General features: G+C 39.3%; 4 protein-coding genes across 7 annotated transcripts; 1 reads left to right on the top strand and 3 right to left on the bottom strand.

The window, feature by feature from the left end:
- Window positions 1-3,152: 3,152 nt before the first annotated feature.
- Window positions 3,153-21,857, bottom strand: LOC138623987 (mitogen-activated protein kinase kinase kinase 5). 4 transcript variants are annotated; one of them, XM_069703815.1, is made up of 28 exons: window positions 21,359-21,857; window positions 21,094-21,233; window positions 20,076-20,263; window positions 19,741-19,909; window positions 19,148-19,254; window positions 18,814-18,984; window positions 18,465-18,577; window positions 17,669-17,828; window positions 17,307-17,457; window positions 16,969-17,073; window positions 16,564-16,613; window positions 16,051-16,146; window positions 13,597-13,681; window positions 12,963-13,096; window positions 11,882-12,009; window positions 11,143-11,279; window positions 10,932-11,037; window positions 10,655-10,812; window positions 9,774-9,975; window positions 9,436-9,598; window positions 8,928-9,093; window positions 8,010-8,195; window positions 7,788-7,893; window positions 7,355-7,601; window positions 6,995-7,107; window positions 5,953-6,050; window positions 5,760-5,836; window positions 3,153-5,578 (listed from the first exon to the last, which is right to left on the bottom strand). In XM_069703815.1, exons 1-28 carry the CDS (start codon window positions 21,696-21,698, stop codon window positions 5,482-5,484), a joined length of 3,993 nt encoding a protein of 1,330 aa, XP_069559916.1. In that variant the 5' UTR covers window positions 21,699-21,857; the 3' UTR covers window positions 3,153-5,481. The 4 variants fall into 4 exon arrangements, with proteins under 4 accessions (XP_069559916.1, XP_069559918.1, XP_069559920.1 ...); XM_069703817.1 differs by having other exon boundaries at window positions 9,439-9,598; XM_069703819.1 differs by lacking the exons at window positions 21,094-21,233; window positions 21,359-21,857 and having other exon boundaries at window positions 9,439-9,598; window positions 20,093-20,120.
- Window positions 21,858-22,233: 376 nt separating this feature from the next.
- Window positions 22,234-24,901, bottom strand: snip1 (Smad nuclear interacting protein). Its single transcript, XM_069703814.1, has 4 exons — window positions 24,609-24,901; window positions 24,285-24,408; window positions 23,317-23,876; window positions 22,234-23,180 (listed from the first exon to the last, which is right to left on the bottom strand). The coding sequence occupies exons 1-4, from the start codon at window positions 24,767-24,769 to the stop codon at window positions 22,928-22,930; spliced, it is 1,098 nt and encodes a 365-aa protein (XP_069559915.1). The 5' UTR covers window positions 24,770-24,901; the 3' UTR covers window positions 22,234-22,927.
- A 561-nt stretch (window positions 24,902-25,462) lies between these two features.
- Window positions 25,463-27,445, top strand: dnali1 (dynein, axonemal, light intermediate chain 1). Its single transcript, XM_069703813.1, has 6 exons — window positions 25,463-25,543; window positions 26,054-26,190; window positions 26,259-26,428; window positions 26,654-26,832; window positions 27,081-27,245; window positions 27,362-27,445. The coding sequence occupies exons 1-6, from the start codon at window positions 25,463-25,465 to the stop codon at window positions 27,395-27,397; spliced, it is 768 nt and encodes a 255-aa protein (XP_069559914.1). The 3' UTR covers window positions 27,398-27,445.
- Window positions 27,446-27,511: 66 nt separating this feature from the next.
- On the bottom strand, window positions 27,512-36,854 carry gnl2 (G protein nucleolar 2). Its single transcript, XM_069703812.1, has 16 exons — window positions 36,658-36,854; window positions 35,756-35,840; window positions 35,544-35,638; window positions 34,806-34,945; window positions 33,351-33,535; window positions 33,192-33,258; window positions 32,939-33,097; window positions 32,727-32,840; window positions 31,540-31,668; window positions 30,383-30,487; window positions 29,919-30,077; window positions 29,455-29,562; window positions 28,858-29,342; window positions 28,375-28,457; window positions 28,072-28,151; window positions 27,512-27,904 (listed from the first exon to the last, which is right to left on the bottom strand). Exons 1-16 carry the CDS (start codon window positions 36,719-36,721, stop codon window positions 27,761-27,763), a joined length of 2,202 nt encoding a protein of 733 aa, XP_069559913.1. The 5' UTR covers window positions 36,722-36,854; the 3' UTR covers window positions 27,512-27,760.
- Window positions 36,855-62,949: the final 26,095 nt, after the last annotated feature.

The following is a 62,949-nucleotide window of genomic DNA, read 5'->3' as shown; positions in this document are numbered from 1 at the left end:
GAATGAGAATATACAGTCTTTACTGCCTAAAAAAACACACACATTATTTTCACTTTTTGAAAGGTCTCTAATACTAAAAAGGTCACAAGATCATTCTCCTGTGCTAGAAATCATTGATTCTGGGTCATATGAACAGGGAGCTTTTAGAGTGATACAAACACAACTGAGGTAAACAAAAGGTGAAAGGTCTTGAGGTCAAGCACCAGCAGAGCTTTGTGACACACACACACACACACACACACACACACACACACACACACACACACACACACACACACACACACACACACACACACACACACACACACACACACACACACACACACACACACACACACACACACACACACACACACACACACACACACACACACACACACACACACACACACACACAGATGAAAACACTGTGCTCTTAGACATACTCATTCACACATACATGGGATTAGTTTTTAATTCAGGTCCCTAGATTACTGCCCGGATTAATTCTACACAACTGGTGAGGGAATATTTCTGCCCAGCTGTAACGTACATGGCTTTCCACCTTTTGTGTCAGTGTTGTGTCTGACTTGTTCTGTTAAGATGGTAGCTGCTTCTTAAAGGCTGTTTGCTGAGTTAAACAAATGAAATAACTGTATTGGCTTCCAGTTAACTGCCCGTAAGATTATTCCTTCCTCCTTAAAGATAATAAAATTCCTTTCAAATGGTCCTGAACAATGCAAATACCACAGCAGCAATTAACATGAACAGTTTCATGTTCATGTGGCAAAAGAAATTCCTGAATCAACTTTGTGAATGACAGTTATTGTCAATCTTCTGTGAGGAAATACTCAATGTTACTGTTTATGAACAAGTCAAAATTCCAACGCAGTAAAGTCTCATCAACACTCAAGGGAGTGACGGCAATGCAAATAATGTGCTCATAATCTGCTGTCATGTGATCCTATTGCACACCTCTACTGCCCTGTAAAGACAATGTGTGGCAGGGTGGGGACAAATGTTGTGCACGTGTGTAGTACATAAATGTGTGAGCACCTGCAGGCATGTAAGCACACGAGTGCACACTTTTATATGCAGACTTTAAGTAACAGAAGCACAGCAGCCAGCTCATTAGTGAGCTCTGTTGGTAATGATACATTATAAAACAAATGATGAATTTTTAACTAATATGCTCCTGAAGCTGTGCCAGACTCAGAGACTAAGATTCACTCTTAAGCAAAGGCACGGAAAGTGTAACTCGTGTTGCAACCCTCTTGCTGCATTTTTAATCAAGTCCTGCAAGAAATAGTCAAATTTAGCTTTCCCTCACGCATGTTGCCATAATTTGAGTCCATGACTGTGGGGTCACCTGTCCTATAGGAGCTGGCAAAGAAGAGGGTGAGCTCAGTAATCCCTGAGGTTCTGGGCCTCCCAGTGTGACGTCTTCAATCCCCCCCCCCCTCCCCCTCAGAGCCTGCCAAAATCCCCCTGACAGCAGTCCTCATTATTTGCCTATCAGTGGCTTAGCTCCACCTCCAGACAGCACGAAGATGGAGGGATTTAACTCAGAGAAGAAAGAACAGAGAAAACCTAAGACGATATAACTGCAGAAAATAAGAGAATAAGGGAATATCCTGAAAACTAAAGACAATGACGAGAAATACGAATTTTATCAAGATGATAAAATGAGGATAAATAAAAGCATTCGGACAATATTTAGATCATCATTGAGAACAATGAGAAAACACTGTGACCTTGACAGTTCCCTCTCACCATTATAATCATATCCGTACTCCTACATTACCCAGCTGATACTAACTCTGTGTACCACTATGCCTGATCAAAGCAAACTGTTTACATCCTATTAGCTGGACAAGCCTAATGCTACTGTGTTAAAAAGGCTTATTAGAATAAGCGAGACTCAGGGGGATGCACTCACATAACATTCAATTATCTGTAATAGGAAATGAATCCGAGGTGACAGCTGCTGCCTGCGTTGTAGCTTTAAGGCACTGGGACTCAGAGTTAGCATCGCGCTTTAGCATTAGTGTGTCAAACATGAAAACAGGCACTTTATGTCAGTTTATCTCAATGAAATCTGTGCTGGACACTCAGATGTTAAGATTAGATCTTTTAATAATGGTAAAAGGGAACAGTATTTATGCTACAGGGTGACACATGAATGGCATAATTTTGTTTTATCATTCTCATCATTCATGTCAAAATCGAATAAATCTTGAAGTGTAAAATATATATATATTTTTTTTTTCCACTATCAAATAAAGATGCCATTGAGTGTCTGTCATCATCATAATTTATTAAACAAATAGGTAAGCAGGGGATTGGACTGAGGGTAAAAGATGATGGCAAATTGAATTTGGCCTGATAACATCTGAGTATTAATTTTCTTTCTGACACCGTCCAAGGACATGAGAGGAAGACGTCTGACTTGATTTATTGAAGCACCTTCTGATTTGTTCAGCATTCTGGATTATTGCAGAGGTAGATCAAAACTTATGATCTTCCCTGCCTAATCAGTATTTTGGACCAAGGCAGTGAGAGAGTTTTTTTTGTGGGACCTTATGATGCTGAATGAATAAAGGGTTTCATAAATCTATGAACACAATAAATTGGAATGGCAGTTTTAAATTAGTTTAAAAGAGTTTTTCTTGTTTATGGGCTGCAGCAGATTTTAAATACTTGCTTGAGTGTTCAAGGTGAAGGACATTGAAGAGACAAAATACATATAAACATGTCATTGCTTTGTCTCATTTGAATAGGACATCATTGCAGTGAAAAGAAGTGAATACAACCCCTGCAGCAATTGTAATTTTCTCAGACTCCCCCTGCAGGTCACTTCGAGTTCTTTGATGTTTAGGTGTCTTGTATGTTTTCAAATCTACCCACAAAAATTTCAATAATCATTAATGGTTAGGCCACTGGCAACCACCCAACTCCAAGAGATTAATTTCAGCTTCATTTGCTCCCTGCAATGTTTCCACTGTGACTCTGTTGCTTTGCACACTTGAGACATGTACAGCAGTCATACAGGTGTTTTCCCTTCCTGTCCAGCAGATGTGCAGTTCTATCTGAAGGTTTTCTTGGTCTTCCAGATCTTGTCTTTACTTCTTCGCCCCTTAAGAGCAATTTCTTGATGACATTTCAGACAGTGAAAATTGCAAGCTTTAAGCGCTCAAATAGGTTTTAATAGCCTTCTGTGTAGACATCAATCATTCTTAGATCTTCTGTCAGTTGTGTAGAGGAGTCCATTGTTGTTGAGTGTTACCTCGAGGTCTGAAGAGTCAGAGAATTTTTGTTTTGTTTTTATTTAACATTTATTTACAAAGGGGAGTCCCATTGAGAATAAAAAAAAAATCTCTTTTTCAAGGGAGACCTGGCCAAGACAGGCAGCAACATAAGAAACGCATAGTTACAGACAGAAGAACACAGAATGAGACAAGTTAAAAGAAACTAAAAGTTAAGAGTCAGTTACGTAACCTGGTTAATTTAAAAACATTGACATTTTTGGGAACCTGCTTCTATTTCTTTCATTTTAGATTTAAAAGCAGTAAATGGTGTCAGTTCTTTGAGTTTTAAATCCTTCTGTAACATATTCCATGATGAGGGTGCAGAGTACACAAAAGCCCTTTTTCCCATTTCCGTTCTGGCATTTGGGACAGCGAGCATAAAGAAGTCCTGAGAACGCAAGGAGTATTGTCCGGCACTTTTCTGCATGATGAAGACACACAGGTAGTTTGGGAGCAGACCAAGGATTGCCTTATAAATGAAGGTGTACCAATTACAATTGGTAATGAACCGCAGTGAAGCATGGTAAGCTGTGTCCACCATACGAAGACAGTTAGCAGAGGCATGCATATATAGAAGATCACCATAGTCCAACACAGGTAAAAATATAGCAGCAACTAGTCGCTTTTTTACATTAATTGAAAAACACAGCTTATTTCGAAAATAAAAACCCAGTTTTAACCTCAACTGTTTCACCAGGTACTGCACATGTGGCTGAAAAGTGAGGGAGTCATCAATCAAAAATACCCAGATATTTATAAGAGTCAGCAACCTCTATTTCACTTCCTTCAAGAGTGACCACTGAAGGGATATTCTGTGGCCTACTCCGAGAGTTGGTCAGCTCTGGAAATGTCATCAGCTGACAGTTCCAAAAGACAATTAACGACCTGCTTTCCAAGACAAGAGCCAGTTAAGGCTTAATGAAGTCAGGAAGTTCTGAGACTTCACAAAGAGAAAACAAACTTTTGCACAAGCTGCAATCACTTTGATTTTTTTTCTATTTTATGGAATAGTTAATTCACCCAGGGGTGTCCAACTGTAAAACATTACACATTAGTTTGTTACTAGAAACCAAACCCCGTCTCTCAATGAAGTCATATCCCCATAGACAGAGACTAGAGCTGAAATGCATTCAACATTAAACAGGCTTCTGTGCAGCTTATCAAAATAATGAACATCCTTTTATCTGACACAGGAGAAGTGAGATTACTCGGCAGTGATGACACACTGGAAAAAACATCAGACATGCACGTCTTCTTCCACTTGTAATAAGTTTTCACCTGCTACATTTTTCACAGATTTTCTGACCCTGGTCTTTAACTTCCTTTTTAAATTCCACTCCTAATATGAAGCCCAATTTTTAGAGTCTAAATTGGAACTTTAACACTCGCTCATATGTTGAAAAGCTCAGGACTAGACAGCTACTCCTCTCTCTCTCTCACACACACACACACACACACACACACACACACACACACACACACACACACACACACACACACACACACACACACACACACACACACACACACACACACACACACACACACACACACACACACACACACACACACAGAGTCCATGTCACTGTTTCTAAGGAGATGTCAACATTGTGAAAACACATGAGGAAACACATGTGGAATTTAAAGACTGTTCATCACCTCATCACTTCTTCCATCCTATGTCACTCCCTCAAACAACCCTCTTTCTGTTACAAACAAACGGCTGCATGCAGATAACAAGCTGGTCTGAGAGAATAAATGGTCCTGTTTATTATGACCAGGATATATAAGTGCAAATAACCCATGTTTTTCCTCAAACATAAATACATTAAGTTCCTGTCTTAGTAAACTGTCTTAGTTTTCTGTAGTAAAACCACATCATTGGAAGGAAACATTATAAAAGCATTAAACCAGATATTACTTTTCTGGGCAGCTTTTTTTGTAAAGGCACAATAACAGTCCAACAGCCCTGAGAAAAAAACGGTTTTAGGCAAGACCAAGACGGTGGTGATTTTTGGATGCACGAAACCTGGAAGAAGTTACATTCACAGTTCAACAAAGTAACCAAAATTGATCCCGATTTACATCAGCTCCCTGTAGAGTGTATTGTGTTCGCCAGTGCCTCTATTCCTCCAGATCACACAGGGCCAGCCTGTCAATAAACCTGTCCTTTGATGTATAACATCAGCAGCCGTTAAAGAGAAGTGTCCTCGCTGTCCTCATTATGTGTGCTGAGCTGGATCTTCCTGCGAGCTGTGACGGCTGCCCAGATTCGACACAGCATGCCGCCTCTGAAACAGCAATTTTTTTTGACAGATTTAAACATTTTAAACGTAATGCTACAAAAGGAGGTGCCTCAAACACCTTTGGAACTTTTTGATGTAACTTAAACTAACGATGTAAACAGGGCCATCGCTTCCTGTGTTTCAGCACGGACAGATTGTGCGAGGGTGATGCGTGGAGGCAGCTCACCTTAATCCACAATACATCAAGTCATCCCTGGAGGCCATGTGGAGGAGACAGTCCAAGGTGAACTCATGAGAGAGCAACTAGAAAACAGGATTGCACAAGTGTGGATTAACAGTAGGTGGATGAGTCACATCAACCAGCCACAGTGGTAAAAAAAAAAACAAAAAAAAACTAGGTTGTATACGGCTGACTTTACCTTTTTGATAGTGTCTTGATCTACAGAGACAGACCTGAGCCAGCGGACCAAAGCCTTCCTCTCTGGATTAGAGCTTTTCTGTGAAGCCAACTCACCACCTATAACATACAGAGTTTGCTACCATTAAGTTCTTTTGGGACTTGACACTAATTACATGCATTTAATGATGTTAATATTTCACATAACAAAAAACACCATGTGTTTCTACAGCCAGAGACCACATAATCATTATCCAAACTGACAAGTCAAGTTTGCTGCTGATCCGACAGTCGACACCTCAAACAGAAACCAGTCAGACAGAAATCCCCCATCAGCCTGAAGCTGAGGCGTGGCAGGGATTGACTGGCACAAGTGTTAAGAAACACTAATGAGAATCACAGAGCATTGATAATCCGCAAAGGGCTTGGTGCTTCCACGTAATACTGGTCATGCTGCAGCTTGTATGGTTAATTGTCAGACAACAAGCTCCTACAAACTCTTAGAAAAGGCGTTGCGCTTCCGGAGACGAGCAAACATCCTTAGTTATATCGACTAGAAATATTATTTATTTTCATCCATCTGCTATTGGCTGCATCAAAAACACTAAGCAGAAAGGAATCATATCCAACTGATTTACTTTACCTGGATTTAAAGGTCTGATCATGAGACCTGACGCAGATCAAACAGAATACGCAAATGTTCCTCAGTGTTTGTTTTAACCTGCTTTGGAGTATAGGATGGATCAGTTTCAGCAAGCCAGAGTCAAACATACTGGTTGACTATTTAAAAAAAAAAAAAAAAAAGGACATGCCAATCATTTAAAGTAAAGGGTCAGGTTTGTTCAACTCTAATTTAATTAAAATAGGAGATATTCTGTTGGTATAATTCAATATTATCATCTTTTCGGCACAAAATTCCATATTTGTGTTTCCTAAACCTAAATCTAAAACTACAGGACCATTCCGCACTACTGCTGCTCGTACAAAACCTACAGAGACATACTCACTCACACTACCAAACTCGCATGGCAGTTGCAACACACACTAGTACACAGATGGATTACCTTCAATGACTGCTTCTTTCCTTAGTACTTCAATCTGTTCCTGCTTCCTCTGGACAGAGCTCTTCAATAGCTCCTGGTACTCTCTCTCCTTCTCACTCAGCTGACTCAGCAGTCTGAAACAACAAAACATAATCAGTCATTACCCCTCAGCAGAACTCCACTCCTTATTTGTCACTGTGTACTGCTTTATAGAGATGTCCGCCTTATGATTATTCACATTTTTACAGCAAAGATGTGATATTTATTTTCTAAATGTCAGATTACAGGAAGATTAAAAACTGATGATTATTGTCAATTTGCTCATCACAGAATCTCAGTATGAAAGAAAGCATCATGATGAAGAGGATGACTGTGTGCTACCTCCTGGTCTCTTGTCGCAGGTCTCTCAGTTTGTTGCTTAGGGAACAGGTGGTGTTCAGGATGAGGTCTGTAGGGGAGTCGGGGCTGGCTGTTGGGTGGAGCTCATAGATCGGTGCAGTCTGTTGCATGTGTGCTGGTGCCACTAGCTGGTCAGGGACCAGAACTACGGGAGTGTCTGGGTCTGCACACTCCTCCTCAGGAGTGCTGTCCTCAATCTCAAAAGAGCACTGCAGCTGGAGTTTCAGTTCTGAGAGGCAGAGAGTGACGTGGTAGAAGCAAGCAAATAAATAAATACAGTCGATGAAACAAACATATATTGGATAAAATGAGCTGCTTCACAGTGTGTCTCTGGCAAACACTCTTGTCCTCTGATGATCAGTTCTTTCTTTCTATTTGACTGTTAAACATGAGATTGGATGGATAAAAGCTCTACCTGGTAGTAGTACAGTTATGGCGTCCTGCACTGCCTGCCTCAGCAGATTGTCCAGAGCAAACATCCAATGAGGTTTCACCCGCTGTTGCTTCAAAACCTTCTTTACCTGCAGACAGAGCAGATGGTTGAATATGATTGTATGAATGAATGTGGCACTTTTGATTAAACGTGACAGCAGTGTTATCACAAGGAAAGTCGTGTCTTGGCAAAGAGGTAACTTACTGCATCTTGGAAGCTGAACAGCACCGCCTGTAGGCTGTTCAGAGGTACTGTGGCAGCGAGCAGCGTAGCTCTGAGGTCCAGCAGGCAGCTGGTCAGCTGCTTCCTGTCAGGGGAGTGGATGTTGTCTCGCAAGCAGGTGATGAGTTTGTTGATGTGGTCTGCAGTGAGCGATGTTCCTTCACCATACTTTGAACAGAGGGGAAAAAAAGTTTTGTAAAAATGGGGATACTATACTTCTGTTTTGTTTTTTTGTATTCTGGAGGCACATAAAAATGCATCTTCATCTCTCATTAGTGCTCTTCACTTGGATAGTAACAGTTGGTTTTTTTTTCAGTTTTTTCAGTATTGTTCATTTATCAATCACCAAAATTCCATTTCCTTGTTTCTTAATGTTAAGACACAACATTTGATTATAGTTTGATTTAAATTAAACAACAAAAATGCATGCAAGCTGATACAGTGAAAGATCACGCAGGAAAAAGGAGATGGAAAGGATACGCCACACTGACAGCTACATTTTTTCTGCCGCCTTATTTGTTTTATGAAAACAAATGCCAAACCCAGTTTAAAGTTACACAGCCAAAATTCCCAAAGGCTCAGGATTCCTAACTTGTAAGCCAACTTCACTTATTAACTGTGCACTTACTGCAGACAGACAGTCATGCTACGTGGCTGCTGAGATTCGTGTATGTTCTTATTTCTGGATGTTGCAATGCCAGCCATTTGTGTAATATCAAACTAAGAAGGGATCCAGACATTCTTGGCACACCATGTCTTTGCCAACTAGCTCAAATTTACAGATACGGATAAACATCTGAATCCCAGCTATCCAATAATTATTGAAGAACATGAAGGATGAATCATATGTGTCCTGCAGGAAGCGATGACGTTAACAGACATGCTGTTTCCTTCACCCACCTGAGGCACAGAGTCCTGTATATTAAAGACGACATTGCTGATGTAGTCGGTGAGAACTCGGTGCAGTGTGGCTCTCCTCTCACTGTCCTTTCTCAGCATGAAAAGACCAACATTCTCCTCAGTGGAGGATGGACTGCTCATGTCTGATGCCGAGTCGTCTGGTATTCTGGGCAGCAGGGGGAAACCAAGAGATAAATTAAAAAAAAAAAAAAACACAATAAAAATAAATAAGTAGTGACTATACTGAGATTAAAACTACAATGTAAAGATATGGATATCAATAGTTAATGTGGGATTTAGAGGTTGTTTTTCAAGTGATACATGCTTAAAGGTTAAGTGGCATTTGATACTGTAGCATGATACCCTTTTTTCATCTTGGCAGGATGTCATCTCACCAGACTGCTGATTTGAAACCTCAGTGTGGTTTGCCACTGATGCAAGATGCTCTAGAACCATGCAGAAATAACAGTGTATTCATTTGATTGTTCAGCAAAAAAATCGAACTCACGACAGGAAGCTGCTGCTGGCGCTGGGTGGGCTTTCATTTGCTCTGAGGGCAAACTGCGGCCTCCTCAGGTCCAAAGAACAAGACAGGTCAATTGAGCCCGAGTACGAATCCGTGTCCTCCACAAGAATGGAGACAGGCACAGACAGGCTGCGCTGATAATCAGCTGCAAAACCCAGAGAGGTTGTGTTTAGATACTGTAGGTCATTGTTAAAAATCTCTGGCACTTACCAGATTTCATGACAGCAGGTGTCACAACAGGTGCAATAACAACCATTTACAAGAGATTTAACAGCAGAAAAAAAGTGCAAGACAAAACAAGGCGAGCATTGAAGCCTCACCAAAAGAAAGGATGTCTTTAGGTTCTGATTCCTGTGGAGGTTTCGTCTTCTTTCTGGGAGACGACCTGAGGAAGGTGTCTTTCAGCAGCTCTGGCGCTGTGGCTCTGTGGTCTGGGTTTGGCACGAAACAGTTCATGATGAAGCCCTTTGCCTCATCTGACATGCACTCTGGGACCTTGGGGTGGATCTTAAACATGCCCACCTAGATGGCATTGTTTAAAGGATAATAACAGATTTGTAAAAAGATGATATTATTTACAATTAAGAGGACATTGTCTATGTTCAATGAGACAACTTTATTTGAGCATTCATATGCTATGCTATGAATGGTAGTGGCTCTCTGTGGCTGTAGTGATGCTGCGTTCATGTTATCATAATTATACGTACATTACTTGTAAAGTTGTATTTACAACTGATAATCTATGAAATCTTCGATATCCAACTCGGCACTTAATAAAGCCGACTGAAGCACTGACCATATTAAAAATCTGACTCGATGATGACGTTAGTTAAGTTCCTAAAAGTTAAGGAATGACCAGAGTCAATACACTCATCTTAAGAGAATCATGAGTAGCTGTACTAAATCTAAACTCAATCCAGTTAAATTGTCAAAAACTTTCAGATAAACACACAAATATTAAACCACATGGTTAAGGTTCATGGTCTCGGAATTATGAATGTCTGCACTTGCTTTGCAATCCATCCGATAGTGTTTAAGATATTTCATTCCAGAAGTATTTTAGTAGTGATTTTTATTCAAATCTCTAGGAATGTTGACTTCCATGACAGAAAAACATGGATGATTGCATAATTCCTTTTTATGTAAAAATCCCTATCTATATGTTATAACATCCACGCAAAGACAATTCTCCCTTCTTTACCTTGAACATGGCTGCCTGAGGACTTCCCAGCTCATGAAAGGGTGTTTTGCCTGTTGCCATTTCTATGATAGTGCACCCGAGGGACCAGATATCTGCCGGCTTCCCGTAACCCCGGGGCCCTTGGTCGATAATTTCTGGAGCCATGTACTGAAGAGTTCCTATTGAAAAATCCAGCATAAAAGTCATTAAATACAAAAACAGTATAAAGTTTACAGATAAAAAGTACAAGGTATCCTCATAATGTATTTAAATAGAGTCATAAATGTTGGCTCCTCACCAGTAAACGTCTCGGTACAGGGGTTAATCCCTGCTAACCGTTTAGAGGTTCCAAAGTCAGAGATCTTCAACACTCCACTGTAGGTGTTGATCAATACGTTGTCGCCCTGCAGCAGAGACAAAACAAGCGCTACTGACCTACACCACATGGCTCAGGTTAAAATATTCAATCACGTCAAATTATTATTTGCCTTCCAGGATCCTCTGTTCACCTTAATGTCTCTGTGAACTATCTGATTGTCATGAAGGTATTTGAGTCCCTCGAGGATCTGTTTGGTGTAGAAGATGATTGTGGCTTCATTGTCTTTCAAAGGGCCCCATTTGGAGCGCAGAAGAGATGACAAACTTCCTAGAATAAAGTATGTCAAATTTTTACAAGCTCTAAAAACATTAGTCCTCACATGCTCATGAAGGCAGAGCTGTGAACAAAATGTAAATTCACAATCCAAAATTAAAAAAAAAAATTCAGTTTTTGTTAAAAAGTTGAGTTATTTCTCAACCGTTTCTCCACTAAATTTTGCAAAATCAAACATGGAAATTAACTGGAATGGTCCACAATTGTTTCAGATGTTTTTCTGACAATCATGCCATTGTCTGAAAATGTTTTTTTCTAATGAGCAGGATGTCTTTGGAACCATGCACTTATTTAAACCCAGTAGGTGTTGCACAATCATCTGAGCACATGACTTCCTCGATGCTTTATAAATGCATCATCCTGTTACAAAGCTACACAGCCAGCAAGGAAATGCCGACTTGAAAGTGGCAACAGGGCTTCATTGTGTTTTGCAATTTCCAAGGAACCAAAGCATGAATTCTTTCCAAGTCCCTATTGCCTCAAAGAACATCATTCAAACCAGTGACCTCGTATGAATATGTCAGCGTATAATTATTATTTATTAATAGGAATACATGAGTTGATATATTAGTCATATCTTCCTTTCAGTGTATTACCTCCTGGCACTTCCTCCATGAAGATCTTGATGAAACTGTCCTGACTGACAGAGCCCAGGTACTGGACAATATTCCTGTGTTTTAGTCTCTTATGCAGAGCTATCTCCTCATGGAGGGGCTGGGAGTACCTGGGAAACACAAAGGAAATAAAAAGTGCAACTGTCAAGATCTTACAAGGTCAACAATACAGTACCCCATGTCATAGTTACAGTTATGATAATAAAATATGCAGAAATCTTGCAACATGCAGAAATTGCACTGGTTTGATCGAACATACACACATACACAAACAAAGTCTACACACTGTAGCTATTCAAATCTGGTGTCTCCAAACTTCATAATTTCTAATAAACCAATGTTTTTCTCTGAAAAAAAAAAGAAATATAGAAGATGCATCATCAAATTCTCTTGGCAATGCCCCATAAACTCCATTTCCTGTCTGATACATGCAGCATTGCGTGTTTATAAATTTTAATTAAACTTCCATCGGGCATTAATATATAGAGGGTACAAACAATCTGTCAAACAATGATCAGGTTTGCATTATAAGTAAATAAATGAGATGGTCAAGGGGACGTAACAGCTTAAACTCCTGCTTTAAAAAGATACTGTATATACATTATGTAATGTACATTATGTAATGTACCATGTCATGTAATGTACCATGCTAGACTTTCTTCCAACTCTTTTCTCTACTCAGTTAACAGCATCTTTACTCTTTTGTTTTTCTACATCTGGTTATCACTACTCACTCATTATGGCATACATTGAGTAATCGTTGCTGATAAGCTTACAGCCTGAAAATTACAACACAGAGGAGGGACAGATGATAAGGACTCTGTCTGTGTCTGAGACTCTGAGGTTTCCTGAATACATTATTTCTAAACAGATCAAAGCTCTTTGAGCAGATGATAAAGTCATCTAAAACAGTCCTTAAGAGCACTGGAGATCCGACCATGCCAGTGAGTGTGATCTCTGCCAAATCCTTTCCCCTTAAGGCTGTTGTGGAAAGAGCATTAATGTGAGAAACAGTGCAGCTAAATATTCCCTAGTGAAAGGATAAACATTTAATTTCTCGTACGTGCGGTCCTTCTCAGGAATCTCCTTGATGGCGATGCGTACTTGGTTGCTCAGGTCCCTTCCAGCGTACACCACACCGTACGTCCCTTTACCCAGAACCACCTTGTCGCCATTCTCATTGGTCTCATAGATGTACTGTAGAGTCAGAGGAAGGAGGCATGAATGAGTGTGCAGTGGCTGGAAATGGGAGTGTCTGCAGAATTGCGAGACATTTCTCAAGCACATAGTGAATGTGAAAGGAGCGGGGAGATATTTCATTCACAGACTTTTGACATTCAAGATTCAATACTTCATTACAACATCAACATAACCACTTTGAATTTGTCGTTGTGAGCTCACATAAAAGATCAAAACATAGGAACCAATCACTCATACAACACATACAGTAATACATTAACAAATGTAAGACAGGAAGGAAATTAAATCCAACACATACAAACAACATAGATAAAACTAGAGTTCTGAATTCATCTATTTCTATTCAGGTTTCTATAAATGTGACATTATGTCACAGGGATGATTCTGTGCTTGAGAATTTTATATTCCCAGCAACTGCAGTTGTTGTTCTTTGCCTCATTGAGGCAAGTAAGACCTAAAATAGAGCGCACGCTGCATCAGAGGAATGAAGGACTGACCTCTAGTATTCCCCCAGTTAGATGTTCTGAGTCCTGAGCGGGGGCTTGAGCCTGCTGCAGCAGGGAGTTCACCAGCTCGCAGAAACTATTCAGAGGAAATTGTGAGAGGACAGTAATGTAGATGAGAATATGTTGTAATGGAGCACGTGGTTAAATATGGATTCAGTTATTATCAGTTAAAGTGAAGAAAACAACAACACCGTAAAATGTGACTGTAGATTACCAGTCCCATCAATGGTTTATTGCCTTTGATATCTATGCTGTTATTTTCTATTTCTCTCCCTTCACCCCAACTACTCGAGGCAGATGGCCGCCAACTTCTGAGTCTGGTTCTGTCTGAGGTTTTCTCCCTGTTAAGAAGGAGGGTTCACCCCCCCCCCTTCTCTCAGCTGCAACTCGTGGGAATTGTTGGGTTCATATCTGTAATGTTGCATGGTTCCATTGTGAGGACTATTAAGAGTTAGGGCCTGATTTACTAAAGGTTTGCATCTGTAAAATCACATGCAAACTCCACACCACCTGCAAAAACATGTCCAAGCAGATCTACTAACTGCTTGCGTCTTTCAAATGTGAAATTTAACACCCGTTGTCCAGTAGTGTTTGCCTGAATGTATATGTAATATTGGGCGTTTCTACTTGAAGGTTCAAAATCCCAGGAGGGGAAATGCAAATGGAACCTGGAAGTAGGTACAAGAGAAGTGATTGCGTGTGTATTTTAGTACAACTAAAGGGCATGTATTAATCAGATGTGCACAATATGAGATGGCTGCTCTTATTATGGTGAGAAGGAGACGCAGGGAAACCAAAGAATACGTAGAAAACGTGGTTTTACACCCACGGAAACATTTTTCAGATGTCAGAGGGAGAAATTATTCAGACATTTCTAAGTTAATGAATAAACTAAATGTTGATTGACAGCCAGCAACAAGGAGGAGCCACATACCAGCAATTAAAAAACTTCTTACGACTCAGCAATTTCCTGCCTCTGGGTAATTCCATTTTTGGTATTTTTCACCTAATATCTTGCCATCTTCTCATAATTTGATCTATTCATATTTTTGTTATTCCCACGGCATTGACTTCCTCGCTGATAATCTTCTATAAAGCGTTTTGTTCTTGTTGTATTTATAGGCTTTTTATTCATTTCAATGGGATCAGATTTCCTTTTGCTTTTGCGGTCGTTCTGTTAGAACAGCTGGAATCACTTTAACGCATTTGATTTGCACCTGATATCAAAGACGCAATTACTCTGAGTAAATCACCCGCAAAACGGGTGCAAAATAAATGCGCAAACTGTTGGAGTAAACATGCAATTTAGTACCCCTTACTTCAGATTTGAGTAAATCAGGCCCTTAGTGTCCAGTATGTGGGAGGAAAATGACCCTTTGTGAAAGGAAGAGTTCATCTGAATGTGTCAAATCACTGTGGAGTTTTTGATCACTATTTTCAAGAAGCGGCAATGTTTTTGCAGTTTTCCAGCATTGGTCCTTACTAATACAAATAATAATGAGCGATAAAAGGTTTGATATTATTTAGCAAATGTATGTATTGTGCTGTCCAGTAACCCAATCCAAAATGAAGCCGGCTATAGCAACCTACAGCCAAAACATTTTTTACACCTCAAACATACACACAAATCATATTGATGAGAAACACTAAATGTAAACAAAACAAGATAACGCCACAAAGCACCTTTAAGGAGTCAGTCAATACAAATTACTAAAAACAACAGCAATCTTCCCCTACTTTCTCCAGTTAATACATACAGTACCTGTGCATACTACCATAATACCATATGCTACTGAAACTGTCATTTCAGTTTTACTTTCATTTCTTTGGATAAAGTTCTTTGAAAAAAGAAACATTCCCAAGTAACTGTAAATGTTGAATTTGAGAAAGTCATTTACTCTTTAGCAGCGATTCAAATGAAGTTGACTCACTTTATATTAAGATGGCAGAAGAGATTACAGCAGTAATCTGTAGTGCTAGACAGCACTGGAGGTTTGACGGAAATGTAATTGTTTATGATTTGGGTCAAGTGTTTTTTGAAGTGAGAATGAAAAAGATCTGTCTAAGGTTTTTTTTTTTTTATAGCGGGCAATAAAGGAAATATGACTCATAAGAGGGTGACGACGTCACACTCATTTCTCGAGGTCGCTGTCGACAGCCTGAAAAAGAAGGTTTGCTTTCTTACCTACTGACACATCCGATTATCTTCCTGCACCCTGTACTGATGGTCTGAATTTGTTTATCTAGCCTGTCAGTTGCTCAGTGAGCAGGTCATTCACATGGCCTTATACGTTCACACACACACACACACACACACACACACACACACACACACACACACACACACACACACACACACACACACACACACACACACACACACACACACACACACACACACGCACGCACTTTGCCCTGTTGTATCCTTGCAAATTTGTCACCCACCCCTTACAGTGAATCTCCGAGGGGAAGCATAGCTGGAAGTCATCAGAGTTGTAGAGGACATACAGGAAGCAGCTCCGCTCATCGATCTTTGAGGCACTTTGGAGACAAAAAGGCAAACACATATTGTGATTATTCAAACAGTCAAACCTATAATTTATTAGTTTAACATAAATGAAAATGGATTTCTGCTGCACATAAAGACTATGCGTTTGCAGTTTATAAGCGGCCCTGCAGCCAATCGTTTTGGGTATTTGTTAAAAATTGTCCAACTGGCAAATCGGCAGACAAGACAAGTCTAAAGTACACAATAACAATGAGCAGTAGTCGTCGGGCAGTCAGGAAAAAGCCCGCAAAAAAAAAAAAAAAAGCAGAGCCTGAAAATACGCTGACTACAAAAAAGCTGACAGTCAGCCAAGATTTCTGAGACAACCCGTATGTTTTGGGCCCTCTGACTTTGCCGTAGGTCGGACACACCCAGAAGTGAGGTGGTATTTGCACATGCTGTAACTTTACCTCACTCCCCGAATTGCATTTGCTGGGAAAGTCCACTGGTGCAAGCCTTTCTGTCAAATCAAATATGGAGTTAAAACACATCAGTGTGACGGCTAAGACATGAAAAAACAGATACGTTTGAAAGGAAAAGAAAGTAAACAGCCCTCTTTGTAGTAGGAAACTTTTTTTTCCCCTCCCCTTTATAGACAGAGACTGTCAAAGAACACACCCACACACCTCTGATTAAACATTCACCGTACTCTAAAACAACATTAGAAAAGTTAGTTATTTCTATAATTATGCAAAATTGTGCAAGCCATCCATACAGACTGTAGACTGAGAGATGTATTCAGATCAGAGAGAGTCTGTAGGAGTGGGGAGTGTGTGTGTTTGTGTTTGGGGGGGTGGGGAGGGGGGGCTACATACTTTTAAGGGCGTGACGTGTTCCAACTGGACAGTGCGACTTTCGTCTTCCTCGCTCACACACACAATAGCTGGTTGGAGGACTTTACTGGGCTCCAGAATGAGCACCTGAAAAACAGAAATCCAAAAAAGCTGATCCCTTTACCAGGATTTAAAAAATATCCACAATGCTTTCATATTTTTCTAATGAGAAGCCAAAACTCTCCTGCTGTAATGTGTTTTAACCTTAAGATCCAGTTGAGCAGAGGCGGGTCTTGTTTAACAGTCACTAACTTCCCGAGAAGATTTAAGTTGTCTGTTTATTGTTACGTTTAGTATTAATGTAATCTGTGTCGTCTTACTGGGCAGCGGCCTGTTGAAACTGTGGGTTTACACGTCTGCAAAAGCAGTTCCATCCAGAGGTCCATTGTATCCTGTTTAGGATATCTCACCTCAGGCAGCTTGGCAAACTGACGGTACAGGATGTATGTTTCCATAATGGATGCTACATACCTGAAAGAATCACACTAAGCTTGTTAGTCCACGTATAATTAATATGCAATAAGTCTTTTATTTTGCCCCTTAAAATAATTTCTGATCCATTGTATTTTTTATCAAAGCGATCAAATTAAACAACCGCGCTGTAGTAACTGAATGTTGATGCTGACTTAACACGTCGATTTGCACGATTGCTACTCATAAAGACCGAGTGTTTAAGCCTCACCAGATAGGAGCCTTGAATCTGTAGAGCTTCTCAGAAGCCTCAATGACCTTCTTGTGCTCGTTGGCGAGGATGTTTGCTCCGAGGTAGAAACCAACGTCCCAGTAGTCCTTCATCTTCTCCAAACTGCCCTTTCTACCGAGCAGGGTGCTTATAGCCACACCTAAATATCAACATCATAACACAAGAGCAAAACAGCTTATGAACATTTAATTCATGTGAAATCACCAGATGGTAGCCCTGTGCATGTGTGTAATGATATGCACCTCAACTACAGTATGTAGAAATACATTCTTCTACGTGCACTAGTTGTCGAAGTCTGAGGAACATGTTGTACCTGTAAAACACTTTCTTCATTTCACCTAGAAAAAGTGTTTGTGTTATCCTTATTATGATTTGGTTTATGATAAAATGTAATAAAGATTTTAGTTATATTTTCCAAATATTTCACTGCATTAAAAAATATCACCAAAAATGAAATATGAATTAAAATTGTGGGATGCAGCATAATAGAATTCTCAGGTTTACAACCCTACAGGATAAAGTGTCATGTGTCAGTAGTAGAACATTTATGATATAATAAATACGCAGACTATAAACTTTGATTTTATTTTTTTACTTATTTAATTTTAAAAATAAAATTGAAGTTTCTTGTTGTCAGATTTTGTGTTTCCTAAATATTATCCTACCTACACAATAAACTTGATTTTGTAGAGGTGTAAATTTAAGGACTTGTAATGACTAAGGCAGGTTCTTGTAATAAATTATCTTTGGTGGACAAAGAAACAGCATTTAGCACCTATTTTGCGCAGCTCAATAGAAGTATCAAATTCATGGCCAGCTGCCATCAGGAGGACCACGTTGTTGATGCCCGAGTGAAGAGTCGGCTCTGTTTCAAATGCTTTTCCATACCTGAAAAACAATATACAGAAATGACTGATGTCAGATTAAGAGCATGAAGTGCATCAGGAAACAGAAACATACACTGCAGAAACATATAAGCAGCTGCAGTCACAGCAATACAGCAGGTAATTGGGTTTGTCATGACAGAGTAGTCTTAAGAGAAAAAGACAGACAAATGCCAGCTTTCTAATGTGTGGAAAGGTTTACGTGACTGCCAGACCAACAAACGCACAAACGGGTCGTACCAATAGCAGGCCTGGTCTCTGCTGCGCTGGTCAGTGAACGCTGAGTTCATGAACATGTCTTTGTAGATGCGTCCACACAGGCAGTACACGTCTGATGCCACCTTGTCCCCCGACTCTACAATTGGGAGAATTGCATCCAAAGCCTTTGCGCGATCCCCAGGGCGATTCCTCCTAACAGGAACATGTGATAACATCCACAGGTGATGTAGCTTTGACAAAGCCCCTTGTATGTTGATACAAAGGCTACAGGCCGAGTATGGTAAGAAAACTCAAAGCTGAAACCAGTAAAGAAAGATTACAATAAACTCAGCTGCAGTAGTAGTCATGTGCGTACCTGTTTAGAGCGAATATATAGTGAAACTTGATATTCTGATGTTTTGCTACCCGACACATGGGCAGGTTGTTCAGGGTCTCCACCAGTTTGATCATGGCATCGTAGTCCTGAGAAATGGGTGTACAATCAAAATGTATTCCTTCCCATGTTCATATCTGATGACATTTAATATTTTGTGTTATTACAACATTTAATAATATCAAGAACTTGAACCTCAGTAGTCATTTTCCTTAATATCCATGTACATTTGGAACACTGGACACATTATCTGGTTCATAGTGACTCTTGAAGGCACCCATACCATCAGCAGCAGTTATTTCATAAGAAAACTATTTCTTTTTCAAGTTCTAAACTGAAAATGGATCAGTTCATTAGTCCACAGACATTTTCACGTTAAAGAAAAGGGAGGATTTGCAATTTTCTTTTCTATAAACTGAATCCCTTTCGTTATCATAATTTTTGTTTTGTTCACTGATTGACAATGATAAAATGACATTTTGAAAGATAATCACTAGTTGGAGCCCTAGATCTTTTACGCACTGCATGTCTCTGCATTTATTCCGAGACACGTGTATTAACACATAAACACACACCTGTATGTCCCTGTAGGACAGCAACAGGTTCATCACTATATCAGGGGTGAGCAGCTCGACACTGTCAAGGCGTTTCTGGATGCGGCTCAACTCCTCACTCAGGGCTCGGCCGCTGAACCGCTCCCGCGCCATACGAATCTCGTGCCTGATTGACTCCCGGAAGTACTCACTGTCAGCACCAAGAGCAGAGGAGGCAAAACATTTCACACTTTTATCATCTGCAATAAATCAGCCACGTGAAGTTACACATGGCAGAAGCTGTGATTTACAGCATAAGCACATGCATGTATAATCTGACATGATACTGTTGTTTGGCAAAGCAGTTCATGCTTGACCTGGACTGAATGTGCACATTGTTCAGCAGATGCACCAGTCTGTCCACCAGCGGGGTGAGAAGGGGCTCCAGCTGGAAACTGGGCTGCATCAGCTCTTTGATGCAAGTCATCATCGTGGCGTCACAGGCGAACACTTTGCCGTGAGGTGACACTACGTACGGGATGAAGGTGTAACTCCCACACTGCTCCTGAGGGAAAACGACACACAGGGACAATTCACACTGGGAGATCTTGCATTGGCCTCAATAGGCCTGAAGCATCGTTTTAAATTTGTCAGAGTATTTTTGCTTTTGCAAAATAATTGAAAGTTACATTTGACCTACATTATAAACAAAATACTTGAAGCCCATTGATCGTAGCTCTCAATAGAACTTGTGACGAATTACATGATTTTATATTGTGACTATTTGCTGCTTTTCCTTTGTATGTAATATTTGAATTGAGTATCTTTGGATTTTAGATGTTTGATCAGAAATTTTTTTTTTTTTCAAGATGTCATCTTTGGTTCTGGGAAATTGCGATGGATATTTCCTGATGTTTTATGGACCAACCCATTAATCGATTGGAATAAATTATAATAATAATCAGCAGATTAATCAGTCATGAAAACGTACATTAGTTGCAAACATGGCTGGATTAATGAGCTGCAGTGCCCTGAGACAACGATAACCCCTTTATCTATTGACTGCCTCCATTTATTTCACTCCCATTGAGTACAGTGCACAGTGATACTAGATTTGTCAAAAGAAAAAAAAAGACCCCCTGCAGTTTCTATAATTCAAAGTCCTTCTCATTTCACTACATATTGTACTTGAGCGTGCACATTTTGACACAAATGATAAATTATTCCAATTATCATTAACTATTTTGCACAGTGAGGTTAACTTTGGGAGCCCTTTGGGGTTTAGGGCCTCCTCAGGTTGTTGCCCACCTTATAATCAAACCATGGTTGCAATGGAGCCCTAGTTTATCTGTCACGTCATCTTTATACAGTAAACAAATAAAGGGCACCTGTTACCTTGACAGCCTGTAGATCCGTATCTTGCTTGTAACAGTACAGAATTATGTTGTTAGTCATACTGAAACTTTCTCTCACTCCAAGGTGGTAGAAAAGTGATGGCTGGCAGAAAGTGTCACTCATCTCCACCACTGCTACATCTGCGGGGGGAAATTTACATTTAAAAAAAAAAAAAAAAAAAAAAGAACGGTTGAGTTTGCGTAATTGGCGTAAAACTGCGCGCGTGTCATCCAAAGTGCGCCGCGGTCAGCATGCCCGCACTTGCCTGTGTTGTAAAAACTATCCAGGATGTCTGTGGTGCCCAGTGATATTCTCTCGTATGAAATGGTTTCAAAAACAGCGTGTGCGTCCGCGCAGGCTTCCTTCAGACATTTCAGCGATAAGTTCTCCTCCGTCTGCGGCATTGATGCGCCCTCGTTGACTATGTATGCCACGGACACTGCTCTGGTCCGACTCCGCGGAGACATGATCTGTTTACCCGAACCGTTGCTGGCCGTCAGCTCTATCGCCAACGAGTCCTGCCAAAAACTTCCAGCAGAAACCCAGACTGGATCCTTCCTCTTCAGGTCGTGCAGACTCATTCGCCTGCGCTCCGTCGTGTACATTGTTCCGCCTTTTTTTTTTTTTTCCAAACCTTAAACTCAATGCATGTGTTTCGCAGGCACAACTTCCATTTATAAAGCGACTGTAGGGTTGCTTCTTTTTGTAATTCCCCAGGTGAGTCGCCGCGTCCGCCTCCGCTCGGAGCTCATATCCACGAACATTCCCGGCCCTCCTCTCCACTCGACCCGCCCTCCTCTCCTCTCCTCCCCTCCCCTCCCCTGCTCCGCCTGTTGGCATTTGGGAGACTGAAACTGTAAACCTCACGGCCTCGACTCTCGCATGACCTCTGCTGTGAAAAACTATTCAGCTAATCATTTTACTCAAAAGAACTAACGCGGTGGCTCTGCTTCTTCTTTCTCGTTGCCTCTTCTAGTATAGAATCAATAAACTCGTAACTAAATGAGACAAACCAAAATTAGACATGCAGAAAATCCAGAGGAAAAGTGTGCATAATTATAATATAATAATATTTATAATGATATAATTAATGTCTGATACTCTGTAAAATACACGCAGCAGCTGACTGCAAGGAAACTCTTCCAATCCAAATTTTCAGTCTTTATTTACAGTACAAAAATGAAAATTTACTATGAATGCATCTGAACTGACAAAAATAAAAGAACTCTTTAAATACACGCTGCAGGAAACACACAACAGCATCAGTTCTTTCCCCTGCACTACAAAGCAACAAAAAAAAAAAAAAAAAAAAAAAACCAATATTCTTACAAGTCTGTGATGTTTACGCTGACAACAATCAATGCTTTTTAAACATGAGTCGAGAGTTCACATTCCAATAATGCAATGTACACTGACATTTATAGCATAAACATAGACAATGAGCTATAATTTGTACTCAGTGCTGCGACCCCACCCCCCCAAAATATATAATTCGTTAGCAAGATTATCTTTATGTGGCACTGAGCACTTGTTTAATGTGAGCACTGTCAGATGGAAGATCAGTCATGCATCACACCGACGTTACAGAAACAACCTGAGAATAGGAAGTCTTCTCCGAGACAGTTGTGGCAGGTTTAAGCAGAAGTTCAGTAATTACAGAATATGTACGACAAACCAACCTTGTTCCATTATGTTAATGAAGTCCCACGTTTGACAAATTTATTGCTCCGCTCCCTGCAGAAACGGCTATATGTTGTTGTTGTTGTTGTTGTTGATGATGACGATGTTATCTAACCTGAATCAATTTGGGGCAAAACGGCGCGCGGGGAAATGTTTACTCATCGAGGCCCTCGTCGTCCTCTTCCTCCTTGGCGTCCACCTCGCTCGTGTCCGAGAACTCGTGGAGCAGGACGTACTCGCGGCTGCTGAAGCCAAACTTGAGCACGTCTTTTTCTTTGAGCTCGTAGTAGCGCTGGGACTCGATGCGCTGGTTGTTCAGGTACGTGCCGTTGCCAGAGCCGAGGTCAATGATGTAAGGCCTTACCCTGCGTCCGGTGGTGCCGTCCGCCCGCGTGAACCCCACCAGTCTGCAGAAGTGCACAGAGAACGGTAGACGTTTACCAACTGCAGAGCAACGCAACAATCAACGTGTTATCATTTCGGCATTCCTAAAGCAAAGCGTAGGGCGAAAGACGGCAGCTGTCTCGCGGCTGTCACTCCTACCTGTACTGGAATACTGCGTGCTGCTTGGAGCAGGACGGGTGGTCGATGGGGATGTCGGCGATTTTCCTCTGCCGCCCCAGCAAATAGGCACTCTGTCTGTGGATGTACATGACCGGGAGGGGCTCGTCGTTCTTGAAAGGGTACAGTCGCCACCTGCGTTTCGGAATGCGAGCCTCGGGCGGCTCGTTGTACTTGATCACCACCCCGCGGAATGTGTTGGTGTCTTCCGTGAGCGCCCCCGAAAGTTCAAAGTTGGGCTTCTCCTTCTCAGCGGGAGGAGCGTTGCTGTCGCTGCTGCCTTCTTCGGACTGTCCGAAGTCGTGCTCTTGGTTCTCCTCCCGCCGCTGACGGTTCTCCCTGCGCCGCTCGTCGTGCTGCTGCCGCTCGGCTTGCTGGGACCCGGGCGCGTTTCGCTCCCCCCGATGCCGCTCGCCGCCGCCGCCGCCGCCGCGGTCTCTCTCCCGCGGCGGCCTGTCCGACTCCCACCTGCTCCGTCTCTCCTCCGGCTGGTCGTTCCTTCTTCTCCGCTCATCACCGCCGGCCCTGTGCTCGTCCCGCTCCTGTGACATATTTCAGAAGAGAGAAGATTTATTAGTCCGGGACGAACGTTTACGGTTAATAAGTTTTAAAGCGGTCATCTCCGGCATTTTGTAACTCGCATCTGTCGGAGGTTTCCTATTGTGAAAAGGGAGCGTTTCCTCTGTTCTGTCACCAAACGCTGCTCATGTGGCAATCCTTGGTTTTCTCGCCATCATTTTGTAAGATATTTACCTTACTACGTAAAAGTGCCTTTAAATGACTTATGTTGTGATTTGGTGCAATATAAAAAAAAATTAAAAAAAAAAAAATCAATTACAGGTTTTGGATGTCATATCCCAGTGACGAATGTATAAAGGTGATGCCAGAGTTACCAGTCGTTACTTTTCAATGCAGCTATATTGGCTCTCCGATGTTAAGAAGCTATTCACCCGCTTTACTTTGACATCGGCACCACGGTGAGGACTTCTCCTGTTTCTGGGAGATCCGCTGCTTCGTCCGGCGGGAGAGGTCTCCCTCCTGCCCGGTGACCGATCCCTTGTCCTGCCGGGGGACCTACATGAAGATCATGAAAGACGCTTAAGCAATCTTTTTTTTTTTTTTTTTTTCGGCTCAGATGCAACTAGTACGGGTGGCAAGATACGTATGTTCAAAGGCTTAACGAACAAAACAACTACCGTAACTCTTCACTTAGGCCGTCGGGAGTAAATAATACAAATTACGTGGGGCGATCTGCTGACTTTATTTGTGTATACCTGCTCGTTCTTCTACGCGGCGGACTGGAGTTGCCGATGGATCTCGACCTCGAGCGGCGTGATGTCTGTGGCCTACCAGGGCTGAGCTGCTCCTCCTTTATCTTAACTTCGGGCTCCCGCTCAGGAGATTCCCTTCTCCTCTGCCGCTTTTCTTTGGTCATCCTGAAATGTTTCTAAAACTATTTCGACCCGTTACGTGACTAAACGTGCATCGTAATCCAAACAAAAACATAAGAAAGTCAACGAATGTAACAAAGTTCGACTGTTACGCTGGTATCGCGAACTTCCGCTTCTTGCGGTACGCCCAGAAATTCCTCTCGGCGTCGCCGCTGTCCTGTGCTCGCTTTTGGTTCCGCCATAATGTAGTCGTGTTACGTACTGTAAACTTAACAAAACAGAGTTTTTTTTGGTTTTTTTTGTTGTTGTTTTTTTCAAAAGTAACGGAAAAATAAGAATGATATTTTTTTTTTTTTCTTTTACTTTTCTTTATTTTTATTTTTTTTTTTTTAAAGAGATATTTCCTTTATAATGTATCTCGTGTGCTTACATGAGGTGCATTTTATAACGCGACTTAAAAAAAAACCCCACCAGACTTAAAAAAAAAAAAAAATTAAAAAAAACAGCAACTCGTTGAGCGTGCTGATTAAATCGCATTTATGACAATACAATTGATTCCGCTCAGACGCTGTTGCCATGACAACGCAAACAGGGAGCCCGAAATTATTGTCAGGTTCAGGTTGTTTTTTTTCTCCCCCGTAACTGAAGGATAAGCCAAGGACCCTCTAGGTTTTTTATTTTTTATTTTTAAAGTCCTATACATTTATTACCGTCGTTGTTTTCACCCGTTAAACACAATGATTCGTCCAGGCGACTCTCTCCTGCAATACGAGAATCCAGTTTTGGTCAGCAAAAGCACCGACAGAAAATTAACAAAGGTGAGTTTACCAAGCAAGTTAACGTAAACCAGCTACGTCTAGGTAATGTGTGTCTGCTTGACTCAAGTAGCATTAGATAGACGAAGAAAAAATACTTTAAATGAATACAAAACTGATATTAGACTGATTAAAAAAAAAAAAAAAAAAAGCTGACCTCTGTCGTAATATTTTATCACACTGTTTGAACTTTAAGTGGTAAAGTTAACTCTTGAAAAGCTCACTATTGGCACCATCTTTAGTGGCATCTGTTAAACTATTCTGTTGCTGTCATTAGTTTCTTTTTGTTGTTGTTGTTGTAAATGTCACATTTTGGGTGTGGAACAGGTCTACCAATGCTTTTACACCTTGTGGACAAATCTGCAGTCTGTCAAATAATATTGAATGAGTTTGTAAATAAATTAATTTCAAGACGGTTCCATATGGTGGATAAATATATATATATATATATATACAGATGTGTGTGTAAAATAATACTTGTTTTTAATTTAATAATTATACTTTTGACGACAGGGACGCCCTTTGAGAGTGAGCCCTCAGCAGCCTGCTGACTCGGCACCAATTCCACCACCCCCTAAGCCAAAAACAGGCCCTTCTGGGGCCAGCCGGCTGGACAATGAGGAGATCCTCAATGCCATCTTACCGCCCAGGTATAGTTCTTCTTATCTACAATATATTGTTCAGCAAGTTCAAATTTCTCAAAATAATGCTTCTGCAGGGAATGGATGGAGGGAAACCAACTGTGGGTGCAGCAAGTGTCCAGCGCACCTTGCACAAGGACAGAAGTTGTGAACCTGGAGGAACTCCTGGACAGGAAAATGCAGCAAATGCAAGCCAGAGAAACGGGGATCTGCCCCATCCGCAGGGAGCTCTATTGCCAGTGTTTTGGTAGGTATGGAGTTGAGATGATAGTGAGCTGTTGTTACAGCGTAACTTTATAAACACAGATACTTACCTGACCGACATCTTTACTCAAAACGCACGGATTATACCAAGTCTTGACTTATAGATGGTGAGATTATTATTATTATTTTTTAATTTTAAGGTTCATTATCACAGATCATTTTTCACAAACTCTGCAGTCTGAGTCTGCTAATTTTCTATTTCTTTAAGATGAGCTGATCAGACAGGTCACCATCAACTGTGCTGAGAGGGGACTGCTGCTGTCGCGGGTCAGAAATGAGATTCAAATGACTACTGCCGTGTACCAGACGCTGTACGAAAGCGGCGTGGCTTTCGGCGTGAGGAAAGTACTGCAGGTCGAGCATTGCAAGACTGACATGGAAAAAAAGGTAAGGGCACCTATCCGGAGGCACGCAAATCCGATTTTTGCAACACTTCGGAAATTCATAGTTAATAGATTTAACTTGCCACTCATCGAATACTACAGGACTACACTGAGACTGTCATTTAGTTACACGTCCAGCAGAGAGCACCGTTTCTTTCTTTTACGGTTAAATAAAGAAGGCGGCAGTCGCCTTTAACAGAGCTGATCCTGTGTCAGAAACAAACCCACAAGTGTGTTTAATTGCGATCGTAGATTTCGGATCTGGAGGATGAGAATCAAGCTCTGAAGAAGCAGCTGAACGAAAAGGAAGCTAAATGTGATGCAATTGTAGAGAGAGAAGCTGAAAAGCGACAGGTTGAGGAAAAGAAGCACTTGGAGCAGATTCAGTTCCTGAAGAAAACCAACCAACAGCTCAAGGTAATATTTCATAATTACATACAAAAATATACACGTGTAAATGTATTGTAGATTTAGCGCCAACAGTAGCTGTGTCGCCTTGTCTCAAGATTTATATGACGTATTTGTCTTTTCAGACCCAACTGGAAGGAATAATCGCGCCAAAGAAGTGAATTCAAAAAGCAAGAAGCCAGTTGTCGTTTCCCATTTCAAGATGTTAATAAAGTTGATATCTGTCTTCTTTCTAAATGATAAATTAATGTAAGCTTAACTAAGTAATTTGTGAATATTTAATTTTTCTTGACAATGGCATGACAACATACAGTGTATGTACACTTCAAACAATTACTTCCACATTTCTCTTGAACATCAAAAGAACAGTACACTTCTCAGACATTTTAGGGGCCATTAAACACTCGGTAAGCTTGCCACCCTCGGTCAACCTGCCATTTCAATAAAATGTAGCCTTTTTGGCAAATTTTTAATACACATTTTATTACAAATACTGTGTGTTGTTGTTGTTGTTTAACTCCAGTCTAATGCTTTGATCTTTTGGCCTTCTGGCCTTCCGTGGCTGCTGCTGGGATCTTTCGGTTCTGGTTCTTGTTTTTCACATTGTGCGTTTCGTAATAACGGACTCCAACTTTCTTCGCCCTCTTAGCACGGTCCATTGATCTCCTCTGTACAGATGGATGAAGAGAGAGGAAGAAAAAAATAATTATATCTTCTAAAAAAATTTTTTTTTTTAAATGTCTGTTTCATCAGTAAGAGCAACAGACATTCATCTCATGTGCATACTCAAGACATATTGGCCTGTTTGACGTCAGAGAGAACAAACACTACATACCTGTTTAGATGTCAGTCGGTCCGGCTGGTTGGACTCCTCATCCTCTTCAGTTTGCATCCTCTTGCTCCTCTGGTTTGCAGCTGAATACAAAGAATTTTTTTTTTTTTTAAAAAGCCATACAAATATAAACACTACAAAGTAGAAAATATCATATCTGTAAATATCCTCGAATCAGTAATTGATTATTCTGGTTTTTTTTTGGTTTCCAGGAACTGTGGAAGATGTTGGACCACAGTTATGATCTGATAAACTTTCCCAAATAACTCCTAGTTTCAGCACCATACAAAAATGCTGATTAACTACCTTTCTTCTGTTGTTGCTTAGCTGCTGCTGCTTGTTTAGTCTTCAAGTCTGTGAACACTTTGTCCGAAAGTGCCTTGGGTATCCTGTCCAAAGACGTGAAAAAAAAAAAATTGTTATCAAACAAAGAAAACAGTTTACTCCTGTTTGGATCTGCTACAATGAACAGTAATTAAATTAGTCTTGCAGTAACTATAGAGCTGTTACTCTATGTTGTTCTTCAGTGTGTGAGCTGAAATTCAACAAGGGGCTGCAGATTAAAGAACATATAATGACACTAAAGCGTCATGGAAACGGGCTCCTGACGGGACGTCGGAATGACGACTGCTTGTTCCTCAGCGGCTTAAAGGCTGGTCAGCATGAAGCACTTAAAATCCTTGGCATCCCTCTGCGTGACAACTTCATATTATTGGATGAAACGAAATAAGGATAATAAGACGAGACAAGAAAAATTTGATGGTGAGGTTTGGGCTCGAGTCGACTGACCGGATTGCAGAGAAGCGCTTGGATTTGGCTCGGTCCAGGAACTGCTTATACTTTGCGATCTTCTCATCCAGCTCACGTATTGCCTTCCGTGAACCCTTGTTGCCATTTGCCTTGTCGGTCGGTGCGGTTGTGGGCTCGCAGACCTCAGGCTCTCCATCGGCTGGTTTAGCAGTGACCCCGTCCTCCTCTTTTGCCTCTTCGCCCTCCTGTTCCTCGCAGTCTTCCTCGCCATCAGAGCCGGAATAGTCAGACATGTCCAGGTCGGGCATCTCCACGGGAACCAAGTCTTCCTCGGTGAACTCGGGTGCCACGTTGATCTTGCCAAAGTTCTGTCGCACATTCGCCAGAATCTTCTGGACCTGCTCCTTCTGCCTCTGCTGCTGCGCTTCTTGTTCCTCCGCGGTGGCGTCCGGATTGTCGGGCTGTTTCTCCTGCACGTTCTCCACGACCCCCGATGGTCCTTCAACTGGCAACGGCTTTGCGTCCTTGAGAAAGTAATAAAACACATGTTTCCAAAGAGGTCACAGCTTGGTGAAGAAGAAGAAGAAGAAGAAAAAAAAAAAGAGTCCTGGTCAAAAGAAATGTGTCAACTCTTACCTCTTGCTCTCCCTCTGGTCCAGGTGGTTTCACAAAGAAGGGGATACGTCCTCTCTGCCAATCATTTAACACCATTTTGGAGACAGTGGGGAGATCTGGCTCGCCCCCCTGCACGATACCAAGAATACATCGTTCAGGGTTAAGTTTCAGAGTTATTGGTTCAAATACACTTGCGTAACGTGAATGCTGTCCAGAGACCACATAATATAAATAAGCAGAAAATAGACCAGATGTATTTTTCCTGCACTTCACAAAGGGGTCAGCTAAAATACGCTTGTCGAACTTGTAGAATACTTGACGAATGCTAAATTAGAAATTACGACTCAAATTGAGAATGAAGCTTTGCTGGCAATTATATTTAAAAAAAAATGTTTAGAACCTAAAATGACAGAAACAGAATGAACACTAAACACAAAGCAGTGTAGCCAGAATTGGTGCTCTGTTTAAGAAAGTGAAAGTTGAACCTTCAGAAGTTTCCCCATGCGAAACGCCATCTTCTCCAGAAAGTCTTCAGCAGATTTCCACGTGGGGATGCGGTATGTCTTCTGAATGTATTCTGGCTTGGCCCGCTCCAGTACTGCCCCAATGTGGTCCTCCGGGGTCTTAATCTTCTCCACTTGGACCTTTGTGAGGAAAGGGAAGGAAAAAAAAGGCCAGCCGTTTAAGATATACGGCCAACATGCAAAACCTTTGATCCTCATTAAGGATGTGGAGGATCAGAATTGGAGCTGATCAAGACATTTTTTTTGCTTTTTAAACAGCCAGGTGATGAAACCCAATCCACTTTCAAGTCTGTTCAAGACACTCCCAATTACTCGAGACTGTCAAAAATGGCGCATTAATAGCTGATGGGACTTTTTTTTTTAAGTGACTGGGAAACTGTCACAAAAACCAGGGTACATAAAGGAAAAATCAGAAAGGGACTTACCACTCCTTTCAAGACAATATCAGATTCACTGTCCTCTGAAGGGTAGACGACACCGGGGCAGTCGATGAGGAAGATGCGCCTCATCAGAGTGATGTACTGCCACACCTAGAAAACCCAGGACATTAGTGCTGACAAGTACAGCCACAGCATTTCAGTTTCACACAGGACGAGAGATCCATTTATAAAATATGAAACAAATATAATGAGTAGGGGAGCAAACTATAAAACAAATGTATCCTTTGGAAAAGAAAAGCTTGTATAGAACTCTAATAACTGTCTCCCAATGAAGTCTTTCTATGATTGGTTCATCAGCTAGAGGGATTTTAATGCAACTTTCCACATAAAAAAAAAAAGAAGAAGAAATGCTTCCATTCTAAAAAGTAGAGGAAAAAGCGTTACGGCAGTGCTGCTGATCGTGAGCTTGCTTGGTTCTCACCAGTGTCGGGTATGTGGTGCGAGTCAAGAACAAGGCAGGGTATAAAGTAGTGCTGGACACCGGCCCATCAGATTCATTAGATAGGTGTGTAAAAAACAAATCTCCTTTCTGTTGTGGTCCAAGTTCACAGCTCTGGTGAGCACGGAAAAGTCGAGATATTTTCCCTTTCTTTCCCCTTGACCCTTCTTTGGAAATGTTTTTTCTCTTTTTGGGGGGGGTGGGTGTGTGTGTGTGTGTGTGTGTGTGTGTGTGCGGGGGGGGGGGGGTTCAGATCCTTGTTCGTTTCCAAACAGGATAAGCAGCCCGAGAGAGAGAGAGAGAGAGAGGAAATTAAGGATAAAAATGGTTGTTGTTCTTTCTCTTGGCCCCGTCTCCACTTAGATTTTCAGCTATATCGAAAGAAAGCAGAGCGGGCTCCTTCTGTTGTTGCAGCTATCAAACATTACTGAATTAAACAGCGAGTAACATGCATCTTTTCACCTCGCGTCACCTCCCCACCCAATCAAAGCTCCATTCACCTCTTTAAATGAAATACCATAATTTAGGCAAACCTTTGGAGTTAACATTAATAATTGTTTTAAAATCAATCAATAAACTGCAGTTTCTTGTGCTCCGATTGATCAAACGGCCTCCTTTTCTAACTCTCCGTTGCTCTTGTCGCTTTCTGGAATATCACGGCTTTTAAGACAGTTCTGCGAGACACGTGACACGTTGACATTACCTTTGTTTCTCCGGCGAGGGGTGCTACGTTGCAGACCTTCTTAGACCGCAGAGTGTTAATGACTGAGCTCTTTCCCACATTTGGATAGCCAATGAAACCCACGCTAATCTGCTTCTTGTCTGTGTGAAGCTGTGGGAAGGAAAAAAGTACAGTCAAGAGTGTTGTTGTGTTTCCTAAACAACAGCCTCAGTCTGTCTTCAGTTCAGGAATGTGATTTTTAGATGGGTCTCTGTTGCAATCAGCAATAAAATAAGTAAACTCGTCATTAATCCAGAACTGCAGTGCAATTCGCTCAAAACACAAAGCAATAACTATTTATACATGTTTTTAAAAGTGCGTGATGTTGGGAATTAAAGTTTACAAACATTTTAAAACAAAACTATGTCTCCATTTCAGGACCTTTCACACCTTTAAGTCCTTAGCTTTCACAAACACACTCCACTCCAAAAAAAACACTCATTCAAACTGCATGATCAGGCAACGCAGATCAAATCTAATGGTATGCTATGTTAGAGAAATATGTTATAATGCAAAAAAAAAGAAGAAGGTGGAAATCCCATAAGGAAACTTTTTTTCTCTCAGAAAAAACGACTACTGTGATACACAATGCCTTTTCATCAATTCACTAAATTAAATATATTTCAAAAAGGGGGCTAATCACCCGTCATGAATATATCGTAATAATGTTTATGATTTAAACAGTGCCATAAAGACCTACTTATAATTTTCAGTATTGCCAACATTGGCCATATACGACTGTAGATATCAGATTGGTAGCCAACTATTAAAACAATTTTAAATTAATTCTAAACTATCCTTGTTTATGTTCATACATATAACAAGGGAATCAAAATGTTCTTAATTGAGGGACTGGCGTTGCAGTTTTCTTGCAAATTTTACAACGTATATCATAACAAATATAATAAAATAATGAAGAAAGTTCTTTTGGTTTTCATAATTATAACTATAAAAATCTTATATGAGTAGTATTGTACAATAATAGTACAGTCAGACATCAAAACGGGTGCCACAGTAACATCAAAGCCCTAAACTCTAATATGAAGAAACTGCTCTGTTGTAGATATGATTCCAGACTGGACGATAACTTTAATGCTGTGGTACTTCTGCTTGTTCTTGGATCAGTAATAACATATTTTGAATATTTAGAATTAAAGGCATTTGCTTACCTTGCCAAACTGCCTGAGCAGCTGGATGAGGGAGCCCTTACCAAACGAGTTGGTAAGGCTGGCATGGAAGGCCAGAGTGGGGTATTCTTGGGACAAAACGGCTACCCACCGTTTCTAGAGACAAACAGTCAGTCACATTACTATAAAAAAAATGTTTTTTTTTAAAAAGACACAATCCCTCCCAGTCACAAATGAAACTGCAAATATCTTACCGTCACCCAGGTGGGGATGAGGTCACACTTGTTTAGAACGAAGATCAGATGTTTCCAGGGCTTCTCTTTCTTCAGATACGCCTCGATGCTCTTGGAGCGTGTTCCCATGGGATCACGAGCGTCGAGCACTTGGATGATGACATCAGAGGAGTCAATCACCTATAAGAATAAAACAGGAACGTAGAATGACCTTCAGTGCCCCATCTCTGCATTAACATGATACACAGCACTCAGAAGGACATAAAGACAATACCTTATAAAGTTCTCCCCAGATCCTCTTGGACTGACCCTTTTTGAAAATCTCCTCACGGGCTTCGTCCCTTTTGCAAAATTAGAAAAGTAAAAGCAATTTATTTCTACCCCTAAATATCAAAATCCATCAGTGTTGCTTCTGAAAACTTGAGGATCTTACCGGACCCCTGTATCTTCAGAAACCAGGTTTTTGTCGTTGGTTGCGTTGTAGCTCACAGCCGAGGCCTCAGCTTGCTCTACAAGGTTCTTCACATCCATAACGACGAGACTGGGCCTCTTCCTTTGAGCCTTCGGTCCAAATGTGGTCTCAAACGCCTCCGTGTCAAGGATGTGCACCTTAGAGTTCTGCAGTTGTAGACAAACAGAGTTGGTTTATGATTTATGATACTTTTCATTTTGCAAAAGACAGGGAAAAGTGATTTCCAGAGAAGGTTTACAGGAAGTTTTTGCTAAACTTTTGCTTGTGTTTTCTTACATAAGAAAAGTTATTACTGGACTGCTAATTGATAAACTGACCAGACACACATTACAGAGATGTATTATTGAAACAGATGTGGGGCTGAGATGTCAACCAATTTTTGATACAGTCTCCGTGACACAGGGTTTATGACGGAAACAGAAAACAAATGCATACAGTGAACAGAACACCCAAATATGCAACGGCAAAGCCAGTGAAACAACAGATATTGTGCCAGTGCTGATTTAGTGTTCCGATGATGTTAAAAGAACAAGCCGTACCTCGATTGCATACACTGCCATGAGAGCTTGGGTTCAGGGAGCAGGATTTGTCAAAACCAATGTGGTTTATGGCTTCAGGTTGCCTTGACTATCTGCCGAGGTCTTTGACATACCTCCCAGGTTCTTTCAAAACACCGAAACACAAACTCCCATTTAATTCAGCTGCCTTTTTGGAACAAGATAATTCCACTGGTCAATCCACCGTCAGACACTCAGATTGAAGGGTGATATTTGTTAATTAATAAGTGGTTATGAATTGGATATGACCCCATTACCAGAGGTCATTTAGCCACATATAATTTTCTATTGTAAAAGAGAGCAAGAACGATTAAATGCCAGATGCAATACAACAGGGTCTGGCAGCTGGTCAATCGATAACGAGGCAAAAGGCTATATATATTTCTTCAAACTCGAAAAAATGTCTTAACTTTATGAGGGACTACAGTTGATGGCACAAGAATAAGTAGAACTAGATGCTATTTGGAATTGTGGTGGGTTATGGAGTGGAAAAGTTCAAGCCTGGCAGAAAGACACTCGCACATGCCGAGCACAATGCCAGTACAGTCAAGTACACAGTGGGGCACACTGAGAATTGAATAAGAATTAAAGTGAGTCCTCATGTTCATTTCACGTCATAAAATCCCAAGAAACAAGCTCTGCATTAAAGAGGGAACAGAGCCATGATTCGTATCTGCATCGCTTCATACAAGCCAGTTAGAGATGTCAAAAGCTATAGATGCCAGAATACTCAGAATAAAATTCATAGATGGTGTTAATTCATACAAACAATTCACATCTCCTCGTGCGAGCCCAAAAATACAAATTGCACAAGATAGAAAACAGAAAACTACAACAAGTTTAAAGCCTTTCTACTCACGTGAGCTTTAACTCTGTCATGCAGGAGGGACATGGGCAGTTTGCTTTGTCTCATCACCACACGATACGGATCCTTCTGTACTGCTCCCATCTCTTCCTGGAACTTCTGGAGGGACGACTGCTTGATCACACGTGTATTTGCTGCAATATGGAGGATGTAGATGCAAATTGTGACCCAACTGGTTTAAATATCTTTAATCAAATTTATGACTCCACATCTTATCAGTTTCTCTCTATACACTTTTAAGCACTCAGGAGTTAAATCAATGGTATTTAAATGAGTGAATTAAAGTCATAAGGTCTTCCTTTTTTCAATATCTGCTATCACAGCAATGAACCAAGAATTCATTGAGGTAAATGTCAACAGTTAACTGGTAAATAACTGATTTAGGGCTGGTGTAGGGCAGTCATTTTTATTTGAGATATTTATACTGACATTCACATGTGTGGAAGAATTTGGCTTTCTACAGTCTATTGTATCATCTTGCTAAACTTACCTGACTGTAGCATTTGGCACAATGTGTTTCAATGATATTAACATGGAATTTAAACAAACAACTTTAAATCCATCATGCAGGAAAAACACCTGTTTATTACCAAACCTAGACAGAGGTGAGATTTGTTCATTACAAAGCCCAGTAGGAAATGTAGTTATCACCAAAGACACGGCAAATACGATGTTATAACTTCTGAAATATACACTGCTGTAACATAGACAACCGTTAGGAACCGTACTTACTAAACCATTTGATGTTAGGTTCCACTCTGGCTACAGTTCCAGGAGCAACTGTGGACTGGAACTGTAAAGGTCTGATGACTTTCCCACGGTTATTACTGAGGACAGAGGATCAGGGCGAACATAGTTTGTATTGTTATATTTCACTACAAGTTAGAAAGAAATCTACCAACCGGCGGCTCACAAGAATAATGCAAATCTGTATCATTTATTACCATCGTTGCTTTTGTCTGTACATATTCAGACGCTTGATGGTGGTTCGGTCCCTCATGTTGCTTCCGCCAGCACCTTTGGGTCGATCTGTGAAGTGCATGTACAGTTACTTTAATAATTCATCCACAAAACCCACCTGCTCATTGCAGTCAGCTGGCAGTAAAGCTAGAACGATTAGTTGATCAACAGAAAATTTACTTCCAAAAATGTTGGCGACTGATTACTCATTTTGAGTCATTCTTTAATGATAAAATGCTACATTTGTTTGTTTGTTTGTTTTTTTTTCAGCTTCTCAAATGGGAACATTTTGTGTTTCATAAGTGATAATAAATGGGATATCTTGTGGTTGTTGTGGGACAGAATAAAGGATCTTGGGCTGTGGTCCAAACAGATTAATCAAAACTTAAAATAATAATTTGCAGCCCAAGCAACAAGTTTTGGTTTTTATTAACCTGTCAAATATTTATTAATTTATTTATTTATTGTAGAGCTCGTGTGTTAGGCTGCATTTACCAGAGGCATTTAATAAACGGACACCCGAGTGTACATTCACTAATAAAAATAACAACTGTTTCTTCTGGAGACATGTTACGACCAATTAATAACAGCACATGTTTCCAGGCTTGAGGTCCGACGAGTTAAACTTCCACCACGCAAAGGCGTAATGATAAAAGTTGGAACACTTTACATTTAAAAGGCCAAATCTGCCGTCTTCCGCGTTGAACTTCGAGCAATAGCTGAAGTTAACATTTAGTTAAATTACTCTTGCGTTAAGTGGCTCCTTTTGACATGCAATGTTAATCACGGGTTTACTTTAAGCACGGAAAATAACCCAGAAATGCCATTCCCACACCGGCTAGCAGCAGTTAGCATTTGGGTGTAAACAAACAGTGTGTTAGCTCACCGGGGTTGCTGCTGGACGACGAGGGGTTTATCGAACTTTTCCCCTTAAACTGAGGCTTCACCATGTTGACCGCTTAGTCTGGAAAGACTTCCACAGACAAAAAAAAAAAAAAAAAAACCCCACACGAGGGTGTTTGAAAGCTGAAGTTTGGTTGCTGTTACTCCCTTCAGCTCGAAAACGTACACCTCACACGTGTTCTTCTAAGTGAAACAGGAAGAACGTCATCGACTGAGCGACAGCTACCAGAACCAATCAGAGAGCTCCAATGGGTCCAGGTTGTCGTTGTGTTGCAATTAAAGCTATAAAATAGATTTTGAAAGTCATTGTGTAAAATTGTTTTTAATCATATTTATGTAATATCAAAATTTCAAAATGGCAATATTATTTATTTTTTAGAATTCATATATACACCTATAGATTACACATGGTATAAAAGTGTTGTCATAAAAATACAGTAAGCGAAAAAAAAAAGTCACAAGGAAATCAAAATAAATTGCAAAAAAAAAAAATCTGAATCTAGACCTAAAGTATGACTCGTCACGTTGCATTGCTATACTCTATTTATTCCAGAAGAGGGTGCAACACAATTTGTATTATGCCAGCATATGCTGCTGAATCTGCCATGCTGACTTTAGCCCTTCATGACCTGAACAACTCCTGCATGCAATTTCAACTGAATAATTAGGATCAAAGGCGGCATAAAGATTCATGAACAGGCCAGTGTCACGGAATTTAGAAACACTGAGGTTGTGAGTCCAACTTTAAAAAAGTCCTTAGTGTTATTAATTACCACAAATTATAAATGTTTTATTTTGTCAATCAAATGCTTAATTATACATGTTCTATTTTTTGTCCCCTACATCAAGGTGTAGATGGATTCAAAGCGAGGGGAAATAGTGAATCTTTCATTCCTGTAATGTCATAAAAGTATAAAGAACATAACCTCAGGACTATGGTCCTGCAAATGAAATGTAAATAGCTTATAGCAAATCAAACAGACAAACAGACATTGCTAATAGTAAACAGACATAGATCATAATGTCCTAGCCATTTTAAAGTAGCCTGACTGGGAGGCATTTTGCAAAAGCAACAAAACATTCCTAGGATAATATACTTTTATCACCCAGGCAAATATATTTTTTTTTTTTTTTTTTTAATGCAGAATTACAATCACGCCTATTTGATACCAGGAAGGTATTAAAGGTAAATTCTTCTGGTTATGATGATGCTGCTGCCTTCAAAATGTGTACGGTATTTTACCCGAGCGTGGCTCTGTGCCAAGGTAGGCAAGTTCGTAGAGACTTCGGTCTGGAGAGGCGCCATCCAGTATTCGGTTTATACAGCAGGGAGACTGAGGAATGTTCCCTGTTCATTTTCATACTGAAGAAATTGGAACGGACTGCACCAGCAATCCACTGCAATAAATGATTTTTTGAAACCAAAAAGTCAATTTTTTTTTTTATCCTCTTTTAGCCAAAACACAGGCAAAAGAAAATTCTAGCAAAGAAAAACAAAAGGTCGCTGTTGTAGTTGAATCAAAACATTTCTCTTTCTTTTTTTAATCTGTCTTTTCAATACAAATATTCTTCCTGTTCTTATTTATGCAAAAAGGAGACAAACAAATGGGGTCAAATTCCTTTTTACATCAAGCTCACTTCATTTCAATCCCAACTGTTATTGGTTGTATACAAACAGATATTGTTATTCATACCATTTTTACCATTAAATGCAACAATTTTCTGTCATTTTTCTAAACAAGCCATTCACAGCACTGAGGACCTTGGATCACATTTTGGGCCTCAAAAAGCCCTGGCATAAAATGTACAACCATTTCTGCATGTTGCAATTGCCTTTTTATATTTTTGCACCTGATGCACCTTAACGCATTTAGCATTCTATAATTCAAAGTTGCATGCAGTATCTTCCAACACACCATTATGAAAACCTGTTTAAAACCTCTATTCCCAACACTGGCTGAATCACATTGTTGCAGAAGACTGAAATGGAGATAACCTTTTTGTTGCCCTGAGGGTATTCATTTTATAATAAGTCACCACCAGTTATTCTCTTCAATAAGAATAAGCACTGAACATAGTTTATACTCTGTAGTCCCAGTCATCTGTCATCAGAATGAATGTAGGATATATTTTGTCTGTCCTCACATCTGTATTCAGTGGTTGTACATTTTACAGCTGCAAAACCAACAGGTTGGCTGAACTTCATGTGACCTTCTTTGTGTAATTTGCATGAAAATGTCTAGTTAGGAAAGGCACTACCACCACAAAGAAAACTAACTGATTGGACAAGCACTAATGACAATTTGCATGCAACAGGACAGGGACTGAGCAATCCATCTTCCATCTATGACAGACTGACCACAATTTATGAGCAGTGAGAAAAACAGCAGACCAATTGCAAGGCTTATAAGACAATTTTAAACCAATAAAATACATGACCATTTGCTTGCCAGGAAGTAGAAAATCAGGTAATTTTGGCAATATTGGCCACTTATTACACGCGTCCCTTATGTTATTGTTTATTCATATAAGTTAATTCCTCAGTTTTTTTGTCATAGTGACAAAAATATTTACAGCAGATTAAACCACACCGATAGTTGATTTAGGGGGCAGCACGTACACAACATTGTATAGACTCATACAGTAATAGCAAAACACTTTTTTTTTTTAAAGGGTACTGGAGTAAGAACACTTTAAAACATGATGTGATAATTTCCCATATTTGCCCCGACTTTTTAGTCTTGTAGCGGTGGACAATGTCAAACAGCCTGTCTACTTCTTTGTAACAATAGAGAGCCAACTACTGAAGTCACATCATCCATCTTTAAGGCAGATATTAAAATCAACTAATCAGTCTCCACAATTTGTGACTGTCTCTAGAGTTATAGGGAGTGGGGTCATCAGCAGTTAGCACCAGAGCACCTGTGTTTAATAAGGTTATAACAGAACCTTGCCCCATCATTTGTCTCAGATGTTATGTTTTCAGCCAAGTAGGTTCATTCCAAGTGAGTAATGGTATAAAAATCATCAAAAGGAGAAGATTTGTTTTAACTTGCAAACATGTAATAGATCTAGAGTAAGACCTGCTATTATCCTCAAAGTATTAATCTTCAAAATATCTGTTGCTTTGATCCTGTGCAGTTAAAATAAAACCATTCCAGCAAAAAGATTCCAGTGGGATTACTATAGAATGAAATACTGACATACAAAATAATAAAACAAAACAAACTCAACAACTTTATTTTAAAATTGATTTATTTAAGTGTAAACAGTGAGAATCTAACAGGCTCACAACAATGACACATTTATGGAACTGTAAAACCACAGCACTAAAAAAATACACCGTTTCTTCATAAATCAACAATACCGTTGTGCTATTACTTCCTTACTGTTGCCCACCAAGGCTAATGAGCAATGGCAGTTTGCTTTAAAAAAAATGTTGCGCCCCAGCATCCCGTGTTCACTTAGTGAGAAATACCAGGTGCAGAGGGTTTTAGTGGTAAAGATTCTGAAACTGCTATAGGCTAAAGACAGGAGTCCGTAAAATGGGGTTAGTGTGATGTATGCTGCTTCACAACTCATTGTCAGTGTATTAAAGCTCCCCATAGCTGCTCATGTGAATGTGTGCATTTGTGGATAATATTTCAGCCTGGCTCACTTGCAGAGTCTATGCTTTGAGTTGAAATTGGAACACCAGCCATGACGGAGCACAGACTCTGGTGGGCCTGACTAAACAAAAAGAGAAAAATTGACGAAGGCCTAAAGGGCACTCCTCCTTTTAGCCTCACTCTTGAGAATATTTTCAAGGGTGTTTCATGGCTTAAATGGAGGGCTACTGAAGTGCTGAGGGCTGACACTGCTGTGTCAAGAGCCATTTCACCAATGTAGTCTGTATTTAGACCGGTATCACTGCTGCAAAAAGGCTCTGATAATGCAGAAACACATTAGCTCCATGCGTTTTATGTGGAAACTAGACAGTCTATACAGCCTGCCAGTGGCTCAGTGAGGCACAGTGCTTTCAAATGTGCATACATCACAATGCTAACATGCTAATAAGCAGATGTAATGATTATCATTAGATTAGATTAGATTAGATTAGATTAGATTAGATTAGATTAGATTAGATTAGATTAGATTAGATTAGATTAGATTAGATTAGATTAGATTAGATTAGATTTTATTAATCCCACAGTGGGGAAATTTACTCATCACAACAGCATCGAAAAGACAAAAAAAGGTGCAGACAATATGAAAAAATTTACAAATACGTATGAGATACGAAATAAGATAGATAAAAAATGTGTTATCATCAAACAACATAAATGCAAGGATTGACAGCATATGCAATAAAACACTTAAACGAGGACCTACAATAGGCCTTTGTTCACCATCTAGTGGTTGCTAATTAGCCGATATGCTAAAGCACAAAATATTAGATGGAAATGTAATTTATTTTGCATGTATTGGTCACAAACCAAAGTATTGATTTCCAGGACAAAAGTTTGAATCATGGAAAACAGTATATTTTCAATAACCTAGTTGCTACAAATTTTGTATGTTATACGTCAGGTCAATTTCCTAAATATTAATTGCCTCTAAATTTAGGTACAGAAGACATCTTGAAATATATCCTGATTACAAATTTGGAACTATTATGAGAAAAGCACTCCCGCGAGGAGCTCTTGTCTTCAGATAACAACCACACCTCATTTATATAGAGCGACTATTGCCAGTTTACTTTAATGACAAATGAAGGAATAGTAAGAAGTGAGAAATATGAATCATCAGACAAATGAAAACCCAATGTTTGAAAAACCAAGCTGGACATGAAGTAATAGAATATATTGTTTTTAAAAAGGATATGTTTCACTAATATGTAAAATACTCTCTGTTTATTTTCACCAAAGCTAAATCTTCCACTTATTTAGTTCACAGCTTGTCGTGGCCACAAGTTTCACACCATATAAATCATAGCATAATCTGTTGGCAAGGACCTTTGGGAGGCGTTTGCGGAAAACTTAAATGAATGGTGTTTATGAGTGCTAATCTGTGGCATGTAAACCATCATTTTTGGTTGAGATAAGCCACAATAAGGTGAAAATGTATTTCCCACTATGTGCAGGCTGTACACTTCATGAACTTGGCACACATGTTCATTTGTCAGTTTGAGTTATGATTTGAATGTGAGGCCAAAATATTTACTATTTTCTGACGTCACTGAGAACCTCAACATTAAAATAAATTAGAAAACATTTACAAGTTTCAACTTAGACATATTCCACTTGGTGGACATGTATGCAAAATCATTTCATCACTGACACGCAAGTCTGAACCAGATCGGATTTTTATAAAAACAGAAAAAGCCTTGTCAATCCCATGGCTAGGCAACCAGGTGATCGCAACTGAATGTCGTTTACGGAAAAACCGGGTTTTACAAGAAGTCGTTTGATTACCTGTTATTGTTTTTTTTACATGTTTTTTTGGTTTTGTTTTTTATCCCTTTTGGTTAGTAATTTGCCTGATAAGATTGATATCTCTTAAAAAAAACATGTGGGAACTATTACAGGAAAATAGGCCTAAAAGGCCTAAATAATCACAATTTGAAGGGATTTTAATGGAACAATATTAAGAGCCGCTATAATGCTAAACCATAGCACATGACTGACCCAACAGAGACAGGCTTGTGTCTTACAGTTTCTGTGACAACAGAGCATCCACGAAGTACTCTCCCATACTCTTAAAGAACAAAAAAATTGAAAAGTTGAAGCCTTTCTGTCTTTCTGGTGCCTGCAACCATCTCGTCCTTTTCTTGCAGTTCTATATGTAATATAAAATGCACCAAGAAAGGAAAGAATGCAAGTTATCCCATTGTGTTAAATGGAACAATAAAATAACCTTTTACTGATAAGAAAAATATGTGTGTCAAGGGTTTCTCAGAAACTTCATGCTAATCTTAAGTGAAGTGCGAGAATGCTCCCCTTCCTGTAATCTTGATGTACCAAGCCTTTTTGGGTGCGGTTTTAGCACTTGCTCAAAGAAGCTGGCAGCAGCTTCATCTATAGCTTGTCCAAGTCAAACACACTCCTTTCAATCCAAAATCCAACGATGAGCTACCGTGGAGTTCTTTGGCCTTCTTTGCCATGCCCTTCTTTGCACCATGCCTGTTCATCTGGTTAGCAGCACCAGCTTGCCCCTGCCAACGCAGGGTGTTCATGGATTTTACCTTTACAACCCTTTGAGCGTCAGTAACGGGAATGCGGGTTGGCCGTGACGTAAACTTGAAGGGTCAGCTAATGGTAAGTGTTGCATGGCAAGTTTTGGGTGGGCTGTGTGCCATGGTCTTTCTTGCCAACAATCTTCCCCACTTGAAACAAAATAGTGTTCACTGGAGGTGGGCACCACCACCCCTCTCTCCTCTTGCTGCTTGTTTTTCTGTGGCTCACCAAGGCAGCTTGTCTCTTGCATTTATCTGCTGCCCTTTCAATTAGATAGGGACAACAGAGAAGCCTATTTGGACAGAGGTCTGTGTCACCTCAAGGCTATGGTTGCCACTGCTGAGGTAATGCTATAAAAGGGAAATGGAGCACTACTGTTTCCCCTGAGCACTCTGAAACATAAGTGATTACATTGACTGATCTGTCCAAGGGACCCTGTTTGGTGAGGATCAAAGGCATCCTGGAGACCACCTGGAACTTCGCTTGGCAGAAGACTTGGCCTGTAGAGGGCTGAGACACTCTGGGAAGCACTGTGCCTCCCATTACCATTCTGATCTTCGTGAGAACACTGGCTCTTTGAGTGAGGAACCGCCTTTCCTTCCAATGTGATTTTTTTAAGCTTTCAATGTCACATTCAAATATATGAAGATGAGTGATTGGGGAGAGGAGGCTTCAGTTTAAAGACAAATCAGAGAACTCAGCAAGGAAATCTTGGTTTCACGGATCCATGGCTTTTCTCTGGAAGAAAGAAGACTCGATTTTAAGTTGGATGGGTCGCCTTTGTTAAACAATTTGTGTCTTTGCATTCTGGTATGTCTTTCTGGACCCCCATGAAAATTTGATAAATTAGTTAGGACCTGGCACAGAAAGTAAGAGAATTTACACCCATATACCCAACCACTATATTCACACTTCTTTCTCATAGTTAAAGTGTTGTTTTTAAAAAAATATTTTCCACATGTTTGGCAACAGTGATTTATTCAATTTAGTTTATCTATATGATGTCAAATCACAACATAAGTCATCTAAGGGCAATGAACATAATAAGGCTGAAACCATACAACATTATAGAGAGAAACCCAACAATTCAACAATTCCCATATGAGCGAAAAGAAATACAGAAACTCCATTTTTTTTTAACTTTATTTTTCTTTATGGACATACTTGTTACACAGATACCATAACAACAGCATCACAAATGTAAAAAAAAATAACCCAATTTAAAAAAAAAATTGTATTTAAAAAAAAATTACTCAGTGGTTAAAGCAGTTTCACTGAAGTGCATTAAATGCAGTGAAAAGGAAGAAATATGGAAAAAAATACTGCATATCGCAGAGGGATGTAACAAGAGTAAGTAAAATGTTAGCTCCTAAATTCCTATCTGTGGGCCAGTAGTGTGGTTTGGCGGACACATTACCCCTCTTTCTACCCTGTGACAAACATACCTAAATTTGTTCTCAGTACAAGAGAAAAGGCACATTTGGTGCTGAATCACAAGGTGGAACTAAACTCTTTACATACAAGTTCAACAAAAGACGAAGAGGAAAGAAAAGATAGGGATACAAAATGTGTTCCCAGTGGTCAGAAAATATGTCTACGCACAAATTGATATTGCATGCATACAGGCAATATTTTGTGCATATGGCAGTGGTATACATGTCCGTGAAAAATCAATTTTGTGTGCTTTATTGGGGTCATATGAAACTGTTAAGCAACATACTGACTGCATTTTATTGTGGTTGGATGCTTTCTTGGTCTGTTGCTGTGCATGCAGGACAAGGGTGCTCAGCATTTTCAGAGGAAAGAAAATAAAAAAGGGCAAATTAAATCATCTATAAATGTTACGAGGTAGTATCCAGGAAAAAGTCATTCTCGACTTCTACCCAATAATGAAAGTGAAATTGTTCCGACCTAGCAAATGTTTTTTTTTGTCTCTATGTTCACTGCGGTAGATAGCGAACTTGGCTTATGAACTTCTCATTTCGAGGGCATGAAATTTTGAAGTTTTATCAAAATCGTTGGCTTCTCATATAGACGCACAACTTGGTGTCTTTGATAGGTACACAAAGTGAAAGCCCTGGTTTTGTTCAATCCAACCACCACGACCCCGACCCTCGCAGCCTTCACCCCTTTGTACTTCATTACATGACATTTTTGGACCCGCCTCAACATGGAGCATAACACCTACGGTACCTTGTGCGTATGTCTTAGATGCCAATGGCTGTGACAAAACAGCAGTATTTGACGCCCTAAGAATGAGAATGAGCTCTTGGAAACCCTGTTCGCATTAAGGTTTTTCTCAGCCACTTTCAAGGGTGAACCAATCATTGACCAGTGTGGGTGGCAATGTGTAATGATGTTGAAGCAGTTTCAACAATGGCAGTGGGGTAGACAACATAAAGTATGCAGTGGTCACTGCCAATTGGTTAATGGCTGCTCAAGTAGTTTTGAAAAAGAAGAGTTTAGAAAGCAACAACTGGAAACAATGCTCAGCAGAACATAGCCAGACCCATGTATTCACACGGAGAATTTGGAACTAGCTACCTTAATTTTAAGGTTCCCCTGAAGTACTCATCATTGGCAAAAGTGCACTCACCATGTTTGGAGAGTGCAGTGGACTGTACCAATAACACCTTTATGGGCAGGGGTGGGGGGGCTTTCTGAATCTACCTGGAATGATCACAGTCAAAAATAATGTTTTTTTTAGATAACATTTTCAATTTGCCACAGTGGGAATTGTCTGTAACAACGTTAAGTGGCATTGGACCTGCAGGGCTTTCTATCAAGTTTATTTTTCGGCCTGATTGCCAGAGACCACAATTCTTCTGTTCTTCATAGAATAAATCAGGACTGACATGCAAACTAAACCATCATAAACAATTTATTGGCATCTTTGGCTGTAGCTCAGAGGATTGTCTACAAATATGCAAAAACAATCATTTATATTGCCATGGCCCATTGACCAGAGGCCAGAAACAACTTTTTTGGCACCCAAACAGTTTAGGAAAGCCAGGCATTTCAAAGATAGATTAATTTTTAAGTTACAAATGATGACAAAACCTCACTTGGATTTTAATTGACTACTTTGTGTAAAGTCCTTATAAAAAAAACATCTTTTGGAAAATGATAAGCAGTTAGTCGGCCGGCCCCCTGCCATGAGCTATATGAGATCTGAAATATTGGCTTCGACGGGGGAGTTAGGATAAAGAGCCAACCTGCGTCTGTCTCCAGGAGGAACTAAACCTGGGTCTGTAGGAATGTTCCAAACCAAAGAGAGATTCTGTGGTGCAGATCAGAACCCAGACGTGTAGACCATTGTGAAGGGATTATTAGTTCCCATGTAGTCCTTACGCCCTCCAGTCCCCCCTTTTTCCTTTTCCACACTCGTCTTTGTGTTTGACTCTACTCCCTGGGTCCACTGAACTGGGAAAATTAGGTTTTTCTCTTCAAAGATTCATGACTATTAACTACACGACTCAGCATCTGTTGGTTTGATGTGCCGGTATGTTGAAAAAATAAAAAGGGTTTCCGTGAGGTTGGCTTGCAGATCCCTGTGAGTGCCACATTTCTCAAGAACACTTTCAACCTCAGTTCTTTTGCACTTCCTCTCTAATGGTTTTAGTTTGACCTGACCTGAAGAGAATAGAACAATTTACCATTGGCTGCAGTTTTGGCAAACACCCTCTCTATGGTGGGCCTAAGGACCTGTAAATTAGACAAGCTTGCCTAAAGCCCTGTTTTTTGATGAATTGACTGAATCTAATGGTGTTTTCTATCTGGGCAGACAAAAGCAGGGGATTTGGCATCGCCCCGACGGTCTCACTGTGCAGAATCCCATAAATTTTGAGCTGAGTTTTGGTGTTACTGAGGTCGATCTGCCTTTCCCTTCACTCTGTCTGTCTGGAGGATGAAGAGACATGAAGACACTCGGCTTTCTCCTTTGTTGTTTTGCATCAGGGTAATGTTGCATTGAACCTTTCCCAAATCCTGTGCCTGGTAGCCTATTTATGGGCTCTTTCATGCCTCACCTACTTTCAAAAACATTCCATCATTTGTGCACCATTAAGTTTGGGTGCAGATGGATGTGAGATTCCCTGGGTCACTCTTTCCAGTCTTTGAATCTTGGATGCAATTTTGACACGTTTGTGACTGCATTTCTTCTTTGTGGTCATACGATATGTTAGCAGGCGAACATAAGATCAACAAAAACTCTGGTGAAGACTTTTGTGTATAGCATCTGCTCGATGTAGTTGTCCATGTACTGGATATACAGTTTTCCAGAACAAAGATGTTAATGTAGGGGGAGGAGGGATATAGTTAAATGGCCAGTTAGTCACATAAATATCATAATATATATATCATATATTTTTTTAACAGTATGTTAACAAATTCTTACCAGCTAATTTCTGATGTGCTGAAGATCCCAAATTACTACATCAGGTCTCTCACGCAAATCACAAAACGTGTTTTTCTGCTCAGTATTCTGCAAAGTTTAACTTAAAGAAGTACTGTGTTAGTACTTCTTTACGTTAAACTTTGCAGAATATAGAATATAATAATAGTAGAATTATTGAGGACAGTTGTTGTGGCGTTACATAGATGATTACTGCTTACAAGCTTTCAGTACAAGCTTTGAGGTTTCACAAATATGATTAAAGAACCTAATGGAATTTAAATGATCACATTGTTTGTTTGTTTAACACCAATAATGCAAAATATATGTTTTTAAGATTTGATTCATTCCACTTAATATTGTTTGTAAATATTTGTGTCATTTTTTTTTTTTTTTTTTATTAATTATGAACATGTTAATGTTGCCTTTGAATGGACTTTGGAGAAAATAACTCCTCCTTGGTTTGAGAGGCTGCTGAAAAATGTTAGAAAAGGAAAATGTTCAGTTCTAAAATCATGCTTTGCTTTAATTTCTTTGCCCCTTTAAATGGTGAAAAAAATGGAAGTTGTCGAACTGTTCACAATCAATTTTCATATTGTACATAAATACACTCAAACTAGTGACCTATTGAAGCTGGGAAATAAATGTCCAACAAGTGGTTTGATTCAAAAACTAAAATTTTAAAGAACAGTAGTTTAAAATTAATAGCACTCCTCCACACTTGAATACTTTGGTATTTATTTTGGAAAATTGTATACAATTAATCAATAGTCAAAGAAATTAAAGTTGTCTGTCCAGCAAAAGCAAAGGCAGCATGAAAATATGTTTTTGTGCATGAGAACATTCCCCCTTGTTTGTGATTATGTGGCAATGAGCTCCTCTACAGCATTTTAGAGTTAATCATCCCACTATTCATTTGTTCCAGGGTCTATTGAGACAAAATGTTTTTGAACCATGCAGCAAATAAACCCAAGTTTTCTGTGATTGATCAAAATATGGCATGTCTGCATGTCGTGACTGTGATTGGCCCAGCAGCACAGTTTGTGGTTTGTCAATTGCTGCAGGGATCATTTTCCCTCTTTGAGTTTTTTTAAGAGAAGTTTATCTGTGATACCACACAGAAATTTGGGGAAAACACTGGACACAAATCTAATACTCTTGCCGTTGTTTGTGTGTGTGTCCCGTTGTGCTCAGTGCGTATCTTTCTGAAATAAGAGAAAAAGTAAAGTGTGAAGGAAAGCCATTGAGTGTAGAGAAGCACGAGTTTTAATGTGTGTGCTATACGTATGTGTGTCTGTGGTGGGATGTGTTTGTCCCTGCTTCCTCACTCGCCTCACACTTGAACCACATCTGGAAGGGATCAGCTAAAAGACCATGAAAAATTAAGAAGCACTTAAAAACACAGCAAAATATTTAAATTGAGCGAGCAGATAGGATGTGTGAACTACACCTACTTGCACTGCAGGAATGTGTAACTGGGGAGTAGTATGTGGAATATGCATCCTTCCTTTCCTCTCTTCAAATTATTTGTACTCCTTTATGGCCTGTTTTAATATCCAGTCATGATGTTACATCTTCTTTAAAGAGTCATGTGCTCATCCTCAATCTCTAGGTCTTCTCCTGTAAGTATTATGTACCAAAATCGTCAAAGATATTTGTACTTTTTTTTTTTTATAACTATCTCACTACTTAGTTTACATAAGACAAACATGCATTTTTAGAGAGAGAGACCGAAAAGGTGGGAAGAGAGTAGAGAAATGTCATGCAGCAAATGGTCCACTTGGTCAGGAAAGGATCTGGGGTCTTGCTGACTCTAATCACATAGCTATTGAGTCAACCGGAGAGCCTTTTTTCTTTACTCCCGATATATATCAAATTATGCAGTCATGAGACAAAAAAAAATTTCAATATGGCAAGCAAAGTCAATTATTTGTCACTAGGTCAAAAGGGTTCATACAGTATTTGGAGGTAAAAAAAAAAAAAAACAGAACAAAAGAAAGTCCATTCACCTCATTTCTTAATTGCCTAAATAACATCATCATTTCAAATGATTTTTTTTTCCCATCGTGAAAGTTTAACAATCACAACGTGTCCATACCAAATTATTCAATAAGAACACTCAATTTACTGGCTGTCCAAAACGGTATTGTCCAAAGATCAGTCTCCTCGTGACCAAAGTAGTAAATGGAATATACTGACCACCCATCAGATAACATTAGTCCACATGAACATGAACTGTGTGCTAAAGGAAGCGTAGGGTCAAAGGTCTTCATGTATGACATGTAAGAATGCTTTTGCAGTCTATTAAACCCACGTTTCAGGATATTAAATGTTGTCTTTAGCAGCAAAATAGTGGTTCTATTTTGAGACAGCTGGGTTGCATTTGGAGAAACCAAGATCAGTGTCCTATTTGTTGTTGTTCTTTTGTGTGCGAGTCTGAGATTTCATTGATGTCCCGGTCTCTTTGTGTTCTTTTCCTTGATTGTATATCTTCAGGCACATCTCACAAACAAAAAGTACTCTATAGACAGTTCTAACTGTATGCTTCTTGCTTTTTCAGTAATCCTTAAGTCCATATTCGATTAAGAATCATAGCATTCTGTTATGACCACAAATAGTATGGGCAGTATGTTGCACAGCTCAATGTGAACAATTGTTGAGAAAATCACGTGTTGAGATCATTGTACAGGGTTACATGTGACTTAATGGCTCAAATTTCTATCAGATAACTAAGAGTATCTTGTTCACAATTCACTGACATTTCATCTGTAGAAAATAGACAGAAAATAAGATCTGAAAGTAAAGTATTTGTCTATAGGGCCACAAAGCAACAGAGGTGAATAATGGCAACAACCGTTCTGTGCTCTTTAGTGTTCGACAGAAGTTGTGCAACTGAATTTGCAACCGCAGCGATGGCATTCTTCCTGCATACTTTCCCCAAACTTTCATTTAAAACACACTAGATTTGATTTACAGGAATTTCCAGTCTGTGCCATATCTTTTGTTATACAAACGGGTCTTTTGGTTCCTCAACAAAGCTTCACTGGCATCCTCAATTTCTTTTCCTAAGTAATCAGTTATTCGATCCTCCATAGGGTCTGTCTCCTACTGCAGCACTCGAGCTCAATTATTGGGCTGTGAGCAATTTGTAGACAGTTTAACTGACTCTCGAGCCCTTTGGGGGAAACAGAATCTTGTCTGAGTTTTTTCCTCTTTTCTCTTTTCTTTGTTTTACTTATGAACTCACGTCAAATCAAAGTAATTTTTGCAGGTCAATTAGGAGTTGTTACGACAAATGTGGCATTTGTTCAAGGGCCATTGGGGGTCCATCTGTCTGCAGTTGATGTTTGAGCGGTTCTATTTGTGAGCAGTTGTTGTTCACATTGGGTTTCGAATCCTCGTGTTTACTGCACAGTGACATACAAAATTGCTAGCACATTCAGATTCCCAATACGCAGCTCCTCTTACGTTTTACTTATACAGATGGAAAACAAGTCCTATTACTGCCATAAACTACCAATAATCTTTTCAGTGGGAAATATGTACATGTTCAGAGAGTCGGTCTGCGGCACATGGATGATTTATTTTGTCTTAAAACACTTACATGTGTACACACTAGCTCTTTAAAATGCACATCTGGTAATAGTTTTATGAACAAACCATTCTGCCCTTGTATGACACACACCTGTAGCACCTGGACCATCCACTCTATTAAGACTGTTTTTCTATGCTGGTTTTAAAAAATAATTACTTTACTTATTCATCGTTTAGTATTTAAACATGCAGTAATTCCTTTGTAAATGTACAGAGATGTCAAAGTAGGTCTAATGGGGCTGTCTCTTCTAATATTGTCTTTACACCACAGCACAGTGAATCCATCGTGAACAAAAACTGTGTGTTTGACAAGTCTGACACCTGTTCAGGGTCAACGGCACTGAAGAGGAAAAATCATGTAAAATAAAAGACAAAAAAGAGCTTCTTTCACTTTCCCTTGCATGAGGGGACACCACCACCACTCCCGAAATTCTGTTCTTGTTTAACAGTTGGCAAGAAAATTGTGTAATCGGACTATTACAACCATGTTTTCTGCTGCGGTGTCATGGGAGTTCTTTAGAGATGTCTAGATGAGTTAAACAAAAAGGGTTTCTGTATAGCTAAGTAAAAGTAAAAAAAAAGAAAAAAAAAAAGAAGCTGTTGTAGACCACTACTAATTGAAATGACAGTTAATCAATCTTAGTTCTGTAACACATTACTTCAGGAAGTGTGCATTAAGACTGAAATGATACCTGCCATGAACATGAAGGAGTCCCAATAAATGTTAATGATTGTTGTCATTAGGTCACTTCTATCATTTTTAGTGATAGTAATCATAGTTGACATTGTCTGGGATGTTTTTGACATGAAACCTTAACTAATTAATCCCTAACTATTTCTAACAGTGTCATGAATAATTTTCTTGATTTGGAACAAATTAGGATTAGGATTACATGTTTATGACAGGCTTTTTTGTATGAGCTAATATTGCCTTGCCATAAAAAAATGCATTTCAAAGAATTTCAACTGCATTAGAAATTACATAATTGACTGGATGACACTTCATGACAACAGTTGTGAATGGTCATAAGGTCCTTCATATTTCAGACAGGTGGCATGTCAGATTCCTGCACACTTCTTCAAGTAAAGAGTTACCAATAACTCTAAAGGTTACAGGTACAGGCCACCACAAAAGCGTAGCCTGTGTCTGTGTGTTTTTCCTATGAACGTGTTGAAAGGTATATTTATTGAACTAAGGCTAAAAGAGTTGTTTCAGATGTTTTCGATTCATCAGCCAGATTGGACATCTGTTCCTGGCCCAACCAAGAGAAGGACTTAACTTACAAAAATGTGTTTATTTTGGAGAGTGTTTTCAATGGCCTCTCCAATCCTAACAAGTTGTCAAGTATCTGCAGCAGGCAGGTAAATTGCATAGCGCTGCCTTCAGCCTTGTTCAAAGATATGATCACAATCTAAAGCTAGAGACATGTTTTCACTTGGATCGAAAACTAAAACAAAACTACTTTAAAACGCATTTTATTTCAGTTCAGAGGTCATAAAACGTATAGCCTGACCACAGAGAGAAAACAAGGAATTGAAAACTGTTTTTCATTCTGAAAGTGAGTGACAGTGAACTTACTGAATTATGTTAATACAAAAAAGAACAGCATGGTGTGGTTAAACGTAATTTAACAGCTTATAAAGAGTGCTGTGATGGTTTAACAGGCATTTGTACAATTTGGCATGAATAATTGTAACTGATTTTGAGAATTATTTTTTTTGAGGTTTGGCTCATCAATGCATGACTGTGACATGCTACTGAAAAAACATCATGTCCTAAACCTATTAAAAAAAACGGAGACCAAAAACGGCTGGAATGAAACACGCCATTGATCTAGCATGTTTTTACAGGGTACTCAGTACCAGTAGTATCAGAAAACAAAGGATCAGACAGGAAGGGTAAAATTACCCCACAATAAAGGAGCGATTTTATCCAAATTCAAGTTTCCACCCCATATCAGAGAAAAGTATTAGTGTGAGTCACAACTCCCCTTAACAACGCGTAGAGCTGTTTGCTTCATGAGTGGGGCCATTTCCACATCACTATTATTCATTCCTTATCACTACATTATCAACAAAGCGTGAATAGGGGAAGTGTTTCCTATGATTAACAGCTGAGTTTAGAAATGAAGAAATATTATGCTGTTTCCTTCGGCCCAAAACCTGTTTCAGGGGGTCTAGAGTCTTGGCATACAAAGAAATGATGAAAGTTATGTTCTTTTTATGTACTCTTGAGATTTCTACTTAAATATAAAAAGGACACAAATTCCTGAGGAAAACATTTATAAATTGGCTTGAAACAAGTAAAAAATATGCACACCGGCTTCTACACGTACAACAATTGGGATTTGGACACGCTCCAAACATGTACTAAAAAAAACAGGGTGCTATTTTCAAAGTGACTTCTTACTGCCACACAGATGAGGCCACCATGAATTGGCCTTTGCGTTTGCTGCCAAAGCCCACAGGTGCTTTAGGGTAAATGCTAACATCACATGCTGATCTTTCAAAACAGTCCTCCCTTAAAACACGGCAGTATCGGTCGTCTTTGCAAGCAGCTTAATACGACCTATATTTACCCTTAATGCTACCTCTAGTGGTCATAATGAAATGGCAGGAGCAAAGGAGAAAGTCAGGTTATGGAGAATATTATTATTATTAATATTCAACCCAGTATCACGGTAAAGTGGGAAATAGACATGCCTGTCCACTACAGCAAAACATGGGTTAGCTACGCTTGGCTAACTCTAGGCGGGAGAGTTGCACGTTTTGCTGTAGTGGACAGGCGTGTCTATTTCACGCTTATCCGTGATACTGGGTTGAAATGTTATGTCAGTATGAGGATGTGCAGCAAGTGTAATGTTAACCATAGTCTCCATCTTAGTGTCGCATGTTAGCATGTTAATATTTGCAAATTAGTGCTAAACATCAAGTACAACTGAGGTAGATGGAATGTTGTTGTTTTTTAAGGGTATAAGGCCACAAACACCTACTGACAGTTTAGAATAATCAATTAACTTAAAACACATGCAGGCACATGTAGAACAACTTCACAAAGTAAAGCACAAGTCGATCTGCAGATTTGAATCCAGATGCTTTTTGCTATGAAGCGACAGCATTATCAACTGCAGCACCATGCGATTCTAATGTAACACTTAACCTTATTTTGTACCTCATGATGGTTTTAGATAAAAAGATTATCGGTAATCATAGTATTTCAGCCTGGACTAGAGGGGTTGACTGGCCAACTAACATGAATGGCTAAAGAACTGGCAAATAAAGATGTAATAAACCAGCATGTTTTTTTCCTCAGAGTTGTTTAACACCAAATGACGATGGAACACATCTGGCTCTGGCAAAAACTACCCACTCACTAATCATCTCATGTCCGTTTCAATAAACAACTTAAAAGATGATATTTTTTTTTAATTTTATGGTTGTCTTTGTTGGTGTGCTTTGTGCTGTTTTTAATGCGTAGCCTTTAAGATTGCATAAGACAGACTCTGTCATGGTCTCTCTACTCTAAGTCCAAAGAAACATTTGAAAATCAAGAAATACAAATATTTTTGAATTAGCTATTGTCATCGAGATGAGGCTGCAAATTGTGTAAGTCAGATCATCCCAGTGACTGGTAATGAAGGGAGAACTCAAGAGCACAAGTGCTTCAGGATGATATATTTCTCATTTAAAGATAACTATAAGCATCCACTCCAGTGAGAAAAACCAACAGTGTAACATGCCAAAGCCTAAATGAGCTCAAGGCCACTGACACAAGTGATTTTTCTATTAAGGACAGTCTTCAGTTTCCTTATTGTGTCTGGGATTCCACAAAAATGTAGGATTCCCAGTATGTCCATAAACAGAAACATTCCTGGAAAGAGCACATGAGGACGAATGAGTTAAGAGGATAAATGGTAGCTATAATTCCTCTGAATAAGTCAGGATTATCTGTGTGCAACTACCTTCTTTTGTATTAGACAACCTATGAAATAAACACATTTAAGGGTGCGTGGCATGCTTTCTCAGAAGGACCTATTTGATCATGAAAATGATATTGATAGATTGTGACAGGTTGAAGCCTTTTAATAGCTGCAGATGTGTTTGTTCCATCTGCATGCTGTTCTATAAAGGAGTTATTGAGTGTCAGTGATGTTTACAATTTGATGATGGCTGGAAATATGCAAGACATGCCTGACTTCAAAGTTACAGGCTGTTATAATTTATCTTGAGGGCAATAAGTAATGTAGTAATTTTTTGTTGTACAGCCCAACCAATTTTCACTTGCAACAAAAATGTTTCATAAAGCCTGAGTATGCCCAGACTGACACCTTGTAAATGTAATAAAAGTGTAAAAATGGTTCCAATGCAGGTAAAAATATCACGATGTATCTGCTGCTTGGATATTTTTGATGCGTTATAATGGGTAGTTTTTATGTTGTTAAATGCTTGCTTTTTTCTTGTATAAAGTTTAATGACTGCTGTCTTTTTTTCTTCTTTTTTTAAAAAAAAAAAAAACGGTTGTTTTTCTATCTGTTGTAAATAAACTTAAAATGACAAAATTGTTCCACCTAAAAATCCATTGACCTGTTACCCAACAAGCACTCCATTTAAAAACAACAAATTTACAAAAGTTTCTTTCAAACTACAAGTCTCTGCAGATCAATTTAGCCTGCTGCTGCCTGTGCAACTCCACACTTACCAAATCCCTGACGTTTATCCTCAGTGTTGCCTGAATCACAGTTCAACCCTAATGAGCGCAGTTCCCGGGCATGGTTCACATCACAACCATGGTGAGCATCGGATCTGTGGCTTCTGGTTGCCTTTCAAGCTAACGGAGGAGTGGAGGTTACATAACTAACTGCAATTTTGTAAAGTCACGCAAGGCAATCCAATGTCTCTGCGCTTACATCATCCAGTCGTACCATTCGGGATTTTAAGGAAAAACTTTTAATCCAGTCTTCGAGTTGTTTTCTTGTGTTGCTAGACAAGCAGTACTTTAAAGCTGGCACTTCTACTCAGATCTCACAGCTGCCCAACTCTATAAGCCAATTATCCACCTCTAAACATTGAAACTTAGATTGTTTATTTGGAAATTTTTGGTTGAATGTCAGAACAACAGGCCAAATGTGTTCTTTGTTGAGTGGGACAGTTGCGATACAGTAAAGCTTGACCAACTTTTTTTGTCTGATCTGTGGTATATTTTCTATAGAATAGTGCTCTTTTGGAATTACTGCCTATTATTGTAACTGATGCGTCATACAAATTACTTAAATGATTATAAAAAATTATTATTCCGAGGTAAACATTAAGAGACAGTAATGTTTCTAATGGCTGCCCATCTACCCATCGATCTTCTCTCAAACTGGATAGATAATTGTTGTATTTCAAAGAGACTGGAGAGAATTTATTAATAAAAAAAAGAAAGAATTTTGCCAGCAATTAAAAAAAAAAATTCTGATGGAAAATCTACTTTTAGCTTTTCTTAACAATGTTAAGACTTTTGAATGAAAAGTGCAATAAAAAGTTTTTTGTCCCGGCAATAATCACAGTATTTTACATTTAAAATCTTTTGTCTTGTACGTTTTTCCAACTTTAAGAGGCTCTTTTGAGTTTCAAGTGGTAATGAACTCATTAGCCTCAGGATGAGAAAAACATACCAGCCTCATAGAGGAGTTTGAGGTTGAAGTATTGCCAGGCTCCTTTACACCACGGCGGACGTTACTTGTGATTAACACCCTGGACAGTTCCAGAACATCTGTGGGAGGCGAATCGCGGTTGAGTGAAACATAAACAATATCGGTCAGAGAGAAAGAGGCATGACTGGAGCTGTGTAGTGCACGCACCATGCGGAGAAATGGGATGAGAGAAAATAGCAGATAGAGAGTCGCAGGGAAAATTAAGCAAAAATTTTTAAATACAGGTCACATCAACTATGTTAATTATTTATATTTTATCAAACACAACAGTGGCACTGATATCTTCTTACTTAGCATTTGGATATTTAATTTGACAGACATTAAATGGATGTTTTTGGTTCTTAAAGATCCTGCTCTGCTGCAATGCTTGTATTCACCGAGGCCTTCACGCAGGCTTTAGCATGCACGCGTGTAATCAGCCAATTAATTTATAAAAAAAAAATTATAGGGAGTATCTTACCAGATGATCAATTTTGCCATGACTCACTCTTTGTGGTACATTAAAAAACAATTATTTCTTGATATGCCAAAGGTGTGTCTTAACAGAGACATTACTTCCAATATTTTCATTTTTGTTGTTGTATTTAATTGCTGTTTTGGTCAAATAACTTGATTTCACCATGTGGATCATTAGTCAGTGAAAATAATCTTGATTCAGAATAAACCTATAAACTAATAAAAGGTAGTTTATAGATTTTGACTCCTAACATAGCATACCTATTCAAACCCAAACCATCATGTTTTCCTAAACCTAACCAAACTGCAACTGTTTCATAATGCTAACTACATTTTTGGCAACATTTTATTGAACCGAAGTGAGCTCATTGTAAATAGACATTTGTTGTTTTGGTATGAGGATAAGTTGCATTAAACATGCAACAGCTTGCTATACAAATAAAAGATAATTTAAGGGTGCAATTGGTAATTATCTGTATTGAATCATACATTTGATCTTTTGGATTTGGAGAATTTTATGCAGTAAATATTCAGACAAGCTTGGAAACGTCCTGTCCTGTCTTTTCCTGTTTTATTTTGTTACTCAGCTCTTGTCTCATTTCAGATTACTTCACCTCTGGTCCCCAGTGTTTCCCGCCTTTGTGATTGTTTGTCCCGCCCTGATTGTCTCCACCTGAGTCCGGTGACTGTTCAGTTATGTGATGTATATTATGTAATGTCAGTTAAATACATTACGTAAGTTAACTTTTGTATACATAAGTTAAAATAAGTCAACGCTGAGTTTTGTTTTCACACAGGACACGAACATCAGTCTCCTTAGTGAAAGCCACCCAACCTCCTATCGACACTGACGTTGTCACTTTTTAAACTTCTTCACTTCACTTTCTCCTTTGCCTACAATGAATGTGAATGTGAGTCCTATTAAGCTCCTTACTCAGATGACCTATAGGGCGTATACGTTTTAGGGAGGGCAGTCTGGTTTTATAACAGCACAGATAAGGGAAAACCAATTTCTGCTTCTGTCTGCAACCAAATTGAAACAACATATCTAAAGATTATTGGATCAAATCCGTTTTTCTTCTGACAGATCTAACAGATGTCAGCATTCCCAGTTTGATCCTCTTTAAACTCAGTCGAAACTGAACTTGGAGGGAGATTTCACCAGCACTTGTTGACACAGTTAAAACCCCATTCATTACAGGCTCGTTTTCCTTCTGACATATTTGTTTTATGGTTATGTTGAATTGGTTATATGGCATTGTAAAGTTTGACCAAATGTTGGCTACTAATTTATTTGAAGCAGTCCTCTGTCACTTTCAGACCCCATATTGAATTAATTTGGACTATATCAAGTTTAACATCTGACAGAACTACTTCAAGAACCTCTTATTGATACATGTAATTAATTTCAGATGAGTAGTTGCAGATTCAGTCACCACAGTGAAGTTGACAATAAAGTGTTTATATATTCCAACTCTTCATTTCAGAAAGATGTAAATGTGATATCATACATAAATTTACCATTCACAAGTGTCCAAAGAAAAAAGTAAAAGTATAAAAGAAAATCAACATGATTATCAAAGAGTGCCTTGGAGAACTGACTCAAGCTGGTGTCTGGAGGGCATGAAAATGAAAACAAGATTTAGTGATATGAGACTATATGGAATCTCAGTAGCAGCCGGCAGCCAAGTTGTCTGTTCACATGTTTCTTTTTATGATCAATGGAGTAAATGTTAACTGGTGACGAGCTGTGCCTTCATCAATTTTGCATAAAATCCCTGAGAGCTATTTTTACGTTCCACTGGCTAATGTAGATCATCTTCTTGCGCACCTGCCAGAGCACAACAGCAGGTTTATGGCACTGACCTGCATGACCACGCTCACCTTAAAATACCTTTGCCTTGGCTTTGGATACGTCAGTCAAACTAATAGTTTGCTTTCACACGTTCATTTTTCTGTTATAAATTCATGTTGATAACTTGTTAATTTTGAGTAAAATGTCTGTGAGTAGACAGATATTTCATTCTTTTGGGTGGTTAGATACAAAGAACAGGGCAAAATGCAAAAAAGCTTAACTTCTGTGCTGGCCTCTGCTACATCAGAACAAGCCATTATAGCAGCATTAAATCATTGGATTAGCCACATTGGATCCAGCTGTGCTATAAAATATAAAACATATTAGCACCTGGTAAAACTGACATTGTTAGCTGTCGGCAAACATTTTCCTATGTACTCATCTAAAAGACACAAAACAACACTAACATACATATTTCTGACCAATGATAAATACAAATTCAATACATTATTCATTTTTCTTTTAGCTCTGCTTGGGTGTCCACCAAAGCAGTGTTTTGAATTACGTTGTATTCCCCTGAATACATTTGTCTCTTGACCTGATAAATACTTGAAAATGTTCATAAGCTAATCAGTTTTGTCTGTCTGCTGTTTGGTGCTGATAATGGTAGCATACTGGGAGTTGGTCTGAGATATTTCACTTAAAAAAGTTTCCTGTTTTAACTGAAAACCAGATTAATGAGAGTGTTGAGATTTAATTGAAGTTGTAGGCTGTAAAACCAGATCAATGGATTGTAAAATGGTAAAAAAACAAAAACAACTCTGTAATGGGAACGGAAATTGTCCAGTCAAGTGACAATAATCTCTTTGTTTGTCATCACAATCAATCTCTTTCATATTACGCAATGTAATTTGAGTTTTTGTTGATTTAAAAAGATTGATTTGCAGTTTTAAAGCTATACATTCCTCATCGATTTGCTAAGACTTGTGGACAAGAGTGTATTAATGGCAGTTCTCTCTGTTTCACAGAAAGGTACTCTGGAGGCAGCAAAAACGCCTTAAACAGATACCCTGTCAGAATCGCAACAGAAGAACAACTTGTGAATCTGTTTACAGCTCGCCCAAACAAACTGTGGGCCAAGAGGATTCATCATGTCACGTTGTTTTAATATGGCAGACTAAAGAAGACAGCCAACAATGTTGTCCAAACCAGTGCTCGGGATCAAATGTTTTCTTACGTATTATGTGAATGCATGCATGCACTGGCTTTTGTCCTGTGCACCACATTCAGTATAGTACAGTGTTTTGTGTGAGCCCTTGGTGGATACCTGCGCTGTTTAAATCCTGTGCAGGACAGCATTGTGCAGACAGGCCATTACACAATGCAAATACACTGTTTGGCTATTGCTTAAAATAGTAAGAATCTTTTATATGACATAAACTATAAGTTTCCCAACAAGCACTGTGATTGAAAACTGACATTCTGGTTTTATGAAGCTTAAGCATAGTATTTACAATGTCTAAGTTTCACATCTGGATCTTCAAACATCTGTTGCAGTCAAGCTATGAGCTTCTTACATTTGCAGGCTTCTTTCCGTCTCTGGCTAAATTATGTTACGCCTGAAATCTTCATGACACGAGACCGTCTCTCACCTAGTCATTCACGTTAGCTAATGCCCTGAAAATAAAACTTTTCTGTACTGTAATTCAAATCATATGCACCAAGATCAAATTGCAGACGAACATTTAGAATCCTTTGTAGTAAGTAAATTGAATTTGTTTACTTTGGGACTTTTCTCTCAGTTGAAATCTTAGAGCATGCAGCTCACCTGGTTCAAATTGTCAGAGAATAACACAACATGTTTATGTGTCATCCAAGAAGACATTCCAAAGGGTAATCTAAAATAAATACAATTTCTTTTATAAAATGAGGGGCTATTACTTTCCATTCTTATTCTTCCTAAAAAAAAAAAATTGCATTATTGTATTTTGCACATTTTGCATGCAAACTTTGTATCAGCTCACTTTGTGTTAAATGGTGACATGTCACTTGTCAGACAAGTAAGAGGAATACTCTTTCCTTTAAAATTTGAATATAACAGTTCTTAACTGAGGTTATATTAGAGATGGAATATGCTCTGTATTTACTGGCTTCAAGATTTAGTAAGGTATGTACAATATGGCGGTTATCTTGTAAAGAACATGGGGTGATTGGCATTGCACGTCCGTTCAAACGAACCACATGGCTTGCGTGTATAAGAATAAGGTGATATTCCGGTTGTTCATTTGAGGGCCAATATGGCAAACACATGTTGGCAGCAGCTAACTCTCTGGGCACGTTGTTTCAAATGTGATCAATCTTTATTTTCAAGTAGTGGGAAGAATTTCAAAGAAAAGGCTTCCCATGACATTTGAGCTACACATACATCTTCTATTCACTTGACAGGATGGCTTTTATTTAAGTGTCCTTAATCGTGATGTTGATGTTGAATAAATCGAGGTGATAAATTGCTGTGTGCATGATGTTTATGACTACTCACATGGTCATAAATGTATTGCAGGTTCAAAAGTGAAAGAGTTCCCTTCCTCAGTAAACAGGACTTCGATAGGGTTTCAGAAGTAACATACAGTAAAAGACTTGAGGTTCAAAGGGGGAATTACTTTTGAAACCAAAGCCTGAAACATACACAAAATATTGCACTTCAAAAATATTACATACGGTTATTTATATGATTTTTAAAATATGACCGAGGCATTCATCAGTTTTAAGAAACTCTGTGTTAACATTTTGTCTCCAAACAAATGACGTAGTCACTCAATGATCCAACAAAATTCATTAGTTTCCTCTAATCATGACCCCATTACCACACACGAGTCTGAAAATGATGGACTGGGTATTTTGAACTTGAACTTTCTTTCTTCTCTTACTTACTCCTGTGAGCCATGAATTTTTTGGGGTTGTTTTTTCATTTTCATTTTTACCCAAGATGCTAATTATATACTGCATACACTGTGAATATTGTTATTACACTGATGAGTTGGATACTTAATACCTGTAAAAGAGTAAAGCGCATATGCAATCCAATATTTGAATGAGAAAACTCCAATGGATGTTTTTACCTCTAAGATTCATGAACTAACGAAGGACGATTCTACTCACTCTGAAGAGCAGTAACAGGTGAACTATTTCTAGCTGTTTCTGAGTTTAAAAGGGGAATCTATGTTTATTTTTCATATGTATTTCTTTGCGGGGTAACAATAATCTGCATAAAACAACAAACACAATATTGTTTCCAACTCTTCGTTCATTCTATATTGACAGGACAATGTTTCATCCACAAATGGTCTTCCTAACGAAAAGATGAGTTCAACACTAATGTTAAACCATCCCTCTATGAACACCATTGCAGAAATGGTGTGTTTTCTCCCAGGAACAATTAATGTCTCTGCACTTCACCAGGAAAAACAAGACAAGAAGATTTGGTGTTACAAAAAACAACAGGCACCAATTTAGGACATTTTTGGGTCACTTAAGTTAAATTGGGCAGCATAGCAGTAATTAACCCTCTTTTCTTCTGCCTCCTGCTGTTTGTCTGACATAAAAAATTATGAACCGTCTGATTATTTTAGTACTTTTGACAGTTCAGTAAAGCGGCCATGTTAGCCAGAAGACAGAGACATAGACAGACTGCAGCTTCCAATTTTTTTTTCTTTTTTAAACTATGCTTTCATTCTGAATCCCATTATTGTTCTCTCTAGCTCTTTAAAGCTAATGCAGTGATAAAACTGATCGACTGCGTTATTTCGACTAATCAATCATGACTTTTCAGCTTTTACTTTCTGGATTTGTTTTTTTTTGCATCATAAAGAATAGCCAGCAGAAACACAAATGAATCAGTTTTGTAGAGAGCTGTGAGAAACATCTGCATCAATCACTGACTTGTGGGTAATTTAATCAGTCCGATTTAGCTCAGTCAGCACCGCATCTTGTCATAATCTAGTGTAAAACGTAATGTGTAAAAACGTAATTTTTAAGATGTAATTTGGTGTTTGTGCATTGCCATTACTGTTCAAGATGCACCAAGTTTGACATTTGCCATCACTTTTTGCACAGTGTGTGTTTTCTG

Source organism: Brachyistius frenatus, unplaced genomic scaffold (assembly GCF_029030835.1).
Source record: "Brachyistius frenatus isolate BFR_SWC_R1_liver_20210118 unplaced genomic scaffold, ASM2903083v1 Contig_48, whole genome shotgun sequence".
Lineage (NCBI taxonomy): Eukaryota > Metazoa > Chordata > Actinopteri > Embiotocidae > Brachyistius > Brachyistius frenatus.
The sequence above is the reverse complement of the archived record's forward strand: the minus strand, read 5'-3'. Positions and strand labels throughout refer to the sequence as shown.

What these genes read in the sequence shown, in the direction of transcription:
- LOC138623987 (XM_069703815.1), bottom strand. Translation starts at nt 21,698, where the DNA reads ATGTACACGACGGAGCGCAGGCGAATGAGTCTGCACGACCTGAAGAGG. An exon ending in TACAGGACTCTGTGCCTCAG is followed by an intron (nt 8,196 to 8,927) that starts GTGGGTGAAGGA and finishes CTCTGTTCAAAG; the next exon opens with TATGGTGAAGGAACATCGCT. An exon ending in TGTTCAGCTTCCAAGATGCA is followed by an intron (nt 7,894 to 8,009) that starts GTAAGTTACCTC and finishes CTCTGTCTGCAG; the next exon opens with GTAAAGAAGGTTTTGAAGCA.
- snip1 (XM_069703814.1), bottom strand. Translation starts at nt 24,769, where the DNA reads ATGACCAAAGAAAAGCGGCAGAGGAGAAGGGAATCTCCTGAGCGGGAG. An exon ending in CCGCGTAGAAGAACGAGCAG is followed by an intron (nt 24,409 to 24,608) that starts GTATACACAAAT and finishes ATCTTCATGTAG; the next exon opens with GTCCCCCGGCAGGACAAGGG. An exon ending in CACGCAGTATTCCAGTACAG is followed by an intron (nt 23,181 to 23,316) that starts GTAGGAGTGACA and finishes GCACTTCTGCAG; the next exon opens with ACTGGTGGGGTTCACGCGGG.
- dnali1 (XM_069703813.1), top strand. Translation starts at nt 25,463, where the DNA reads ATGATTCGTCCAGGCGACTCTCTCCTGCAATACGAGAATCCAGTTTTG. An exon ending in CCGACAGAAAATTAACAAAG is followed by an intron (nt 25,544 to 26,053) that starts GTGAGTTTACCA and finishes TTTTGACGACAG; the next exon opens with GGACGCCCTTTGAGAGTGAG. An exon ending in AATGCCATCTTACCGCCCAG is followed by an intron (nt 26,191 to 26,258) that starts GTATAGTTCTTC and finishes ATGCTTCTGCAG; the next exon opens with GGAATGGATGGAGGGAAACC.
- gnl2 (XM_069703812.1), bottom strand. Translation starts at nt 36,721, where the DNA reads ATGGTGAAGCCTCAGTTTAAGGGGAAAAGTTCGATAAACCCCTCGTCG. An exon ending in ATATTGTCTTGAAAGGAGTG is followed by an intron (nt 30,078 to 30,382) that starts GTAAGTCCCTTT and finishes TTCCTCACAAAG; the next exon opens with GTCCAAGTGGAGAAGATTAA. An exon ending in GCATGGGGAAACTTCTGAAG is followed by an intron (nt 29,563 to 29,918) that starts GTTCAACTTTCA and finishes GGTATCGTGCAG; the next exon opens with GGGGGCGAGCCAGATCTCCC.